We start from the raw sequence: 72089 nt of genomic DNA, 5'->3' as shown, positions 1-72089 counted from the left end.
CTGCACGTATAGAACATGATATATAGACAATGTATGTATAGTGTATATGAGGTCCAAATAGAGTTTTGCAAATTAAACTTATTGTAATACACCATACAATACTTCTTCAGTGAGTCTTTGGTTATGTGCGCTCGCCCTTTCCTTCCCATGTAAATTTCTGTGAAAAGACCCTCTCTACATTGGCACTTGAGACGGGTAACTCCAAAACAGCCAGTACACAATTTGTTAACTCTGGCCACTGACATAGCTTTCCCTGTCAATACTGGTTGCTGGGTCACTGAAGGTGTCACCCAGCCTGCTCTCAAGGAGAGGTTTCACATCTACACCAATTATGCTGAACACTTGGCAGACAAGGCTTTTTTCAAGCTCTAGTTTTTTTATTATGTCCACTACAGAAGTTATGTTTTCCTGTAAAAATCTAATAATTCAGTAGAGTCCACTTTTTTCACATCACTATGTTTATGCGACCAAAGATCCTCACATTTCTTGCCTTTGACACCATCACTCAGCAAACATTCTGTAATTGGTTGCCACATGGATAATTTAGCATGGATGGAGGGCAAGATGGCTGCCGACAGTCCGTAGGGGGTAGCAGCCCTCAAGCCACTCTCCTGTGCTTACTGCTTGTCTAAATTCTAACGTCTAAGGTTCGTTGGTATGGCTCAGAGCTGATCTTCGGTTGTACTTTTCTTACATTGCTACATTGGACGATGAGATGAGATGCTGAAGGGTCTCCATAACCTGGTGATTACCTTTGTTTGGTCGTCTGTGGAGGTGGAGGCATTGGCGCTGCATAGCAGGAAGTTGAGAGACCCGAGAGTGCGGTGCAGCGTCTGGGAGACGGTCCGGTCTAAAGTCAAGAAGAGGTTTACTCTGTGTTTGGAGACCTGGGAGGCTGTCAAGCGTGTCATGGCCCCTAAAGTGCTGAGGACTGTTAAGAGCACTCGGGGGGGAGAAGAAGTGGAGACATCTAGCGAGCCCGACATCCCTGCGGCAAACTTGAGTACCAAGGCACGACAAAGGGCTCAGGCTCGCAAAGAAGCAGCGAAAAAGCGCAAGGAAGAGCGCTTACTGGCAAGCCAGAAGAAGAGAGAAGAGCGTCATAAGAATTCACCTGCACTGGGGGTAGTGGATCTGGCTGCAGAATCTCTGAGAGAGGCGATCCTGCGCCAGCCCCTGATTTTTGAATCCTTCCAGGCACGCGGAGTTTCACCTTCTTCTTCACCGGTGGTGAGAGGCTCAGTGAGAAAGGAGATGGACGCAATCCCGGTGTCTATGGCAACGGAGTGTATCGAGTCGGGATCCGAGACAGGCTTGCCGCGGAAGGCCTTGGGGAGTGTATCTGCTGCAGTGGACGGCGCTAGCTCAAGGTTGCAGACGGAGTTGCCGAGGGAAACCAGAATTGCAGTGATGGCGCCAGAGGCATTTGAGGTTGCAGAGCGCTCGGCGGTGGTGGAGTCCGCAGGAGTCGGAGGCACTGAGGCATGTGATGAACCTGGGGCGGCGGGAGCTGTGGCGGGAGTGGCGTTGGCACAGCATTCACCTTCTCCTGTAGCCGAAGTTACAGAATGCATGACTCAAGGCTCTTTAGTAGGCTGGGGACGTAATGGGGGCAGAGCCAAGGACACGGAGGAGGAGGAGAATCGTCATGGAGATGGAGGAGGAGCTGGACTCTTGAAAAATGCTGGAGGAGAGGAGGAATACAATACTTGTGCCGGGCTGGATGCAGAAACGCACAATGTGGAAACTAGCGCATTGGATAACAGAAGCAACGGGGATAACGGAGGCTCACAAGAAGCAATAGGTATGAATAAAAACATACACGAGATAGCTATATTGCCTCAGTTAGTGGATGTGGATGTGGACGTGGGTCTAGCCAAGCAGCAGGGTGCTCTGCAAGGGGAAAGGCAAGCTACAACTACAGGTTATGTTGAACATTGGAACACGCAACAAGAATTCACAGAGGAGGGGGAAACACCCTTTGTGCAAACAGTAGTACTAGCAGACGGTTCATATAAAAGCGCAAAGGAACTTGTAAATGAGCCTGGAGATGCGAAAAACGGCCATAAACGTGCACCCGTTGAGACTATCACGAGTACAGAAAAAGCACTGAATATTAGGAGCACAGAAAAAGTGCTAACTACAATACCAATATCTGCAGCAACTGGAGTAAAAAAAGTAGCAGAGTCAAACAAGGGAGCAATTCCTAAGGAAAGGGGTAAGGGCGAAATTAAAACTCTTAAACCGACTAGCTCTGTCATAGTACCAGATTCTTGTAGGACAAAACAGGAAAAAAAAGCAAATATGCTAAATAGGCCAAGACGATCTTCTCCTAAAAAATCTTCTCCTAAAAGGCCACTTAGCAGCGATGGCAGTGATGATAATGAGTTGGAGGATGAGGAGGGGGAGTAAGAGGAGTATGATGAGACGGGATCATCGATTACTTCTTCTGTAGAATCAGAGAATTTGTCACTGAGCGAATCCCAAGAATCTGAGACTTGCTCCCCGCGGCTAGAGAAGGGGCAGATTAGCCCTGTGAAAGAAAGAAATCCGAAATTCAGAATTAAAACCAAAACTCATAAGACATGGGGAAGGTCCCGCGTAAGAAATAGCAAGGTAGGAACTTTGTCACAAAAGGGAATATCTAAAATGCCGGATTGGGATAAGTCGCACCAAGAGGAGCAGATTAAGGATCAATATCAAAAGCGTCAAGAGCCGCACAAGGATAAATTTGATCTTTTACTCTCCACAATGCAACAGATACAAGGGGAAGCACGGCTGGAGAGCCAAAGAGCCAAGCGGGCTAACAAGAAAATACAGAGATCTCTCCACAAAGTACAGGAAATGTGTGCTGAAGCTACAGGCAGATTGACGGAGGTTGAACAGAGGACCGGTAAAATGGAAGATGAGATGGTAAAGCTGCAAGAATTTAGACAGATGCAGGAGAAAACAGAGTCTGACATACTCTGGAAACTGGAAGACTTCGAAAATCGGCAGAGGAGAAATAACATAAGACTGCTTGGAGTGGAGGAAGGCAAGGAAGGAGGAGATATAAGAGCCTTTGTTGTAGATTTGCTGAAAGGCGCCTTCCCAGAGATGGACACATGGGACTGGGATAAGGAGGTGCAACGTGCGCACCGATTTCCTCTCATACAGAAAAAAAGGAAGTGCGGGCCCAAGAGCAAGGGCAATCCTTGTGTATGTGGGAAACTATCTATTAAGAGAGGAAGTAATTATGAAGGCTAAACCCATGAAGAAACGAACTTATAAGGACATAACTTTTTTTGCCCGCCCAGACTTTTGCCACACAACAGTGGAAAGAAGATGGCGTATGCGGCAACTTATAGTACCATTTCAGAATATAGGCTGTGAAGTCTATTTGCTGTTCCCTTCTCGCCTCAAAGTAGGCTTTAATGGTCAGTTCAGAGTCTTCTTCTCTGAAATTGTTGCGCAAGAGTATTTGACTTTTCTTCGAGAAGAGAGAACACATAGAGAACGGAATATACAAAACAATCGCATAGAAAGCTTAAAACAAGTAGCTTCTATAACAAAGAAATAACTGAGCCTTTTTTCGAACAACATGAATAAATCTTTTAAAATGATGTACCAAGGGGGAGTGGCTGGGGGAAACTCCCCTGGGGGGTTGCGGCTGTCACACATAGGTCAGGATTGACCTATTTGCCAGTAAGGGAAGGGGGGGAGGGAGAAGGGGGAGCGGGGTGGGACTCAGGGGGGGAACAGGGCACAGCAGGATACACAACAGTGGGGTGGCGAAAATTTAAAGGAGGCAATATAAGAAAAAACGTCAATGGAGTATTGATAATATGTTGGATAATTAAATGGCTAGAGTACAGAAGAGATTGTAGACGGGAAAAGATATGTGATAATGTGTACCATGGGTGTTAGGTTTGCAACATGGAATGTATGCGGTCTAAATGATCCCCAAAAAAGAGCAAAAATTGCGGTAGCCTTGAAACAAATGAATGTGGATTTTGTATTTATACAAGAAACACATATTATGATAACACAAGCACACTTCCTTAGTCATTTAGGATTTCATCTATTAGTACACTCAAACCAAGGGGTCAAAAAAAGAGGGGTAGCTATCTTAGCTAGAAATAATAATATTTTGACCAGGAAGAAAGCACAGGATAAATGGGGAAGATGGGCCATGGTTGAGTGTTTTATAGATGGAGAGTGGATAACGTTTGTAACCGTTTATGGTTCAACAGAGGATGACCCCGAGATTTTTCAATTCTTAGATGTCGAGCTAGCAACTTGGGCACCAAAAATTATACTGGGAGGTGACCTTAATATAAATGGAGCAGATGGATTAGGACTGGGTTCCTTTGGGAAATATAAAGGCCGGAAAAAGAAAGTCAACCAGGCACTACATAGCTTAGTCTTAAACAATGCTCTTTCAGATGTATGGGGAAAAGAAAAAGAGATTGGACAACAAAAGGCTTTACATTTTACTCTGCTCCGCACCGAACATGCGCAAGATTAGATTATTTTTTCGTTTCAAGTACCACTATTTCGAATTCAAAGATTGAAAGGCTGCCACGGATCTTTAGTGATCATAACCCCCTAGTGCTTACAATGGCAACAAAAATAAACACTAGACAATATACAAACTGGACCTTCGAAAGAGAGCTGTTAAAAGATGATAAATATATAGAACACATGACAACACCCTGACCAGCGCCGAACACCTGCATTTCCAGATCCACACCAACCCGAACACCACCCTCAGAGGCACCCTGATCTACCGACCTCCGGAACCACGCACACAATTCAGCGAGGACATCGCCGACTTCGTCAGCCCGCACGCCCTCCCCTCCGCTGACTACATCCTCCTGGGGGACCTCAACTTCCATCTGGAGAACAACAACGACCGCAACACCAGCACCCTGCTCGACAACCTCGCCAATCTTGGACTCAAGCAACTGGTGTCCACCCCCACCCACCTCGCCGGACACACACTCGACGCAGTCTTCTCTTCCAGCACAGACATCGTCTTCAGCCACGCCACAGAGCTTCAATGGACGGACCACAGCTGCGTCCACTTCACCTTCAAGAGAACGACGACCCACCACCACCAGCAACAGGCCGCCCGCAGAAGCTGGAACAAGATCACAGCAGACCAGCTCGCCACCTCCCTGAGCCAGCACCCTCCTGCCAGCTCAGCGAACCCCAGCCAGGCCGCCGACAACCTCACGAAGTGGATCAGCATCTGCGCGGACGAGCTCGCCCCGCTGAGGACCCCGCCCAGCAGACCCGGCAGCAAGAAAGCCCCGTGGTTCACCGACGAACTCAAGAGCTCCAAGAAGAACTGCCGAGCCCTCGAGAAAGTCTGGAGAAGGGAACCTACACCGGACAACAGGACCTCCTTCAAGCTGGCCACCCGGAAGCACCACCAGTTGATCCGCGCCGCCAAGAAAACAGCATTCAAGGACAAGTTGGACAACAACGCACACAACTGCAAGGAACTCTTCAACATCGTGAAAGAGCTTTCCAACCCCAGCGCAGGAAACAACGACATCACCCCATCGCAAGACCTCTGCAACTCCCTTGCTTCATACTTCCACAACAAGATCGCGGACATACACAACAGCTTCAACAACCAACCAACGCACACCATGACCGAACAACCACCCCCCACCACCACCCTCCACGCCTGGACCCCGATCAGCACCGAAGACACCATCCGCACGATGAACTCCATCCACTCCGGATCACCGACCGACCCCTGCCCTCACCACGTCTTCAACAAGGCCGACGCTGTCATCGCACCCCACCTGCGAGACATCATCAACACATCCTTCGACACCGCCACCTTCCCTGAGAGCTGGAAGCACGCCGAACTCAGCGCTCTACTCAAGAAACCAACAGCGGACCCCACCGAACTCAAGAACTACCGCCCCATCTCGCTCCTCCCGTTTCCAGCCAAAGTCATCGAGAAGACTGTCAACAAGCAGATGGCCGCCTTCCTCGAGACGAATGGATCCCTCGACCCCTCACAGTCCGGCTTCCGAGCCAATCACAGCACCGAGACCGCCCCCATCGCCGCCACCGATGACATCCGAGCCCTGATGGACAATGGAGAAACAGCGGCCCTCATCCTCCTAGACCTCTCCGCGGCATTCGACACTGTCTGCCACCGCACCCTAGTACAGCGCCTCAGCAACATCGGAATCCAGGACAAGGCGCTGGAATGGATCATCTCCTTCCTCGACGGAAGAACACAGAGAGTCCGCCTACCACCGTACAAGTCAGAGGCCTCCGAAGTCATCTGCGGCGTCCCTCAAGGATCATCTCTGAGCCCCACCCTCTTCAACGTCTACATGAGCCCCCTCGCGGCCATCGCACGCAAACACAACCTCAGCATCATCTCCTACGCCGACGACACCCAGCTGATCCTCTCCCTGACCAACGACCCCGCCTCCGCCAGAGCCAACCTGCACGAAGGGATAAAAGAGGTAGCCGAGTGGATGACGACCAGCCGCCTGAAACTGAACTCTGACAAGACGGAGGTCCTCATCCTCGGCTCTTCACCCTCCGCCTGGGACGACTCCTGGTGGCCTCCCGCCCTGGGCACCGCACCCAAACCGACAGACCATGCACGCAACCTGGGCTTCATCCTGGACCCCTCCCTCTCCATGACCAGGCAAGTCAACAACGTCTCCTCGGCGTGCTTCAACATCCTACGCATGCTACGGAAGATCTTCTGGTGGATCCCCACCGAGACCAGGAAGACCGTCACCCAAGCCCTTGTCACCAGCCGACTGGACTACGGCAACGCCCTCTACGCCGGTACCACCGCCAAGCTCCAGAAGAGACTCCAGCGGATCCAGAACGCCTCAGGCAGACTCATCCTCGACATCCCACGAACCAGCCACATCTCCGGACATCTGAGAGACCTTCACTGGCTCCCCGTCAACAAAAGAATCACCTTCCGCCTCCTCACCCACGCACACAAAGCCCTACACGACCAAGGCCCGAGCTACCTCAACAGCCGGATCAACTTCTACGCTCCCAAACGCCACCTCCGATCAGCCAACCACGCCCTCGCCGCCGTCCCCCGCATCCGAAGAGCGACTAAGGGAGGAAGGTCCTTCTCCTACCTGGCCGCCAAGACCTGGAACTCCCTCCCGAACGACCTGCGCCTGACCCGAGACCACCTCTCCTTCAGGAAGAAGCTGAAGACCTGGCTGTTCGAGCAGTAGCGGCACCCCCGACCCCCCCCCCCCCCAGCGCCTTGAGACCCTACGGGTATGTAGCGCGCTCTATAAGTGTCATTGATTGATTGATTGAATAAATGGATTTTTGATTTTTTTAATTTCAATAGGGACACAGCAGAAATGGGAGTGGTTTGGGATACTTTTAAAGCTGGAGCACGGGGGGAAACAAAGAGCTAGAACTCTTATAAAAGGAAACAAATACAGCTGAGGAATTTAGAGCTAGCCGAGAAGGTTCTTAAGGCTGAGGAGAACTTAGAAAACTGTGTTTTGACGGGGGGGATTTGGATAAGGCTTTGACAGAACTAGTGAAAGTAAAAGGCGAGGCAGAGGGCGAAATCGCTAGTAAAGCAGCGAAAATTTACAATACTAAAAGAGAGAAGTGTTCTGAATTGAGTGAGTCAGTAGGCAGAATCTTGGCTACTCGGACAAGGCAACAAGAAGCTGTGGGTATAGTTAGAGAAATTAGGGATACATCGGGCACGGTTCATTCAGAGTCAAATGAAATAAGGGAAGTATTTAGGACATTTTACGAGAAATTGTACGACGATGAATTAGAGGGCCGAGACTCTCAAAGAGATAATGAGGAAATGAAGGAGTATCTCCAAGAGATTCCTATAGATACAATCGATGAGGATGAAGCAGATGGATTAGAGGGAGTCTTGCAGACAGAAGAAATCAAGGAGGCAATACGGAATCTGCCCTCTGGTAAAGCAGCGGGTCCTGATCAAATTCCTATAGAGTTTTACAAGGTATTTTGGGACCCCCTGGCGGAAGAGATAATGAAGGTTATGCAACTGGTACAGCTGGGCAAATCAGCACCTAAGTCATGGGGGAGTGCTGAGGTGGTAGTAATATTAAAAAAAGGGAAAAACCCGGAAGATCCAGGATCTTATAGACCCATTACTTTACTCAATTCGGACCTAAAAGTCTTCTCCAAGGCATTGGCATCAAGGCTTGCAAGAGTTATCGATAAAATAGTCAGTAGCTGCCAACACGGTTTTATACCAGGGAGAGGAACTACCCACCATATACGAAAAGTAATAACTCTATTCGATGTTACTTCAGTCACAGGAGACCCGATGGCAGTAATGTTACTTGATGCAGAAAAAGCATTTGATCGGGTCTCCTGGGGCTATCTTTGGTATGCCCTGGAAAGAACAGGCATTAAACAAGGTTTTATTAAAGCCTTACAGACTCTTTATTTAAAACCGGTAGCAACTCTACGGGTGAATGGTGGAAATATGGGTCAATTCCAAATAAAAAGAGGTACTAGACAGGGGTGCCCTTGCTCACCGCTATTGTTTGCTATATACATGGATCCATTAATACGTAGAATAGAGACATCTGAGCTGATTGTACCCCTAACAACATTCATCGGGCAATGTAAAATTTTAGCTTATGCAGATGACATTGCTGTAATCTCTCCAAATCCCTCTGAATCTATAGAACATCTGGAATTCGAGGCGAAGAAATTTGGAAAGATATCGGGGTATAAATTAAATTCATCTAAAACGCAGATAATAAAAAATTTGTTTACTCCATGTATAGACAATCGAGTGACGCAGGAAGGCATGTATTTAGGGGTTATCATCTTGGCAGAGCTGGATGTGTTAGTAGAAAAGAATATAATTCCGTTGATTAAGAAAGTAGAGAAAGACCTGGATAGGTGGGACAACTTGCATATGTCAATAGATGGGCGGACAAATATAATAAAAATGCTGATACTCCCAAAATTTTTATATTTATTCAGAGCAATACCTTTACTATTTGATGTTAAAATATTTAAAAAACTAGAGTGTATAATAAATAGATTTATTTGGGCAAAGGGGAAAACGAGAAGAGCTCTTAGATTCATGACACTTCCGAGAGAAAGGGGAGGCTGGGGAGTTCCAGACTTAAAATCTTATTATTGGGCGGCAGCTCTACAAAATATGATTGGTATACTGGGAGGGGAAGAATCAGAAGAGTGGAGCAAATTTGGAACACTAGCAATTTATGGACTAACCTTGGGAATGGAAGTGAAGGATGTTTTGTTGAAATTTACAGAGGCTAGCTATTACAAGAGGACAAAGTTTAAGACGCTCATAGCAGCATATGAAATTTGGAAAAGTTTCTCTAAAAGAATAGGTTTGGGGAAATACAATGTGTACACCAGACTCTCACATAACCCAAATCTTCCACAAGATATTTTTTCGGGGCTTATATTTGCTGAGTGGGAAAACAGGGGAATTAGAACTATAGGCGATGTAAAGGGGGACCAGGGGATTCTTCAATTCTCAGATTTACAAGCTAGATTTAACTTAGAAACTAGGCAATTCTTTAAATACTTACAAGTCAGGAGTTTTCTCTTGAACAAAAAAAGGAGGTGCTCTGGGATTCAGGCGCAATCCAATTATGGAAGTAATTCAAAGAGGGGAAGATTGCACAATTAAAAGGCTTTATGCTGAACTGATAAAATCAAAACAGGATGACCATCAAAAATGGAGAGAAAAATGGAAGGATAATCTTAATATTAGCTGTGACAGTTTTGGTATCTCTCTAGAAAAGGGATATTCTTTGTTATGTTCAGCACCATTGCAGGCGCAACATTATAAAACGATATATCATTTATATTATACACCCGCTAAAATAGCACAATGGGGAGGCACAGTGGGTATTAATTGCTATAGGTGTGGAAGCTTCGATGCCGATTTACAACATGTATTCGCAACATGCCCTCATTTAGATTTACTAAAAAAAGATATTGAACGTTTCATAAACAATATTTTAGGAACGGAAATTGAGCTAACCCCCGGAACTATATTACTAGGAGTTAATCTGGAGGACGTACGACCATTTAGTGGGAGGGAATTTTTATTTGTTGCAATATCTGTTATGAGATTATGCATAGCCTCGGCATGGACTGACCCTATACCTCCTACCTTCCACAAATGGCTGGCTAAGTTATTAACAACATACAATGTGGAGAAAGAGATCTATGCAAGGAAGGGAAAAAGGGGAAGGAAGCTGAGCAAGACAATATGGGACCCTATTACGCGGTGGAAAGATGATCTAATAGTTTAAAATTGAGTTTTGCCTGAAATTCGGTTAAAGGAGGATCACATATGAGATATAAACTGGTATGTTGGTAATAATGTGAGAGATTTATTTGATCCTATGGAAACATTAGAGAAGGGTAACCTTGTTTGATTAGCCTTAGGTTATATCATTTGGAATAATACTTTGGATCAAATTATTGTACTCCTTTGCCCTAACGGGATGTCGCTTCCTTTATTATGCCTGTCGTTGCTTTATTTGTTGTTTTTTTCTAATATTGCCGTGCCCTGTACATAATTGTAAAACACTTCAATACAAATATTAAAAAAAAAAAAAGGATAATATAGCATTCATAGCCCCTTTGGGTGAGAACCATCAGCTATGGGACACAGTTGAGATGTCTCTTTCTTTGATGCCACACAAAGCACAAAATTATAAATATTTGCGTTTTAGTTCCTGTGCATAAGGAAACAGTGCACCAGAATGGACTAAATAGTCAATAGCATCGCTCATTGACTCTGAAGATTGCAAAGATGCTTTCAGCATACCATCTAACAAGTGGCAAGGATCTCCTACAAGGAATCACTTCAGCTCAGGTATCACTTTTGACAGGTCATCACACAACTTTTTCATATATGTAGCTGAATCACTGCAAATACAAACAACATCACTAAAATCTTTGTTGAACTTGGAAGGAACATTTTTTGCAGACCATTCCAAGTGAAACTGCGTTCCATGTTCTCCAAAAGTCTGTTGTCACGTTTTCATCAATATACTTGATGCTTGGTGATTGCACTCTTTATACATATACTTGTCACTATACCTTGCATCAAGTGTTTAAATCCTGAGGTGTTGGCAATTCACCTACTGTCAATACTGACCCACTAGAAACTGTGGGCTGATGTATTAAGGGTTTTCACCCATTCTCGTGGGTAAATGTGATTACACATATCAGGAAAGCTTCTTATGAAACAAGCCATTTTACCTAACAGTGAAAGAATCAAATGCAGCCAAAATATCAAATATGATTTTGATATTTCCTGATTCTCTACAGTTTATAAAATAATTAAACAAGACCTAAAACATGCTTCTAAACCCTGCATCTTTCGACCAAAGACCACAAATCTGAAAAAAAGCCAAAGGAAGAAGAAACAACAAAACTCAAGCAAAATAATGTTAGCCCAGGCTTTGTTACTGCTAGCTTGTATAACAACGTTACATTATATTGGCCCAGTCAGGAAGTAAATAAATGACTCTTTCACTCTCTTTGTCCTTTCTTTGAATGGCATTTAGTTTGTGGTTGTGCAGGTGTTTTTTCAGTGTTTATATATTTTCACTGGTGAGGGCTATTTCTCTTTCCGTGGGGTTTTATCAGTTATTATAGGTTTAAACCAAAAAACCCCACAGCCTAAACATATCTCAACAGGAGCTAGCTGATCTGTGGGACAACATATCCTGCAGGGGTGTAAAGAATCCTTCTGGCACCATCCAAAAGTTTATGCCATCCACAAATGTACAGTTCCTACTGATTAGTGGAAACTACACGACAGTGTAGTATCTATGCATCAAATAACATGAGGAAAATTGGCAGTCCTATAAAATTCTATTTTGATGGTGTGCAACGTCTATACATTTGTGGGGAACTATATACATATAGGTCAGAATGTGTATTATGCAGAGGGTCAATGACATACTTCATACAAGAGTACTGTACTGTCTTTGAATACTTTTGAATCTTGACTGGAACGGTAAATGTGGGATATTTAAGCGCTGATTATAGGAATGTTGCGTAGAGTAGCATGTTGCTCAATGGTCACCAGTTACCAGGCGGAATAACATGAATTTCTTAATGTGATATGGTATTTGGAAGATTCCAAAATGGCGCAGGACATCCACTCCATGAAACACAAGTGAGGAGAACTCCCCTGCGCTGCGGATACTTAAGTGAGTGATGTTGCAGGCACGATTTCTTGCTGCGTTGTTACTGGTTGCTGGACTCTTTATATGCCTTATTGGCATATTTATTATCTGACTTTTCGATCACTATGTAAGGAGCCGAGACTGCCTCTCAAGCTACTATGCCTAATCCATTTTTCTTTGTACCATTGTAGCAAAACTTTCTGTTGCAATCTGGCAAAAACTAGTACCCTGCATAGTGCGTATGCTAGTAATGTTTTACATTTTGTGACGTGCATGATTTAGTGCGCATTGACACAAGTGAAAGGGTTGAGTGTCAAAAACGTGTCTTACACAGAGGTGCTGCACTGCTGCATTCTTTGTTTAGTGGTTACAGGGCATAGTGCTCTTTTGTATATGATATTTTGTAATGTGTGATACGCAAGATTAGAGCATTCTTTGACATACGCGATACTAGTGGGTGTCAATAGCATGTTTTTATATGGAAGCGCTGTGCCGCTGCTTAAAGGGCTTAATAGACTTATTTAATGGTGCGTAAACCCTTAGAAAAGAGTGGGATATTGATATATAATGTATGTATAGTGCGCACTATCGGTACTATAAGCGCTGAGTAACTAACTTGGAATTACATGAAATGCTTATGGCACTAACAATAGGGGAATTACTGTTCATTGATGTGATAATTCTTAGTTATGGATGTACACTATTTATTTGTCTCCATTATATCCCCCATTTTTAACTCTTTGAACAGTATATTCTTATACAGCGATGTATGCCTTTCAGTTTTGGGCTAAATCTCTTACCGTGCTCCGAGGTGATGGAGACAATAACGAGATCAGACATCAACCAGGATACAACCGCAGGATACAACCGCTGTTTCCAGGGGTACCAAACAGCAGGGAGGTCTTCGAACAGCAGCAGCAAGATGGAGGACAAACAACAAACAAGAGAGAAAAAGCATATGGCAAACAGACAGAATCTGACTCAGAACGGGAGAAAACAAGAAGAGTGATGGGATGCAAGGCCACGTGGATAAACTAAGCGGGCCTGGAAATTCAATACAACTTTCAGAAGTTGCAAGGCATAGAGCCATGATTACAGTGCGATTAAATATGATCTGCCTATGTTGACCCGGAAGTGAAATCCCACATTTGAAATTCCTACCCCCATGGGGCTTAATGGTTGGCATCTCAGATGCCACTGTTTCATCTTCCACTACTTTCACTGCTTTTTATTCTCTGATTCCTGTGGAGACTGATAGTACCATGGCAGATTTTAGGAAATCTCCCTTTAAGTAAGAATCTCTGCAACACCTTCCCCCATTTGCTTTGTGCTGAAATATTGGCAGTATCCCCACCTTCAAGAACACCCCGGAAGAACTTGCAGGGCTGTTTGCTTTCTCAGGGAACTGTCTATGAAACTACTGTACCAGCTGGGGGCCTGCACCAATGAGTCTGGTTTCCATGATCTTTCAAGGATATCATATACCTTCCAAACCAACAAGTTGCAATTGTCCATGAGATGTCCTCAAATCTACATTAGCTGCTACAACATACTCAGAGTGTTCCATCAATAAGAGTAGTAGATAGAGGAACCCCTGTTCCAGATGTAACAAGTTTGACCCCAAATATATTTACAATAGTATATATTCGCAATTTAGTTGGTACTGCAACCTGACCTCTTTCTTCCCTACTATCCCTAAGCTTCTGAGCTTCTGAGGTGGCCTACCTTTGAATTTTGGATGGGACTCTGGAATACTGTAGTTCTGTGGTTCGTGAGTGAGGTTCAATTGTTCCAAACCCGTTCAATAAAGGTCTTCGGGAATAGACGATTTTGGTATTGGCAGACCGCAAATGACGAGTGTAGTGTGTCTGAGTGTTTTCGCATGAATCGATCAATGGGAACACTCTGTATTCAAGGATTTAGTTCGAACCTTTGGGTTCCATTTTGTGTACGGCAGCCATTTTGTATGGTTGCCCTCACATAGGCCGAAGACTGCGGCCGAACGAGTCCTTGAGACACGTATGCCTTAGCTGACTTTTGAATGACCTTGCCGAACTGACTCCTTGCCCGAGGCCGACCTCGTTGAGCCAGTTCCTTGTTCAGCAGCTGGTCTGATAAAGATCAAAGAGTAGAGCAGGCCCGAGTTTATGGTACACTGCTCCCACCTTTCTATCTTGCTTCCAATCTGTTTCTGTTCCTTCCTTTACGACATAATCACTGATTTGGGTTGAGGGTTTTATGATGGGTTTGTCTGGCCTGATCCGACAAGAATCCTGGAATTTGCTTGGTCATTTCTGGTGGGCTGGACAATGGAAAGTGGGATTGTCTGAGATTGCCGTCATACGCTACTTTCAAAATGTTACACTGTCATTGGTCCATTTGTATGCACCTAATGTTAATTTGGAATGTTGCCTGAGGCTTGATTTTTGGCATAAAAGACCATGCTCCGCTCATTGAATTTGTGCAGTCTCTAGCGAACCACCCGTGTTTGCTTCGTAGATCTCTGTTCCTGGTTGCAGCCATTAAACTTTGGTCTTTGACGTCATCAAGAAGTATCCTGTGTCTCTGTTTGCCAAGACAGGAGAACTCGAAGGCATCGGGCGTTCTCCCTGACGCCGCTGGGTTCTAAAACCTGGTCCTTCAGTTGGCGCCCAACGTGGGGCGACTTCAGCGGTACCGGTCCAAGCCCGAAGATCGTGAGGAGCTTCGTGTGAAAATTCTGGAGGAAGGCCAACCACTTCATTGACCCCTGTATGTCTGCGTGGTCCGAAAGTCTTTGCTGCGAGGTTCCCCGCCTTCCGACGGCTACGAAGGACTGATGCCCTGACTGTCGCCCTGTTTTGGAGCCTTAGACGTTTGTAGAGCGAGACGATTGACGGGTCTTCTGGTGACGCCATCAACATTTCAGTTAAGTATGAGTGGAGCGTCCCCTAGTCCTTAGTTTGTTTTGGAATCCTTTAGTGGATCGCTTTGATTTGGTACCTGCAGGCCCCAAAGCCAAGGGACTCGTGTATTCGCAAGATTATCGTTTTGAGATTTCCCTTGTAGTTTGAAGCTAGACTAGTGTGCAAGATGCCTGGTCTTAGCAGACTTGGAAAATTGTTTGGTTGTGGTTGTTCTAAGGATTCCCGGTTAGAGGATTCGTGTCCGGTTCCTCCAATTGGAACTCCTACATATGAATTATATGTGAAACATGGTGTGGAGAAGTGTGGCTCACTGGTTAGAGCAGGCAGACCCTGAAGCAGAGGTCAGACCCAGGATCAGGGTTCAATTCCCGACGCGGCAGGGTCTTGAGCTCAAATGTCCATGGACTCGATAATTCTCGCTTCGGTGCCTGACCTAATCATGGGTTCACACTCTGCAACTCTGGGCATTAAGCTTGCTTAATCTCCACAACGGCCCCCCCGTGGCGAGATGCCTGGCTTTCACCTTGGGGATGCCCTGTAGGGGCTATCTCACAGGGAAAAGCCAGGACGGGTTCCCAAGGCAAGCACGGAGATAACCCTTCGGGGGTCGATTCAGGCGCTATATAAGAAACATAATAATAATAATAATAATAGGTCCTATTAGCTACAATGAGATTTGGGTAAAGTATACAAGGAAAGACGGTGTCCTACAGTGGCCCCGTTATGGTAGCTGCTATTGTGTTTAGGGATAATGAGGAAGAGCAAGAGAGCGAACAGATGCTTAGAGCGAAGAAGTTAGCGATAGATAGATGCTACCCCGTTTTGCCGCCTAAAGAGCAGGAAGACAAGAAAGATCTTGTGAAAGATCCTTTGATGTCACATCTATTGAGTTTGCCACCACCTTATGCACAGAGTGCTACGGCACCACCACCGCCAGTTGCGGTTGTGCAACATCCAGTTCTTGTGCCACCTGCGATTCCTCCACAGCCAGCTCCTCTTTTGTTGGCTACTGTTCCTTTGGCGCAGCCTCCTCAGGGGCCGCCAACTTTGCCTTCTCCTTTGCCTGCTACTCCTACGCCTGTCCTCAGTGCTTCTTCTGTTCCGACTTTGGATTCTTCCCTTAGTCTTCCGTCTTCTCCTTCTACTAGACAGCAAATGACTGCTGCTTGTTCTGGCTTCTTGACTCCTTTGTTGGGACGATTGGGTATGTTTCCTGTGAGTGAGAGTAGACAATCACGTAGTCAATTGCCTGATACAGATGAGCGTGTAGTTTTGGATCATATGGCACGTAGATGGGTTACGTATACCTCCCAGTATGATCTTGAGGGTATTATGGATGTTTTCAGGCAATGGAAAGCACCAAAGCAACGGTACGTTTTTGAAATGATGTGTGTGTTCCTCCATGAACAATGGATTGACAAAGTGGGTAAAGCTCCTGAAGAATTGTATCGAGTGCGTGCCGAGTTTGCGAAAGGGACGATTGTGAGTCTCCTTGACATTGAGAGAGCGGTGTCGACGTTGTTGTCGTTTCGTAATAATGCTCCTTCTGAGCGGTTGTTTGAGCCTGATTCGTCAGTTAGGAGAGAAGCGCGTCAGTATCCGATGCGAGAGGTTCCTCCAGTTTGGAGACCTGCTGAAGCAAATGCTCATCCACCTGTTGTTGCGCACTTTCAGCGAGTATGGGTACATGTTCCTTGGAAATGTGCTGAAGTCTTAGCGCTTAAGCAGTTTTTACCTGATCCGCGCAAAAATCCGACGGGATATTATAAAGAGCTCCCTCAAACTGTGGGTTCGTGCATTATGAATTTAGCAGACATAGACATGTTGTTTGGCAACATTGTTCCACAGCCTATCTGGAATGTGATTCGACATACGGATCATGATAATGAATTAGATGATACATGGGTTAATATTGTTGCTGCAAACGACAGACAAGTTGGAGGTGCTAAGCCTGAAGATGTTGTTGCTGAACTTCCTGGTAGAATAATTACTTTCATGAAGACTTTGATGCCCGAAGTGCGTGTTAATTGGGACAAGTTGTCTGCATGTAAGCAGAAGAAAGACGAGACGGTGTCTGATTTCTTTACGCGGTTTGAAGAGACTTTTGTGGATCATAGTGGTCAGGATATGGCTACCGAGGGTGGCCAGAGATTGTTCGTTGACAAGTTTGTACATAATTTGCTTCCAGAGTTGTTTACTAAGTTGAAGGATTCCGAGAGTGCTTGGCCAGTCTCTACGTCAGCGCAGATTTTAGCTACAGCTCAGTACTATGAAAATAGGCGCAAAGATGAGTTAGAGAAAGCGGATAAGAAGACTAAGGAATTGAAGACTAAAGTTCTTCTACAACAAGCTTATCCACCCCGTACTAATAATCAGCGCGATTATCAGCAAGCTCAGCAATATCCGAGAAACTCGCAAAGGAACGAGTCTTCTCAACAGCGTTTCCCGTATGGGTTTAATCAGTGTGCATATTGTAAAGTAGAGGGCCATTACAAGAATAGTTGTCCGGTCTTGTTGCAGCGTACGAATGGTGCTTCTGGAGTTCGAGGTAGAGGTGCTCAACAAGTGCCTAGAGGTAGAGGTCGCGGACAGAACGTACGTCCTTTGCCTCCACAGAATTCGATGAATAGTTTTGACCAACAGCAAAGTTCGTCTGGTAGGACAGCATAGTACTATGTAGATGATTACTATGTTGAAGGTGATGAAGTGAATGGTAATGACTGTTAGGACAGCCATGGACAAAGAAAGGGAGTTGTTTCAGTTCCAGTAGATCAGAGTGGACCCTATTTTGAAGTGATTGCATCAGGTGTGTCAGAACCTTTTCTGCTAGATACTGGTGCTACAAAGAGTTCTATTATGCATTCTAAACTCCCTGGCGCACCTTTGTCTGGCTTTGATAATAATTCTGTAGGTTTTTCTGGCGCCCCCGTTACAAATTCGATTTCTGCTCAGTTGTCTCTTTCTGTTGGTCCTCGTAAGTTTGAAGCACCCCTTCTTTTGACTACAGGTTGTAATGAGAATTTGTTGGGATTGGACTTGTTGAAGAGATTGTATGCGACACTGTATTGTTCTCCGTCAGGAGTACATCTTACCTTAGGTGAGAGAGTGATCTCTCCGATGTACTTGTCAAAAGATAGTCTTCCATCTGAGTGGTCTTCTTTACCGGATTCGTTGTGGGCTACTGGTCCGAATGATGTCGGCCTATTGGAGATTCCCCCATATGTTGTGACGCTGAAGGCGAATGCTAAGTTACCGCGCATTCCACAGTACCGTATCTCGAGTGATGGTGAGAGAGCACTCTTAGCGATTATTTATGATCTGATCGAAAAGGGCGTGATTGAGGAAACAAGAGGTAATGTGTGCAATAGTCCGGTTTTGCCTGTTTTGAAGAGCACTGATTCTTCACAGCCTCCTGTATATAGGTTTGTCATCGATCTTCGCAAAGTGAACAAGATTGTCGTTCCACAGTTTCCCGTTGTGCCTGATATCACTGCCTTGTTGACTCTGATTCCGGCTACAGCCACAAGGTTTTCGGTGATCGACTTGAAGAATGCTTTCTTCACTATCCCGATTGCCGTGGAAAGTAGGGACATCTTTGGATTCTCTTTAGGAGGACGAAATTTCCGCTTTAAGCGCGCTCCTCAAGGCTATTGTGAGAGTCCATCGATCTATAGTCAAGCTTTAAAGACACAACTTGATCTGTTGGTTTTACCTGATGGTGGTGCAGCCCTTATTCAATATGTTGATGATTTGCTAGTTGCTGCTGATACAGAGGAGATTTGTAGGGAAGCCACTTTGTCGTTGTTACGCCACTTGTCTGATTTTCATCACAAAGTTTCTCTCTCCAAGTTGCAATATTGCCGACAAGAAGTAACCTACTTAGGTCACCTCTTATCGAAGGAGGGAAGGAAACTGACCCCCAGAAAGAATTCAAGCTATTGCAAAAATGAGTGTGCCTACGACACAGAGAGAAGTACGTGCGTTTTGGGGTATTATGTCGTACTGTAGACAGTGGATTCCTAATTTTTCTTTGTTAGCGAAGCCTTTGATAGCTCTTACTGTTAAGGATACTCCAAATCCTATTCCTTGGACTGACGAATGTCAGAAGAGCTTTTCCGAATTACGCAACGCGTTGTGTTCGGCTCCTGTTTTGGGTACTCCCGACTACAGTAAGCCTTTCACATTGTATGTTCACGAGAGAGAGGGATGTGCATTGTCAGTGTTGACTCAGCAGTTTGGCGATAAGCAACATCCGTGTGCTTACTTTTCATCGACTTTAGATCCTGTAGCTAGAGCGTTGCCGAGTTGCTTGAGAGCTACGGCGGCAGCGGCTGTTTCGATTCGACAATCTGCTGGTTTGGTTGTGGACAACACGTTAGTGGTAATGGTTCCACATGCAGTGGATACCTTGTTGAACCGTACGAAGACACAGCATTTAACTAGTGCTCGGTTGTCGGGTTACGAGTTGACGTTGTTAGCGAGTCATGTGCACATTAAACGATGCAACACGTTGAATCCAGCCACGTTGTTGCCAATTGTAGTTGAGACAGATAGCGAAGAACAGCATGACTGTTTTCTGAGAACTGAAGAAGAGACGAAAGGGAGAGTAGACCTTAGGGACACTCCTCTTCCTGAGTGTGATGGTACTTTGTGAGTTGATGGTTCGTGTTTTAAGTTGCCGAATGGTGATACGACTGCGGCATATGCTGCTACGACTTTGCATACGATTGTTGAAACAGCACCTATTCCACATAATTCAGCACAAGCAGCGGAATTGATTGCATTAACGAGAGCATGTGTTTTGGCGAAAGGAAAACGAGTGAATGTGTATACTGACAGCCAATACGCATTTGGTGTGGCTCATAGCTTTGGACATTTGTGCCGTGAACGTGGGTTCCTGACTTCGCATGGGACAAAGATCCAGCATGGACAGTTGGTGAATGAACTTCTTGAATCTCTTACTTTGCCATTGCAAGTAGCGATTGTGAAATGCAGTGCCCATAAGAAAGTTATGGATGATGTTGGTCGCGGAAATGCGTTTGCAGATGAAGTTGCGAAAGAAACTGCGAGAAATGTGATGAGTCGAATGTATGTTGCGGGTCCGGCGAGATGGGTTCCAGAGAAGATTATGTGTGAAGACACGATTGAGAGCTTGAAATCCATTCAAGCTGAAGCTACTGAGAAAGAGTTGAATGAATGGAGAGAAAGTAGAGGTAGATTGGATTTGAATGGTTGTTGGATTGATTTGTCTGAACATCAAAGATGGTTGTTGCCTGACGCGTATGTGCTTCCAGTTGTTACAATGGCTCATGGCATGGCACATATCAGTGTGAAAGGGATTTGCAAGTTGTTGGCTCCGGTTTGGCAGAATGCGGGAATTCCAAAATGTGCAGAGAATTTGGTCAAGAATTGTATGGTGTGTTTGATGTACAATCCTGGAAAGGGAATTCCAACACCAGCTGGTCATTTTGCTCCTCCTACGTATCCGTTCGAGGCTTTGCAGCTAGATTTTATCCACATGGAGAGATGCAACAACTTGAAATATGTTTTAGTGGTTGTTTTCTTCTTTTCTAGATGGGTAGAAGCTTATCTCCTTAAGGACAATACTGCCTTGTCCACAGCGAACGTTTTGATAAAAGAGTTTTTCCCTAGATTTGGAATGCCAAGAATTATCTGGAGTGACAATGGGAGTGAATTTGTGGGTCAAGTCATGAAGAGAGTGTGTGAGGGTCTAGGAATAAGGCAGAAATTTCATGCTGCAAATCACCCCCAATCAGCTGGTTTAGTTGAGTGCTATAATGGCACTTTGAAGCTAAAATTAGCCAAAATCCAAGCGAGCACTGGTCTACAGTGACCAGATGCTTTACCTTTAGCACTTTTGTCCACAAGAATGACTGTGCATTCAAGAATGGGTTTGAGTCCGTATGAGGTGGTCTTTGGTCGCCCAGCGAATATTTGGAGTGTGCCAAGACCAACTAGATTCAGTGAGATCGACCATCCTGTGTTGCTTGACTACTTGCACGAACTGACGACTAAATTGCGTGTTTTACACCAACAGGTTTATGATAGCCTTCCACAAGCTTCTGTGGATCCAGGCCACGCTATTGAACCTGGTTCCTGGGTCTTCGTCCGAAACTTTCAGCGGAGCAAGAACGAGCAGCCCCGCTGGATGGGACCCTTCCAAGTCCTCTTGTCTACACGATCTGCGGTGCGGGTGCAAGGCAAACAAAACTGGATCCACGGAGTACACTGTAAGCGTGCACCTTTGCCCTTACCGTACGATAAGTGGGTCCAGGAGGGACTTCCAGACTCTGAAACGGACACTGTTCCACGATTTTTGCCATTCAGCGATGCTTGTTTGATTGGTACGAACTCTGACAGAGAAAGTGATGACATTTTGCAAGAAGCTGTGCCTCCTTCGAATCGATTTAACACTATTGAGCCTGATCTCTTATTCAAAGATCAAGAATTGCCTGGAAGAAGCCGCTATAATTTGTGACCGAGAGTCATGGACAAATAAATAAAGACAAATAAAGTTTTTTATGGTTTTTCTGTTTGCAGGTTAACTCTCCACCAAGGATCTACTCATTTTTGTTTTTCGAACTGCCATCCGGGTTCAGCTGTAGGGTCGCGGTTGCCGAAAGTCTTTGGAGTGCAAGCCTGAGACACTAGGTCGAGGGTTCTGGTTGGCCTAAGGGAGTTGCCCTGGGCTGACAGAGGCATTCCTTAGCAGAATCAACCTACCATCGCGAGCAGCATATTTAGTTTAGGATGGATTTCTTTGAGTTGGAGAGACCTGCAAGAACAATGACTTTTAGAAAGAAGATATGTAAACTCATATCGAAGAAATGTTTTCTGATACCGTGTGTATTTTTACTATTGGGTCTGATGACATTCATAATTGGTTATGTGACATTCTCTTTTAAAGTGACGTTTAATCCCACTGTGCAACCTACACATCCACCTACTATTTCTTCTCATTCTTTTCATCCTTTTCCTGAACATGAGGTAGTTAGACGACTGGAATTTGCCAATAAATCCTTTATCCAACTTTTGCATCAACACCAGCTAGTGATGAACACGACAAACTGTTGGATTTGTGGTCTAATGCCCCATACAACTGATAAGGGTATTCCATACTTAGTTTTGCCCTTTAGTTTAAATGGTTCAATTTGGGCTTACAGAACGATGTTTATTTATGCCCATAGTGTTTATCCTCAACGTTCACCGAAAGACAACCCAAAGAATAGTGCAGTTGCTAGAGGTATAGTCGACATGGTTAAAGGGACTAATGCCGTTGAAACTACTCCGATAGATGAGAAGCAACCCTATAGTGGATGGGATATTACTGGATATGGAGTTAGTCTGAGTGTCAACCAGCGAGCGAAAAGTTCTCCACCGATTTGGATAGTGCCCCATCAGGGTAGCTATTGTCTGCAGGGTAATGGCAAGAATCCGAGAGCTCAGTTAGGGAAGAGCGTTTATACTGACACCTATGTATTTACGTCCCAGTCTTCCCCAGCGTTTTTAGCTGCTAAGGGTACCTACTTTGTTTGCTATGACAAAGAATATACATGGTTGCCCCCAGATTTTTCGGGCACATGTTTTGTTTCTTTCCTGTTGCCTCCCACTTTTACAGCTGCGGCAGATTACCATAAGACGAGAGTTGCTAGAGGTGTCTTTAGTCAAGAAGACACTGCAGGGCAAGAGTTGGGAGATTTCTTTAAGGGTTTTCTGCCGTTCTGGGGACCGATGGCTAACAGCAGGAATATTCGCCAGTTGACGAGAGTGGTTGAGTCCACCATTGTCGAAACTGCCGGTTCCCTTAGTAACTTGACTGCTGAGCTCCAGTCGGATAGACTTATGACACTTCAGAATAGAGTTGCCTTTGACGTTATATTAGCAGATCGAGGTGGAGTTTGTAAACTGATTCAGTCGAGCTGCTGCGTATTCAAGCAAGCCGGGCCGACGACGGCTGAAATGCCAGAAAACGGTCCCCGGAAGCTAGTTTCCTTCCCAGTATAAGAATTGGCTTGGTAGTTTGGTTTGCCCTTTTCCCATCATGCACTGGGACAGGTACAGACTAATTTGCATGTAGCCAGCTTCTGAGCTGGGATGGTGCAGTGAGCTAAAAAACGGTGATGGATCAAGCCCTGATCTTTGGACTGGGTAAGAGGGGTCTGCTTAATTCAGACACTCTGTTCATCACCACCCCCTTTTCTGAATCGTTTTCATTCCAGACAACGCTCCGTCAGTTTTCCAGGCCATTTCCAAGCTACATAAGATCTCCGATTCTGTCCATTTGGACAAAGGAGATTGGTCGTTGATGGGATGGTTATGGGGATTGATATCCACGTGGGGTTGGAAGATTTTGATGGTCATTGGGATGGTCTTAGCTATCCCTTTCCTGTTCTGTCTCTGTGTACAGTGTGCTCCTGCTGTGTGCGGCCTCTGTGCTACTTCATGTACAAGGAGACCTGTCCAGAGAGAGGTACTAAGTACGAGGATGATGCTACAGCAACATATCGATGATCTGATGAATATAGATCCGGATTCAGATTGACATGGGTTTGGGTCTGTTGCCTATGTAAGGGCAAAAGGAGGGGCTGTAGTTCTGTGGTTCGTGAGTGAGGTTCGATTGTTCCGAACCCGTTCAATAAAGGTCGTCGTAAATAGACGATTTTGGTATTGGCAGACCGCAAATGACGAGTGTAGTGTGTCTGAGTGTTTTCGCATGAATCGATCAATGGGAACAGTCTGTATTCAAGGATTTAGTTCGAACCTTTGGGTTCCATTTTGTGTACGACAGCCATTTTGTATGGTTGCCCTCACATAGGCCGAAGACTGCGGCCGAACGAGTCCTTGATACACGTATGCCTTAGCTGACTTTTGAATGACCTGGCCGAACTGACTCCTTGCCCGAGGCCGACCTCGTTGAGCCAGTTCCTTGTTCAGCAGCTGGTCTGATAAAGATCAAAGAGTAGAGCAGGCCCGAGTTTATGGTACACTGCTCCCACCTTTCTATCTTGCTTCCAATCTTTTTCTGTTCCTTCCTTTACGACATAATCACTGATTTGGGTTGAGGGTTTTATGATGGGTTTGTCCGGCCTGATCCGACAAGAATCCTGGAATTTGCTTGGTCATTTCTGGTGGGCTGGACAACGGAAAGTGGGATTGTCTGAGATTGTCGTCATACGCTACTTTCAAAATGTTACACTGTCATTGGTCCGTTTGTATGCACCTAATGTTAATTTGGAATGTTGCCTGAGGCTTGATTTTTGGCATAAAAGACCATGCTCCGCTCATTGAATTTGTGCAGTCTCTAGCGAACCACCCGTGTGTGCTTCGTAGATCTCTGTTCCTGGTTGCAGCCATTAAACTTTGGTCTTTGACGTCATCAAGAAGTATCCCGTGTCTCTGTTTGCCAAGACAGGGGAACTCGAAGGCATCGGGCGTTCTCCCTGACGCCGCTGGGTTCTAAAACCTGGTCCTTCAATACAAATTTAGTTTTGAGCTATGCCTGGTACAGTAGGAAGAGGAAGCCTTAAGGTGTAGGTCATCCTGATGATTGCGTTTACTAAATGCTGTTGCACTGTTTTGGGGATATTTTTAAGTGATCTAATAAGTGTGAGACCAATGGTAAAGTAGAGGCTAAGGCTGTTGAGAGTAACCTATGAAAATTGATTCTATACATGCAGTACAAGGAGGGTGTCACTAATGAACACTATAAGGAGTAGTTAGAAACACATTCTGCAAGGGATATCCACCTTATTCAGTCAGACTGGTGATTCTTCAGGAAATGCCATTGGTATTGTTCCATACACTGATTCACTTTTTTGGTCAGTCTATCAGTCTCAGAGTGGTAACTGGTGGATTTGAAATGTGCTGAACCCATATTATTCACGAGCTCAGACCAAACGTGTGTGCAGTAAAGTGAGAGCCCTTATCTGTCACAATGATATCCTCAAATCAACAGATGTAATTGAAGATTCGGGATGATTCTACTGCTATTGGTTAATGTTAATGTTATTGACATTTATAGAGCGCCTGTTACCCAAGGGTGACCTGGTGCTATGTAAGATGTCCTACTGAAACATGGTCACAGAGGGGTCAAACTTGGGCCTTAGGCATTGAACAACCAAGTTTTCAAAGCCTTCCTGAAGTCCAGTAATTTTATCATGCCTCTGAGAGGCAGGGGAAGTTCATTCCATGCTTTGGCGGCACCAAACAGAAAACTTCTGCCACCCCAGTTACCTTTTTTTGCCAACGGTACACAAACTAGTTTGGCTTCTGAGGAACGCAAAGATCTTCTGGGTACGTACCAACTGAAGCGTTTAATCAAGTTATTCGGTCCAATGCCATGAAGTGACTTATGGACCATACAGAGGGCCTTAAACAGAATGCGCTTCCTGACGGTTAACCAATGTAATTTTTTAATTTCTTCTGAGATAGATTCATATTTTGAGGTACCTGAAAGTAATCTCGCAGCTGCATTCTGTAGGAGTTGGAGTTTTCTTATGAGCCCTTCCTGAATGTTTACATAGAGGCTGTTGCAGTAGTCCAATCTGGACATCGCCAAAGCCGTAATGACTATTTTTTTACTTTCTTTAGGGAGAAAAGGCAGTTTCTTTTTACATGATTTCAGGGTGTATGATGTGGCAGAGATCAGTGAATTCACTTGATCTTTATCGGAAAGTTTATTATCAATTATAAATCCTACATTTTTCACCTTCCTGACAGGTGTTGGGAGGGGCCAAGTGAGTTTGGCCACCATGCCGGGGTACAAAATTGAGGATTATTCCCAAGCAGTACAACCTCTGTTTTATTAGAATTATGTTTCAAGCAGTTTTGGGCCATCCAGCCACCCACAGCTGTCATGCAATCATGAAAGGGGGGTGCTAACTCTTGAGTTATATTTGGAAGAATTGCTACAACAATCTGAGTGTCATCTGCGTAGGAAGTCAAATTGAACCCAAAGGATTCAATAAGAGGAGCCAGTTGCGAGACATTAACATTAAAAAGAGTTGGACTCATGGATGACCCTTGTGGGACTCCACAAGGGAGAGAGAATGATTTGGCAGTAAAGTTTCCAAGTGTAACTGTCTGCACTCTATTGGTCAAAAATGAATTAATCAGTTTCCAGGCCATATCTTTAACACCAATCTCATGCAGCCGGTCCATCAATAAAACATGATGGACCGTATCAAAAGCCGCAGAGAGATCTAGCATAATCAGGGCTGCATTACCTCCCTGATCCAGAATGGTCCTAATTTCTTCAGTGGATTTGGGGAGAGCTGACCCTATGCTATGACTCACCCGAAAGCCATACTGAGTAGGATCCAGCACAAGTCCCTCCTCCAAAAAACGACTGAGTTGGGTATTCATTATTTTTTTGGTAATTTTAGCGGGGAGTTAGAATCCGTCGGATCCAGATTGGGCTTCTTCAGCAAGGGAAGAATCGATGCTGTTTTCCATGCCTTAGGAAAGTAACCTTCGGAGAACATAGTATTGATAATGGCCATCAGAATTGATGAGACTGGTTCGGGTGCAAGATTAAGTATAGAAGGAGGACATGGATCCATTGGTGATCCTGATTTGGCTTTCGCCAGGAGTGGGTGGACTTCAGAGGCTGTAATTGGTGTAAAATTACAGAGCTGAGCCAGTATACCTTCTTCCCTTTTCGAGTTTACCTTATCCATTGTCTTTTTTATAGTTCCTGTAAATGTGGAAAAGGTATCATCAACTTTCTTAAAAAAGAAGTTGGCTATCTTATCGCACAGTTTTTGACTAGCTGTAATGGGGATAGAGGGAGGGTGTGCTAATGTTGTAACTGTTTTAAACAGTTCTTTGGTAGAGTTCTTTGCAGACTGAATTGGTAGTTTCTATAAAGGGATTTAATGTAAAATTTTGGAAAAGTAGTCTTCAACGACTAACAGAGTGATGAATTCTTTAGAATTAGGCAGCTCAACAATGCAGTCAATTGAAGTATTTGACCAGGGCTGTTGTAGTGTGGATAGAGGTTAGAGGAATCCTTCAGTTCTACTATGTAACATTTTAACCTGAACACACCCAGTGTGGCATTGCACATATTTCTTGACTGTTTGATTTAGTCATGACCACCAAAAATGCAGGCTAACAAGATCTTATGATTTTCGTTGCCATGGATTGCCGCCCGTAGGAGAATCATGAAATAAACCAAGCACCTGCTCTTGCAACTCCTGCATGAGAGATGCAAGGTTTCTCTGAATAGCAAATTGCCTTTCTGCTGCCTCAAAGATTGCGGTTGCAACCTATGAGTTGGGTTCATAGATTGATGGGCTCCAATTACTTGCTTTGAAAATCAGTTCCCAGAACCGGGACTCCTGATGTAAAGGCTAGGTTACACTGAGGTTGGCAGACTTCTCTGTTCTTTTGCGAAAGGGAATTCATCTTAGCATGTTGGTGCCCATGATGATATATGACATCATAGTAGAACTAGGAAAAGAAGAGGGACCAGCGTGCATGGCCCACGTTGATGCAAGTTAAAGAATAAAAAAATCTTGTGGTAAGTTCATGCGACGATATTGTAATTGCTCCCTTCCCAACGGTGATGCCAATGGGTGAAGGCGCCCTTGACTGGCAACAATTTTCTGTCATACATAGTATAATTGTGTTCAGTACAGGTTAAGGTACAATAATAGTAAGCCACCAGAAGAACAGCGTCTGTCTGAGCACTCATTGACAACAGTTTGGCCCTAAAGTGAAGGATGAGACATTCATCTCCACAATAAAGGGAAGTTGAGGGTATGGGTGGCAAAGAATGAGAGCTGATAGAAAGGCTTTTTAAGGTGTTAAAAGCTGCTTCCTGTCTTTCACTCCAGTTAAAAACAATCGTTTTCTTTGTGTGGTTAATGATGACCTAAATGATGGTGTTAAAAATCTTGAATAAAATTATGGTAAAAATCGTTAAACTTTCAAACTTTTAAATCTCCTTGAAACTATTAAGATGAGGCAGCTCCAAGAATGCATGTACTTTTGAGTCATTCATGCTGATTCCCTTATCAGATATTTGGAATCCTAAAAAAAGTCATCTCTAGAACTTCAAAGAGACATTTCTCTAATTTGGCAAAGAGAGAATGTATTCAGAGATGGGAGAGCACCCACTTGCATGCTCTCAATGCTGTTGAAAATGTTCAGAATAGATAAAGATATTGTCCAAGTAAACAACCATAAAGGTATTCAAAACATCTCTAAAGAGGTCAGTCAGGAAGTGTTGGAATGCAGGAGAGGCACTGTATAACCCAAGTGGCATGATGAGTCATTCATAATCTCCGTACCATGTATTGATCAATGTCTTACATTTAGCTCCCTCTCCAATCCTCACTAGATTAAAAGCACCTCTCAGTAGAAATTTAGAGAAAAACTTAGCACATTTTATTTGGTCCAGCAAAACCAAAAGGAGAGGGAGAGGGTAGTGAAGCCAGACGGTGATCGAATATAGTTTGTGGTAGTCAATACATGGCTGGTACTCCCCATTGGCATTGGGGATAAAAAAGAAAAAAAAAGATGGGGGTGACTACTTATAATTTTGAATGTCTGATGTAACATTTATCCAAATTCTCTTTTAAATGTGGTTTGACTGCCTCATGTTCTGTCACCATCAGAGGATACATTTGACCTTGGTGAATGGATACTACTGAAACTATTTAATTGCACAATCAAAAGCTTGATGAAGCCCAAGAGTATTCAATCTTTACTTGCTAAAGACGTCAGCAAAAACAGCGTAAGCTCTGGAGAATCTACTCTGTCTAGGATTGTCATCTTCCTAGCCCCTTTAATATGGTATTTTGGAGAGCAAAATAATTTAGTTCCTGGGTTGGAGACTACGCTGGAGTAGGATAACAATTTTGTAAACAATATGGTGTAGACAAAGAAGTGCATGGGGCTTACCAGTTAGTTATGGCACCTCAAAGAAGAGATTCCTAATACTATGGGAAACACAGAGGAGTAGATGAGAACAAACTGAAGAGTTTTATATTTCCGCTCATCAGCAGTGGTATTGTTTCTTCATGTTCTAGCCCTTATGTGAGAGACATCCTTTCAATTGTTTGCCAGAATCCACCAAGACATGGAGTGTAAGCGGACCCCCAGAAGTTGTCAGGGCTATTTGTAAGAAAAAATAAATAGATCTTGGAGAGACAGGCTGGTTGACATAAAAAATGCTTGACCTAGGTCTGTCTTCTAAGAATGAGCAGACTCTTTTACAGATAGATGAGGACATTGGAGCACATAAACATACGTTATTTCTTCTTCTGCGTTCCATTTCATTCGGAGTCATGATTGTTCTAAATGCCCCTACTTGCATTGCTTTTTCACCTTGGTCTCATCTGCTGCTTCTACCAGATTGGGGACCTACCACTGAGTCAACCCTCTATTTTATTTTCATGCACTGCAATGGGCATCATCTGTAATGTCAAATTTATCAGGGTTGGGGTGATAGGGTGGTTCGCCACTAAAGAGAAAGCATCCTTTAATTCATCCTTGAGATAGTCTGCTATGTGGTCTCAGCCATAAGCTACTGAAACTCACTGTTTTGGAGTGGAGTATAGGTTTCTTTGTTTTAACATAAGGAGGTCAGAATGGGCTGATTGCAAGACTTGCTATTTGCCACATATCGCCTTAAATTATATCACAAACCGGTCATAATGTGAAAGCCAGTGACTTAATCACTGGAGTTGCCTGTACCCAGGGCACGAGTCGGGGTACCACGCGGGTGGACGGCATCCCCCCAATTATTTCCGAGGGTTTTTCAGGGTGGACGCCGTCCACCCTGCTAAATCAAAACCGCGTCCACCATTAAAAAACGGGAGCGCCGCACGCACAAAGTAAATAAAGCATTTCCGGGTGGGCGAGTGGCTGGCTGAATCCGGAAGTTACCAAGCACGCCGGTGGTCACCACGCCCCTGCACCTACCATTTGTCTGTAATTTTAACCGGGCACAGCTTGCCCCCACCTCCCTTCTTGACTCTGATGCTGTATGAAAGCTCAGACCCCCAGCAGCACTGTAGAGGCACAGCGGGATGGCAACCCTCACACCTCCAGCCCTTGATGAGCTGTTAAGAGGTGCTTGAAGGTGACAGAGGGAGGGGCTGCAGGTTCAGGAGCAGGGGGCATCCATTCACATGCAAACAGCTCTGAATGCGTCTTGTATCTGCTATTTAAAGGGGGGCTCACACATTTCATTTCTACCCAGGGCCCCAAACATCCTAGACTCGGCCAGATTACACCCCTGATTACACCGAGGCAGCACCTGCTTCTCTTCACCGAACTTAATTACTGTCACTAATTTGTAAGCAAACCTCGGTTCTTCAAACATGCATAATGTAATACAATAAAGAAATGGCACAATCGCACCCACACTGATTAACAAAGTATGGAGGACAATCAGTTCAATCAGTTCTCTTAGAGTATCTCCTGTAAGTACTGTATATCACAGTGGGGGATGGCATTTTGGACAGAGAGCCTGTCTTCTCGTTGTCTTGTGCAGGAGGGGGCGAGAAGCCCAAGATGATACTAGAATACTGCATGCCCACCCCTGTGCCCACCCTGGTGGATCACGTTCCCTCTCCTGTGATGACTCCTGCTCCTGTCCCCCCATGTGGTGGCTCCAGTCCACCCCCGCCTGTGATGGCTCCTGTCCCCCATGTGGTGGCTCCAGTCCACCCCGCCTGTGATGGCTCCTGTCCCCCCATGTTGTGGCTCCAGTCCACCCCGCCTGTGTTGGCTCCTGTCCCCCATGTTGTGGCTCCAGTCCACCCCCACCTGTGATGGCTCCTGTCCCGCATGTTGTGGCTCCAGTCCACCCCCGCCTGTGATGGCTCTTGTCCCCCCCTGTGGTGGATCCTGTCTCCGCCCTGGGTGGCTTCTGTCCCAGTCCTGGAACGGCCCCTGCAGCGAGGGTGAAGTTCTTGATGGGCCTCTTCTCAAAAGGGCTCAGCTCAAAATTAATATGGAAAGGTGGGCGTGTAAGTACGTGAAGGGGTGTGTGAATGGCTGGATGAATTAGTGAAAGGGTGAATGGATGAATGAAAGATTGAATAAATGGATAATGAGAGAGGATAGATGGATTGATGAGTGAGGGGAAGGATGGAGAGAAAATGTAAATAGCTGGATGTATGGGTGGAAGGGTAGCTGGATGATTGATGAGGGGAAAGATGGATGAGGGGAAGGATGAGGGATGGAGGGGGAAGGATGGATGGATGAGGGGAAGGATAAATGGATGAGGGGAAGGATGGAGGGGAAAAATGGATGGATGAAGGGCAGGATAAATGGATGGGATGGATGGATGGGTGAGGGGAAGGATGGATGAAAGGAAGGATGGATGAGGGGAAGGATGAAGGATGGATGGATGAGGGGCAGGATAAATGGATGGGATGGATGGATGGGTGAGGGGAAGGATGATGGATGAGGAGAAGGATGGATGGATGGATGGAGGGGAAGGATGGATGGATGAGGGGCAGGATATATGGATGGGATGGATGGATGGGTAAGGGGAAGGATGGATGGATGAAGGGCAGGATACATGGATGGGATGAATGGATGGGTGAGGGGAAGGATGGATGAAAGGAAGGATGGATGAGGGGAAGGATGGATGGATGACGGGAAAGGATGGATGATGAGGGGAAGGATGGATGGATGGATGGATGATGAGGGGAAGGATGGATGAATGATGAGGGGGTGGGTGAAAGGATGGATGATGAGGGGAAGGGTGGATGGATTGGATGATGAGGGGATAGATGGATGGATGATGAGGGAATGGATGGATGATGAGGGGGTGGGTGAAAGGATGGATGGATGATGAGGGGGTGGGTGAAAGGAAGGATGGATGATGAGGGGAAGGATGGATGGATGATGAGGGGAAGGGTGGATGGATGGATGATGAGGGGAAAGGATGGATGGGTTTTGAGGGAAAATGATGGATGGATGATGAGGGGAAGGATGGATGGATGATGAATGGAAGGATGGATGGATGATGAATGGAAGGATGGATGGATGGATGGATGATGAGGGAAAAGGATGGATGGATGATGAGGGGAAGGATGGATGGATGATGAGGGGAAGGATGGATGGATGGATGATGAGGGGAAGGATGGATGGATGATTAGGGAAAAGGATGGATGGATGATGAGGGAAAGGATGGACGGATGATGAGGGAAAGGATGGATGGATGATGAGGGGATGGATGGATGGATGATGAGGGGAAGGACAGATGGATGAATGGATGGATGATGGGTGGGTGAAAGGATGGATGGATGGAGAGTGGGTGAAGGGATGGATGGATGGATGATGGGTGGGTGAAAGGATGGATGGAGAGGGGGTGAAGGGATGGATGGATGGATAAGTGGGTGGGTGAAAGGATGGATAGGTGGATGATGAGTGGATGGGTGAAAGGATGGATGGATGGATGATGTGTGGGTGGGTGAAAGGATGGATCAGTGGATTGGATGGTGGGTGGGTGAAAGGATGTATGAGTGGGTGGGTGGGTGGATGGTGGGTGGATGATGGGGGGTAGGTGGATGAGTGAAATGATGGATGGATTGATGGATTGATAAGTGCAAGGGTGAATGAATGGGCATATGAGTGAAAGGGTGGGTGTAAGGATGGATGAGTGAGTGAAAGGGAGGGTAGATGGACAAAAGGATGAATAGATGTGTGAAGGAGTGAAATGATAGATGGATGAGTGAAAGGGGCAATGGATGGATTCATGAGTGGATGAGTAGATGGATGGATGGGTGTGTGGATGGATGGATGGAAGGAAGGCTAAGTGAAAGGGTCGATGGAGAGAGAAAGGGAAGATGGATGGATGACTAAAAGAGTGGATGGGTGGAAGGATTAGTAAGTGAAAGGATGGCTGGATTGGTGAAAGGGTAAATGGCTGAATGGATGAGTGAATGGATGGATGGGATGAAGAGGGGATGGATAAGTGTACAGATGGATAGGGTGAAAGGGTGGATGGATGGATGGATGGATCATTGAGGATGAGTGAAAGGATGGATGAGGGGATGGATGAAGGGATGGATGAGTGAAATGATAGATGGAAGGATACATGATGGATAGGTTTGCAAATGGTTGAATATTTTTGGAAATGGCTGGGCTTACTTATATACTATTGCGCGACCTCTGATGTGTCTGTAAAACGTACCTATTGTCCTGAAGTTTTGTCCTGAATTTTGACATCCTGTCCTGAATTTGTGTCCTGAATTTTGACCCTTTGTCCTGAATTTTTACACTCACCGTCCTGAATTTGCACCAATGCCAGTTGGTCACCCTAATTCTTTGTGCGGTAGAACCGAGGCTCTTTAACACAGCAGCATGAGAGTGACGAGAGAGAAACCTGGCAGAGTGCTGCCAAAGAGCTCTCCCACTCAGAATATTTAATTATTCAAGTGATCGTGAACAATTAAGGGTAAACTGAGATGTGAAAAACTAAACACAATGCGATGCGGCTGCACGAGACTTGAGGAGTTAATTAAGTATTAGTACTAGCAAGTGTGCTGTAAGTTAAATTAAAACATTTTACATGCACTGTGCGCCTCGTGTGTGTAGAATCAGAGTCCCACTAGACCCGGCCCTGCCAATTAAGTGCCGGCGCTAAGCACTGGCACAAATTAAGCCCTGCATTGAACAATTGACACCAGGCTACAAAATGTAAGTAGTATGATGGTGTACCCTTGTGTGTTCTTCCGTGTGTCGCTGTTTCCACATGGAATGTTTAATGATGACAGCAACGCCCCCTTCTAGTTTGTGTTGTCGGTCTGAATTGTATAATTTTGTGGAATGGGGAGGTGTAGGATGGCGCTGGATTGTTCATTTAAACATGACTCCATGATGACGTCTGACTTGGCATTACGTATGTCAGTATATTTTTAATTTAGGCTCAATCCTGTCAGTGTTTGGATAATTGCACTACTGGATAGGGGGGCACAAAGTTTTGCAAAGGTTCTGCCCGCTTTCTTCAAGGGGTCCCCACAAAATGACATCATGAGCTAGGCCCACCCCGATTTTATAGTAAGTAGTCTCTGTAAAGGGGGAAACAACCATTACAATGCATGAGTCATAATCGGCCCTTTTTTTAGGAACTATCACAAAAATAAACAGTATTAATAAAAAGTAAAGCAATGTTTATATTTTGTTGCACTGAAGTAAATGAAGGCAAATAAGTCAAACTAAAATATACCAAAACTAAATACATTTCCTAAAATAAATAGAAATAAATAAATCTGCTAAAATAAATACAATGGCCAGTTAATATATCTAAAATGTAGGCATTGACCCAAGTTAATGCCCCGGCAGCTCCATTGTCTTCAGCCAAGATTCCCAATGTTAGACTAATGTTCTGATTTGTTACCTTTGCTGCAAATTGTAAAGCGTTCTGATATCCTTCGGGATCAAGTTCGCGCTATATAAAACTTTATAAATAAAATAAATAAATCTAGCCACAGCTAGAGAGAGGCAGCTGGGACAAAACTATTTAATACAGAGTCGCTAGTTTACAATAGGTGGGGAGATAACATATAACACTCATCAATAGAATAACGTGAATATGGAGCCCTACTGTGTGTAATAGTCATTGTCGAGTGTGGGAAGCAGCCTCTCTGGGAACATGTAATGTATACAAAATCTTGCAGTCAAACTTTCCTGTGGCGTTTTGAAAATGTGTTCGATACACATATGACATTGAGAGCCCATGGTTTGAAGGTGAGGAGAAACTGCAAAACCTGTGCAGGAGATTCTGTCTAAATTACAAAGGCGTATCTGAAGACTTCAGAGACTATATTGATAATGGTGGTAATGACATTCCAGAGCAACTGCAACCTGTTTTGAGGGCGATAAACACACTTCCTGTGAGTTCAAGTGACTGCGAAAGGGGTTTCAACACAATTAACTTGGTAATGTCACCCATACGAAACTGCCTTGGTATCGGACGCCTTTCATCATTAATGTTCATAAACCTCATGGGTCCTCCTCTTCCTCTTTGGAATCCAGTGCCATATGTGAACAGGTGGTTGATTGCTCATCGTCATGCAGATGATAATCAATCTAGAAAGGTCGATCCTACAGCCAAGCACAATAAAAGATATGCAGACGCATGGTCGTTTTTTCATTGATAGCTTACAATGATATAAGCTGTCTCACATTTTCCATGGCCATACATCCTGTGGCAATATAACATCTCCCATAAAGTCTGAAATAACAGATGTACAGTGTATCAGGCTTTAACTGTAAGTGTGCACCTTGCATTTTTTTCTCTCATGGTCACAGTGTATTATACTTGTTAATGAATGTAAATGTCGTGTTCTAGGTAGCGTAATACATTTTATAGTTTTGATAATCACTATTGTAGTTTCTAGTATGTGCTTTTCTTCGGCTTTTTTCAACACACTAATTCTACTTTTGTTCATGGTCCCATGTTTTAGTATGCCTAACTTACAGCACTTAATGGCTTGACTAATGTAGTTGTACGCCAAACTTCATCCACATTTGGGCTGCTAATTCCTCCATACAGGGACCTTAAGTCACAGGCTTAAGTACCAAGCAGCTTCAATTGTTAAATCTTGCAATATACGCAAATTATAGATCTGCCTTACATGCTATGTCACTTCCTGTCGGGATGTCACTTCCTGTCGGGATGTCACTTCCTGTCGGGATGTCACTTCCTGTCGGGATGTCACTTCCTGTCGGGATGTCACTTCCTGTGACCACGCCTACCTTGGAGAGTGCCCCCACTTCTTTTTTTAGGACTTGTGCCCTGCCCGTACCATAGCTTTTTATGCGAGGTAAAATGAAATAAAGTGGACCCTGTCTGTGTTGTTAGAAAAATACAAAGGTGTTGGTAAAAAAAAATGTAAGTGACACAGGAGTAGAATTTACAGAAATTGCGAAGGTTTCCAGAGTATTTTTCTGGAGTGCCAGAAAGGTTAAGGGAGACCCACCGCACTCCCAAGCCCTCTGGAAACTTAAAGAATCACTGTTGTAGGAAGCTGGCTCTCCATATAGCACACCAAAACAAGGTACACTGTGCAGAAAGTTCGGGTAACCCTTATTGGTTTACAAAGACAAAAGTAATCATCTGAACTGCTCTCTTTTGGGGACGGGTGAGCAAGCAGTTTTAGGCTTAACAGAGGGTAGTGCTAAACAACTCACAGAGGCAATAAATGAGACACACACTCAAGAAAAAATCAGAGACCAATTTAGGAAAATAACAGGTCATTTTAAATAATTTTCAACACCTAGAGCTTCGTGATCAAGTAAATACTTTTTGAGTTGTTGATTTTTACAGGTAATTAAAATGTTCACTTAAATGCCTCTTTACACAGCAATGCTTTCTTATGGGAAAAACTGGATATATTGTATACAGTTACTTGCAATAGGTTTCTGGGTGTCTCCTTCAGGACATAAGGTTGTAGGGGGCCAAGCTCCAAAGAACTACCAACAGTTAAGTCTTTACCTGTCCTGGAGCGCTCAGGTGCAGAGGGACTGGTTGGGTTGGTAGCTTTGCGTGCTACACCAAGGGAGAGAGGGGACCACCTTGAAACAGGCTGCAGTGAGGCTCCCAATAGGGGACACAGTTTGTGAGCGCCCCACGAGCAAGGAAGCCCAGTTGGTTCTCGTAAACCCTGGCTGGGGTGATCAGGTAACGAGTAGTTAGGTCGACTGAGCTTGAGTGTAACATGCACTCACAATTGTAGGTCTCACCAGTTGAGGGTACAAAAACAGCTGGGCCACTATCGAAGTGGGTCTCAACAGTGCGGATGTCCCTTGATGGCTGCTCGGCCTTGGAGTCTGGTTTGGACTCAAACAGGCTTTGGTTGATGCAAGGGGTCCTGTACCCAGGGTATTGGTGCTGTGAGGCTCCAGTTGGTCTTGTCGTCTTCTGACTTTTTTGAGGAGACTAATCTGACCTTCTAGAGCACGGAGACCTCCAGCTGCTGCGTCAGTGGAACTGGGGGCTGGCAGATCGGTAAACAGGACTTTGAAGTTTGGTGGCTAAAGGGGAGTAGCTCCTCTATTCCCAGGGAGTTTGCGGGCAATTTGCAAAGTGTGGATAGCCCACCGGAGTTCTTAGCAGATGCACAGCGGCAGGACAAGTTGGTTTGTCACGATTGTCAGGACAGGTGCATGTAGGCAATGTTTGGCTCCAAAAAGTTCACAGCTGGTCCTCAGTTCTTGCTTCTTTGCTCTTCTTTGTCCTCTTCTTCTTGTGTCTGTCAAATCTGAGTTTTTGGTATCAGGGGTACCACCTAAATACTCAATTTAGAGGTGTTCAGGCTAGTGGAAGGTAGTACCCAGTGGACTACTTACCTTTGTAGTGTCTACACTCCCTATATGACCACTTCCTGTGAAGAGTAGGCATACTCCTAACTCAGTGTATCTAACTTCACCAAAAACCAAGATGGTGGAATTCTACTTTTTGTCTTCACTTCAGGTAGCCCACTGTTGTATCCCTTTAACTTTCTCTGCTTCTGCAGTTCTTTGTTATATATTCTATCTCCTTGGTGCCGCTGCTGTCCGGTCCATTCTGACTTGGAGATCGGTCCGGACAACAGTTTCTCAGGAGTTCTTGCCGCATTTTGTGGGTTATTTTCCTTGGAGTTAATTTATTAATAAACTCCCACATTGAACTCAACTTCATAATGTTGTGAGTCAATATAACATTAATTTGGCAACGATTGGTTTTGGGTACTGAATTACACCTAAAAGAAAAACCCACCGGCGACATTATTTATTCAAAAAGAAAATCTACTATTGAAAGCGAATATACATCAAACGAACAAAATCTTCAACGGTCGAGAAACATTTGGTAAGATTACTTTACCTTCTTTAATGTTTGTGAAGACCGTTTGTTGAGACGTTTGATTGCTGCATCATTTAAATCGCTGCTTTGATTCTGATACACTGCGCGTGAATGATGAGCTTCACCTGTACTGCGCTCGTTGAGAAGGAATTGTCAGATGCAGTCTCGGGACACTCAAGGCACATCATCACGCTGGGTCACGCAATGTAACCTTACGTGGCAGCCGTTTTCTTTTATTATTTTGGCTAGCAACTCAATAAAAAAGCCTTCTATGCACGTTTTGCATAGCAACTCCATAGCAACTTCATGCATTAATCCTCGTATGCCCGAAATTCATGAAATAGCTTCTTTTACAAGCAATTTTTGGAACGTTTACAATTTAAGTTATAATATTTTCTTCCGAATTTTCAATTATTTAAGAGCTCATCATTCTTAGTGGACTACTCTTCAAGAAGAGCATCTACAGACAATAAAGGTCAGAATTTCTGATTATTTAATTATTTCTATTATTTTATTTCTTTTACTGCTCACTGGTTTTAAAGTTACAATGGCTTAAAAGAATCAGCCATATCAAATTAATCCTTTTCTACAAAATCCAGGAAAACTACAAGTTAAATGGCAACAATGGTTTAAATCATTTGAAAGTTACTTCATTGCCTTAGATGGAAAATCCTATTCTAATGAAAGATAAAAAGCAGTTCTTTATGGTTTATTAGGAGATTTTTGATAATATTCCAGAAAGTGAACCTCCTCCAGGACAATTTATACCCTGGGATGTTTTTACAGAAGCAAAAAAGAGGTTGGAAAAAAGATTTATCGAACAACCAAATATTATAGTTGAACGATATAGCTTTAACAAAAGAATACAATAAGCTGATGAGAGTATAGGAGACAATGGGCCAGATGTAGGAGCCCTAATACCGGTCGAAAACGGCCGATTTCGGCCGTTTCCGACCGGTATTAGGGTTTTCAGATGTAGGGGGCTGAAAATTACAGAATCGGTATATTTACCGATTCAGTAAAATTACCGATTCGGTAAATTACTGAATCGGTAAATATACCGATTCTGTAATTACAAATGTAGGTGGCACAGTTTACAGTGCCACAGGCCTTTAAGAGTCGGTATTTTACCACACAATCCTATTGTGTGGTGAAATGCCGAATTCAGTTGTGCATGCACATCTGTGCATGCACACCTGTGCAATGTGACAGACGGACATGCCCTTAGGGCATGTATGTGTGCCACATTGCACACAAGCCTGTATTTGGGATGCAAGAGGGTGTCAAAGTGACACCCTCTGCACCCTTGCTGGAATCGGTATTTACCGAATCGGTAAATACCGATTCGGTAATGCCCATTGATTCCTATGGGCTTCAATGCCCATAGGAATCAATGGGCATTACCGAATCGGTATTTACAGAATCGGAAAATACCGAATCTTAACGATTCGGTATTTACCGATTCTGAAATACCTACATCCCCCCCCCCCTCCATTTTACCACTTCTTAAATACCGAACCGGTAAAATGAAATTACCTACTTCTAGGCCTATATTTCTAAATTACGTATCTTAGCATCTAAATGCGAGTTTGGAGAAATGTTGGATATTTATCTACGTGATCAGCTTGTTTTCCAATGCTTCTCAAAAAAAAGTGCAAGAACGTCTTTTAGCTTGCAGGAATCCTACATTAACTGAAGTCATAGATGTTGCTATAAGCATTGAACGATCATCAGTTTCTACTAAAGTCATCACAGGTTCAGACAGCAATTCTGATTCCATTTGTACTGTTTCAAACAAGACAAACGTTTTAGAAAATACAAAACCTAAACCTAATATCATTGTGAAAAAGAATTTGATATGTTATCGTTGTGGTTCAAAGACACATATAGAAAACAATCCAAATTGTCTGATTCTTGGAAAAAGATGTTCAAGATGTAATGAAATAAAGCTATATCTTTCAACCATAATATTTGGTTGTTCGATAAATTTTTTCAAGAGCTCTTGCAGGACCAATTTCAAAAACAAAAATACTTCTCAAACGACTGTAAATGCTGTAGAATTACTAGAAAATTACATGATTAATAATCTTATTGTAAATGGTAATGTAATTGATTCTGTTGTGTCTTTTAAAGCACGTTTGGGTCAAGCCAACATTGGAAATGTAAATCTAGAGGTTATGGCCAATTCAGGATCACCAATAACTATACTATCTGATGTTACTTCAAATTTCAAATTTACTTTATTCGGCATTTTACAAGGACACCATAAAAGTACAATTTTAAAATTTCAGTAAAACACATTTTTAAAAAAGAGAACAAAAACGTTTCCAGTTACAATTCATTAAGGCCCTGTCTAGCCCCCACATATTACACATAATTTAGAGGGGGCTTCCTTCAACAGGTCCCTCTTGTCTCTCTCAATTTAACTGCTAATCTTAAAAAATTAGTTATACAAAGCAGAGTCACGGGGTCTTGGTCCATTTGCAGAAATATAAAAGCGCCACCTTGGCGTGCTTAAATTTAATTTTTTTCAGCAGGCTAACTAAAAAACGGCGCCTGGGCAGTGAATAAAAAGGGCATAATAATACAAAATGAAGGGTATCCTGCGGAGATCGTTGATCGCAGCCGCAGGGATCCTTAAGCTCAACTGAACTAGTAAAACCTGCCGGATCAGCCAGTAGATGGTGTAAAAGGTTGAGCCTAAACGTGTAATTAAAAATCTGTCCTGGGTGTGGTGTATAAGAGCAAGATAAGGTTCCATTCCTTCACAGGTCCTCGCTAAGCCGTAAGCTTTGACTGATTGTTTACCCCATTCCCTCTCTTCTCTACATGAAGTTTTATAGTTAAGAAACATCTTCTTCACTCTGTCCTGGTCCCAACCTATAATTCCAGTCGGCTTTAGGAAGAGATCCTTACAGCCAATGCTTTCAAAAACAACCTTTATATGCTTCAACCATGGAATATTCATTCCCCTGTCCCTACCCAGGCAGTTCATGATTATATGCCTAGACGGAATGGTTTCAGGATTGACCCAGATCTTTAGCCAAGCAAGCAAGGGCCTAACCTGGACCTTGTCCCCTATAAATGCTCCACCCAGTTATTCATGAGCGATGTAAGAGGGAACGCACTGTGGGACTTTAAGCAGCCTTCTCAAATATTTATTCTCCTCAACCTGCAGTTTGTCCGAATCGACGAACCCCCAAAGTGCCGCACCATATACAACTTTGGAGCAGAGGATTGAGTTGTACAAATTCATCATTTGGTCAGGGGACCAGCGTCCTAGTCTGCGAGCAAAGTTCATAATTGCCCCTGTGCTGGACACTAACTTATTACAACGCTTCTCAATTAATGCTTTAAAATTTAGACGCCCATCAAATAAAATGCCCAGGTACGAGAAGGACTGCACCTTTTCTAGACTGTGTTCGCCTATTCTATAGTTAAAGTTTTTCTGTGATCTAGCCCCTGCCTTCATAACGTACGATTTAGTCAAGTTGGCAGACAAATCTAAATTATACATAAAATCCACAAAACCATTTATCAGTCCCTGTAGTCCCAGTGGAGTGCATGCCAACAAGACCGCGTCGTCTGCATAAAGCAGGACAGGAATTGCTCTTCTGCCTACTCTGGGTGAATCCACATTTAAACTTCTTAGGGCTTTATCTAGGCCGTTTATATACAGGGAAAACAAAAACGGAGCCAAAATACACCCCTGTCGCAACCGCTAGTACAAGGGAAAGGCTCAGTGGTTCCAATCAATCAACCAATCATAACACTTGTATAGCGCGCTACTCACCCGGAAGGGTCTCAAGGCGCTTGGGGGAAGAGGTCCGCTACTGCTCGAACAGCCAGGTCCTGAGTTGTCTCCTGAAGGCGAGGTGGTCCTGGGTCAGCCGAAGGTGGATGGGGAGGGAGTTCCATGTCTTGGCCGCCAGGTAGGAGAAGGATCTGCCTCCGGCGGTGGCTCTTCGGATGCGAGGTACGGTGGCGAGGGCGCGGCTGGTAGACCGTAGCTGGCGGGTGGGCGTGTAGAAGGTCAGGCGGTCTTTTAGGTACTTGGGGCCCAGGTTGTGGAGAGACTTGTGTGCGTGGGTGAGGAGCCTGAACGTGATCCTCTTGTTGACGGGGAGCCGGTGCAGGTCCCTCAGATAGCCGGAGATGTGGCTGCGTCAGGGGATGTCCAGGATGAGTCGGGCAGAGGCGTTCTGAATGCGTTGGAGTCTTTTCTGTAGCTTGGCTGTGGTTCCGGCGTAGAGGGTGTTTCCGTAGTCCAGTCGGCTGGTGACGAGGGCCTGGGTGACCATCTTCCTGGTTTCGGTCGGGATCCATCGGAAGATCTTGTGAAGAATGCGAAGGGTGTGAAAGCATGATGAGGAGACGGCGTTGACTTGTCTGGTCATCGAGAGGGAGGAGTCCAGGATGAAGCCCAGGTTGCATGCGTGGTCTGTTGGCTTGAGGTCGGTGCCCAGGGCTGGGGGCCACCAGGAGTCGTCCCAGGCGGAGGGTGATGGTCCACCCTCTAAATTATACCTAACTTTGGCCGAGGTGTTCCAATGTAGGGCTCTCAGAATCTTAATAAGGTCCTGATCTGCCCCTAAGTTACTCATTAGAACCCACAACTTATCCCTATTGACACAGTTAAATGCTGCAGTAGGGTCCATAAAGGGTAAATAAACCGCTTCATTATTGGCAATGGTGTATTTAGCCACCAGTAAGTATAACTTTAAGCATTGATCTGTTGCTGATCTTCTAGCCCTGAATCCGTACTGGACGTCAGTAATTATGTGTTGTTCCTCAGCCCAGTTCATCAGGCAAGTTAAAACTACACGGCCCAGCACTTTGTTAGTTACATCTATCAGGGAGATGGGGCGATAGCACTGAGGACTAAATCTATTACCCTTTTTAAAAATGGGGACTATTATGGCGGATGACCACGAGCGGGCGAGCCCCGTAGCTACCGCAGCATTTATTACTCTTGTTAAAATTTGTGCCCATAGATCCACCTTATTTAGAAAGAGGTCTGAGAGGATCCAATCCTATCCCAGTGCCTTATTTCTGGTGAGACCCAGGATACCAATAGTAATCTCGTCCAGGGTGAATTCTAGTGTGACATTCCACCTCCCCTTCTGCTCCTCATTTACCTGTACCTCACTATTCCCCCGATTGTAATGTTCTCTAAAGTGCTTCATCCACTGGTCGGGTAGAACGTTGGATCCAATCTGCGGGCTATTTACATCTTGAAAACAGGGGTTATTTACTATCTTCCAAAAGGTGGTCATATCTTTCCTTTCAGCAGTTACTCTCAGGTCCTCCCAGGTTTGTGTTTGGAGTGCACTCTTCCTACACTATACTGCCTGCTTATAAATTATTCTACATTGCATAACCCTATTTTTATCCCTTGGGTTAGTTCCTAGGGCAGCTCTTAAATTCTTCTGTGCAAGGGAGCACCCTCTATCAAACCATCTAGGACCATTATTGGGCTTACCCTGCCCTGTCGTCTGTAAAAGACCATCTTTCAAGTGGCCTATTTCCTCAAATGCCTCCACTAAAGATGGTTCTACCACTAATAAATCTAAACATTCCTCTAAAAACTGTTTCCCTTCTTTTACAAAAGACCTATAAAAACTTTCTCCATTAATCCTTGACCATTTCAAACTCCTGCCCTGATCCGTAACCGTCTCTAAATTTGTCCCATCCCCCCTCTTTGTGACCATACTTGTGTTTCTCTCTGCTACCATCAATATTAGGGGGTTGCGGTCACTAAAACCACTCAGCTCTATTGAGAATCCTAGTAACCACTTCTTAAGCAACTGGGACACTAATATGAAATCAATAAAGGAACTACAATCCCTTCCTTTAAAGGTGGGCTTAACCGGTTTATTAGGCTCCAAGGCCATTAAATCCATTGTATGTTCGAACGTGTGATTTTTCATCATCTTAGTCAATTCCCTGCCCTACAAAGTGTGCTTGAAGTGTGGGCCCTCCTCCGAACTGCAAGAGGTCCAGTCCTCTCTGATGGGTAACACATTTGGGCATAAATGACAATTAAAGTCCCCCGCTATTAGAAGCATGGGTACCATTGTACCCTGCTTCTGCTCCATTAGCAAACTTAATCTTTCATTTAGCTCTCTCCTTCTGGAGCCTCCTGCATTATAGAAATTAACCAGAATTATATTAAAGCCCCTATATTTAAACCGGAGGCCTATCATGTATTCTGAATTCCATTTTAGATTAGCCCAAACCCCTTCCAAACACAAGTCTACAAATATGAGAAGACCTCCCCTCACTCTGCAAGCCATAGACTTACTTGCCGGGACCCCAAACGATTTATACCCAGCTAGGTGGAAATTGGCGCAATCCACCTCCCAGGTTTCCTGTACACAGATTATTTTAAATTTACTAATACAATTCAACCATTCCTGATTTTGGAATTTAGCTGACAGACCTACTATATTCAAGGAGACTAATTCGAGAGAGCTCCCTAGGTGATTTAGAGAGGGGCAAATGCCTGTAATAGTCCTATCACTACTTTGAAAAACCTCTGTCCTAGGTAGCCTTGTTTTACAGGAGGCGAGCTGGATCACATTTGGGGTAACGCATCTCGAATGTTCCTCCACCTGTGGTGTTCGGTGTGAGGAAACCACATTTGACACGTTTTCTTGGCCTAATTCCTCTCCCTGTAGTCAGTCCACTTCGCTAAGATTTCTTCCTAAGTAAAGTGGGGCATATTTGTTGAATAGTGGGAGTGCTAGCCCACCTCCCTCCCTCGGGGGGGCTACCTGGTGGCTTTGTAAATATCCTCCCCCTGGACCGTTAGGTCCCTGCCTATAAAAGAAACCCAGAGGTAGCAGGCCAATACTTGAGCAGTCCCCCGCCCACGGTCAACTTCTAAAGAGGTGAAGTGCCTCCTGTACAAGCCAGGGGAGTCTAAAGTTCACAACTATACAGCCCCCCTCAAATGTCTTGCTTGTCTTGCCTATCCAGGCTACTCTTCTGGCCATGAGGATCCGACTGTGGTTTGCCATGGTAAAGCCTGCATATCTAGATAGCCAATGGGCTACCTTATTAATCAACATTCTTGTAGATTCAACAGTATTCCCCTTCAGGGTGGGCACACCAACCAGAACTAACGTATATGGCCCAGAGGCGCGTGGGAGATCTAAACTCAATAACCCTTCAGTTCCTTCTGTCCCACCCACGTATTTGCTTGCCTCTAAATTGCTCAAAAAAGCCCTCCTCTCATCCCCATTAGTTGTTTTAGGATCGAGCCTTGCCCCCCTCCCCTCAAGTACTTCTACATTTCCACCCCTCTGTTCCCTACTCCTGCATCTTCCTCCCTCCTGCGTTTCGCACTGTTTTCCCAACCGACCGGCTCCCGCGCGAATTCTAACATTCTTCTGTAAATCTCCCCGACCCTCCCCTGCCCCCAGTGACTCTTCAGTGCCAGGGCGAAGTGTCCCAACAACATCAAAATGATGACCTTCAACCTCAGAGGGACTGTTTCCTCCGCCATTTACAGTGCCCCTTTTCTCAGGCAGCATCCCCAGTTCATTAAGTTTATCAATAGTCTCTAATTTCTCCAGTAAGGGTTTGAGGGCCCTGTCTATTAACCTCTGGAGTTTGGCCAGGATGTCACAGTCAGTGCCAGTTTCTTTTATATCCGCCTCACTGCTGGACTTCCCAGGTTGGAACAAATCGGCACTGCTCTTATTGTTGGGCTCAGGCCTCGATGATGTAAACTTAACGGGGGGCAAAATATTCTTTGGTTTACATTTGGGTTTAGTTCCAGTGAACCCCCCACCCCTTGCACATTTCATAGCGGGCCTGGCCTTCACTATGTTCCTTTCGCTGTTTCCCAGAATGCCTTCTTTTTGGATGAATTAGTCACAGTCCCCTCATTTTGGCCAGTATTTGACTACGGTATGTCCACGGGCGATATGGGATAACTTCAGAATCCGGGGTTAGAGCTTCACCTGAACTTCTCGAGCCCGGGCCCGACCTGTTTCCCTCATATCTGTGGCTAAGTCTTCCTTATAGGGCACAATCGGTGCCTTTTCTACCTGCACATCCTCCCTTGAATCGGCGATCGCAGGGCCCTGCGTATAATCGTCATTATTATACTCTTCTGGATCTGCAAATGTGCCCTGCACCAGGGGCCTCGAAAGCGGGGATGGGGCCAAGTGAGGAACGTCTTGACAGCGGAATTGTATCCATAGACAATCGTTTTTCTGTTAATTGGATTTGGTGCGCTAAAAGATTCAGCTCTCAAAATAAATGCGTCCAGGGTGCCTGTTACGCTGCCTCCTATGCTATGGCCCACGGACTTGCGCTTGCTTATTGTGACACTTCCTTCAATGGTGGGGGCCTGCAATCAGCGTCCGTCCCTTCTGGTGCTATTGACAGTTCTCTTCAGTCTGAATTAGGCCCAGTGTTGAGAGGGGTGGCCCTGCCCTGCCTCGTCCTGACACGGACGGGCACAGACGGCCCGCCCTTGGCCCGGGCTTCGCCCGGAGTGTCCAGCGTCCGTCCCGCAGTGCGGCGGGCATGGCGGCGCGTTATAGCGCGATGTTGAAGCCTCCGCCCTCTGCAGCTGCGGCTGGTTTGGGGCTGGTAATGGTGCAGTGTTGCGCTCTGGGACTCCGAGTCCCACCAGAGTGTGGTGCCCACAAGCAAGAGGCTATGGAGGTCCGTTGGAGATAATGGCAGCACTTGAAAGGGGACAGGGTGCCTCCAGTCCCTTCCGGTACACAAAGCAACAGCAGGACCGACGTGGAATAAATGGAGAAAAGACCCCCGCACTGCGAGGCCTGAGGCGGCGCTTTATAGCGCGATGTTGACGCCGCCGCCCTCTGCAGCTGCGGCTGGTTTGCGGCTGGTAATGGTGCGGTGTTGCACTCTGGGACTCCGAGTCCCACCAGAGTGTGGTGCCCACAAGCAAGAGGTTACGGAGGTCCGTTGGAGATAATGGCAGCACTCTAAAGGGGACAGGGTGCCTCCAGTCCCTTACGGTACACAAACCAACAGCAGGACCGACGTGGAATAAATGGAAAAAAAGACCCATGCACTGCGAGGCGCGCAGCGGCGCTTTATAGGGCGATGTTGACGCCTCCGCCCTCTGCAGCGGCGACTGGTTTGGGGCTGGTAATGGTGCGGTGTTGCACTCTGGGACTCCGAGTCCCACCAGAGTGTGGTGCCCACAAGCAAGAGGTTACGGAGGTCCGTTGGAGATAATGGCAGCACTCTAAAGGGGACAGGGTGCCTCCAGTCCCTTCCGGTACACAAAGCAACAGCAGGACCGACGTGGAATAAATGGAGAAAAGACCCCCGCACTGCGAGGCCTGAGGCGGCGCTTTATAGCGCGATGTTGACGCCGCCGCCCTCTGCAGCTGCGGCTGGTTTGGGGCTGGTAATGGTGCGGTGTTGCACTCTGGGACTCCGAGTCCCACCAGAGTGTGGTGCCCACAAGCAAGAGGCTACGGAGGTTCGTTGGAAATAATGGCAGCACTTTAAAGGGGACAGGGTGCCTCCAGTCCCTTCCAGTACACAAAGCAACAGCAGGACCGACGTGGAATAAATGGAGAAAAGACCCCCGCACTGCGAGGCCTGAGGCGGCGCTTTATAGCGCGATGTTGACGCCTCCGCCCTCTGCAGCTGTGGCTGGTTTGGGGTGGTAATGGTGCGGTGTTGCGCTCTGGGACTCCGAGTCCCACCAGAGTGTGGTGCCCACAAGCAAGAGGCTACGGAGGTCCGTTGGAGATAATGGCAGCACTCTAAAGGGGACAGGGTGCCTCCAGTCCCTTCGGGTACACAAAGCAACAGCAGGACCGACGTGGAATAAATGGAGAAAAGACCCCCGCACTGCGAGGCGGCGCTTTATAGCGCAATGTTGACGCCTCCGCCCTCTGCAGCTGCGGCTGGTTTGGGGCTGGTAATGGTGCGGTGTTGCACTCTGGGACTCCGAGTCCCACCAGAGTGTGGTGCCCACAAGCAAGAGGTTACGGAGGTCCGTTGGAGATAATGCAGCACTCTAAAGGGGACAGGGTGCCTCCAGTCCCTTACGGTACACAAACCAACAGCAGGACCAACGTGGAATAAATGGAAAAAAGACCCACCACTGCGAGGCACGAGGCGGCGCTTTATAGCGCAATGTTGACGCCTCCGCCCTCTGCAGCGGCGGCTGGTTTGGGGCTGGTAATGGTGCGGTGTTGCACTCTGGGACTCCGAGTCCCACCAGAGTGTGGTGCCCACAAGCAAGAGGCTACGGAGGTTCGTTGGAAATAATGGCAGCACTTTAAAGGGGACAGGGTGCCTCCAGTCCCTTCCGGTACACAAACCAACAGCAGGACCGATGTGGAATAAATGGAGAAAATACCCCCCTGTTACTTATTATAAGAATTCTTTTCCTAATGAACATTTTATTACAGATGTCAATCCTAAAGCATTTGGCGGACAGGACATAGATATGGTAGGTTATTTTAATGAAACAGTGAATCTATTAGGAAGATCCATTACTACTAAAGTATATGTAGCAAAGAAAGGGCGTGATATCATTGGATGGCGTGATTTAGGTAAGATGGGAATATTTGCTTAAACCTGGAAGTGATTCTCCAATAATTCTTGGGGATATGTAAATTTCAACAGTTGATGTGTGTACCAATAACATTAATTCATTTCAATTGGACGAAATTATCAATAAGTACAAAGATGTTTTTGACGACAAAATAGGCTGTGTAAAAGGAGTTGTACATGACATTAAATTAAAAAAGTGGCACTACCTGTTAAACATGAAGTAAGAAGTGTTCCACTCAGTGTTAGAAAGGAACTAAAGGAACTTTTGGACAGTCTCTGTAGAGACAAAATCATCAAGCCTACTGACTCTTCGGAGTGGGTTTCGGCCGTTGTTTTGGCTAAAAAAAATTTAAATTTGCGTTTGTGTGCTGATTTACACTCCTTGAATAAGAATATTTTGGTTGATTGCCACCCTTTACCCCTTATTCAGGAAATGTTAATGGCAATTGGACAAGCTACTCATTTTTCACTTATTGATTTAAAATCAGCTTACCATCAGGTCTCTCTATCTGAAAAGTCTCAAGATTTGACTACATTTGTTACTCCTTTTTGTGCCTTCAAATATATGAGGCTTCCATTCGGATTAGCTTCCGCAGCTAGTGCTTTTTAAGAAGCTAATGGACTCATTGTTTGGAGACATCAAAGGAGTACAATCATTCCAAGATGACATACTTATTTTTGGTAAAGGTATTTACGAACATAATAATGTTCTAGGAAAAGTTCTTGAAATTTTGCATGACAAAGGGATGACAGTCTCAAAAGATAAATGTTGCTTTCTCGTATATGAATTAGAATATTTAGGACACTCTATCACTAAAGATGGTATTAAGCCAAAGAAAAATCTTATCGACTCTATTACTAATGCTCCAGCACCTGTGGATAAAGATTCCCTTAAGTCTTTTTTAGGACTTACTGGCAGATGCATCAACGTAGCCTTTTGCTATTCCTAAATAGCGATTTTTAAGGAATCGCTATTTAGGAATAGCAAAAGCCTATGCATGTAGGAATCGCTATTAAAATAGCGATTCCTAAACATTCCTTAATTGCTGCTCGCAAATTGCTAGTCGTATTTAAGAAATGCTGTCCCATTCATTCCTATGGGCCTACAGGCCCATAGGAATGATTTGGAGATTGCATGAGCAATTTGCGAGTACCAGTAGGTTCTCGCAAACTGCTCATGCAATTTCAAGTGTGCTAGGGTGTCAAAATGACACCCTGTTGCACCCCTGAAATTGATCTCTGCACATATGTTGCACACACACATGCCCTAAGGGCATGTGTGTGCGCAACATGAAACTTTGAAAAATGCACAAAAGTGCTTTTTTCAAAGTTTTAGCAAATTACCATGAAGTTCAACTTCATGGAAATTTGCTAATCCTATTACCAAATTCACTATTGTTTTTATTTTCATGCATTGCATTTAAGGAATCTCAATTTGGGATTCCTTAAATGCAATCGCAATTTAGGGAATCTCAATTTAGAGATTCCTTAAATTGCGATTTTTGCATTTGGGATGATGCATCCCAAATGCAAAAATACCGGGAGCAAAGGGGCAGATTCTGAGAATCTGCCCCTTTGCTCCCGGTATTTACTTTGATGCATATGCCTGTGTGTGTGTACTATGCACGTTTTGTGCATGGATATTCATTTTGTGCTGAGCCTCTTAGATGTTTCACTCGCAAGAATGAAAAGTTTGATTGGAGAGCGGAACATGAAGATTCTTTTGATAACATCAAGGAAATGATAAAAAATGCACCTGCCTTACAATCATTTACATGTGGTTTAAAATGTACAGTTACTGTGGATGCAAGTTCGGTAGGCCTGGGAGGTGTACTCACTCAAACTCATAAAGTAAAAGAAAATACCATTACATTAATTTCACAAACTTTAAGTAAGGCTGAGTCTAATTACAGCACTATCGAGAGAGAAGCATTGGCTTGCACAGGGGGTGCTGAAAAATTCAAAAGCTATTTGTGGGGTAATTACTTTGATTTACTAACTGACCACAGACCTCTGATATATTTAATGAGTGGAAACAGTACTGGTATAGCATCATCTAAATTAGTAAGGCCCATATCAAGGTTGCAGGAATACAACTTTGATATCAAGCACATATCTGGTGGAGCTAATTTTAGAGCAGATTGCTTATCTCGCTTACCTGTAAAAAACATTTCAGATGCATTAGAATATGATGATGATGAATGTGAAGTTGTTGCCATTGATGCTTCTGAATACTCTATGGGAGTCATTTCTGAAGAAGATTGGATTGAAGGATATAAAACTGATGTTGTACTTAAAAAAGTCATCAAATATGTCACCAATGGTTGGACACCATTAAGAAATTTAGAAAAGTGTTTAGTTCCTTTTCAACAAGTCTCTTCTGAATTGAGTGTGGAAAACAATATAATCACTAGAAATTGTCTTTTTGTTCCATCTTTGAAGCTTATTGATTCCTTAGTTAAAAAGGCCTATATTGGTCATCCTGGTATGTCAGGAACTAAAAAGTTACTTCGAAAATGTTATGGGTGGCCAAGTATGGATTCTTATGTACAGCAATTCATTAATAAGTGTCCTGAATGCTTATTATCGGATAAACATTGGAAAAACAGTAAAACTGCTACTTCTACTAATAACTTACCAGATCAACCTTGGGAAAAATTAGCAATAGATTTTTCAGGACTGTATAATATTTTGAGTACTGACATGAAATATCTTATTGTGCTAACAGGTTATTATTCCAAATGGATTGTTTATGAATTTGTTTCTTTTCCCACTACAGATGTGGTCATTAATTTTTGGTAATTTATTTTTTGTACTGAAGGATTTCCCCAAAAATTAGTCTCTGATAATGGTACACATTTTACTTCAAATAAAATGGTGGATTTTCTTTAAATAAAACGGTATTAAGCATGAGAAAACACCTTTATATTTTCCAGCTGCTAATGGGTTAGTTGAGAGATCAAACGCATTTTTTAAAGAAGGAATTCAGACAGCTTTGTCTTCCGATTTAGATGTGCGAAAACATATAAAAGAGAAAGTTTGGAGGAGGAGCCAAGATGGCGACCGGAGCAGACGTGTAGGCTCTCGGCTCCGCCGGCCCTTGAGTCCCGCACCGGAATCCTGCTAAATATCCTGATGTGATCTAGCGGCGGAATGTGCGGGAAGTTGTGCTGACTTCGACAGCGTCCCTCCGAATTCTCCACCTGCCCGGTGACCGAAGATATCTGGGAACTGCCTCGCAGCCCTTGGCCCCTGCTCACATCGCTGAGCGCCGCCGGACCTCGCGGGCTCTGTGGCGGCCGGGCTGCTCCCGTGGGGCCGGAGTTTGGAAAGCGCTGCCTCCTGCCCGGGACATATAACGACCTGCACAGTTTGCCATGGTTTTATCGCGCATTTGAAATTATAGCGCGGTGTGCGAGGCGGAGACGTGTTGTGCGCGAGGCTCCTTTGTTTTTCGCTGACGGAGTGTTGCTTGGACATCATCGCTGCTCTTGCCTGGCATCGGCGAGCCGCCCCTCCGCCCTGGCTATTCAACTGCGTCGAGGCGGCTCCCTGCAAGGACCGATAGCCGGTAGTTGACCCTGGAGGCATCGGGGGATTGGACTGCAACTCCGTCGTGCCACGCACCCCCCCCCCCCCAGCCCTCACACTGGATCATCGGCATGATGGCTATGCCTGATTACTCGCAGCGTGGGGAGGATTGTCCACCCTCGCCTTGGAAGTGCGATCCCACGTCCGAGCTGGGGGCCGGATCATATACATCCTCCTGTGATCTGGAGACAAAGAAATCGCAGCCTGCGCTGTCTTATGGGGATGTTTTGGCTGCCCTTGGTGAACTACGTTCAGCGCTGGAAAATGGCTCCCGCACACTGGGTGAGAAGCTTGATGGAACTGCGTTCGATCTGGGGCGGGAGCGGAGGGTCTGTTCCCGACAACGTTTGGATTTGCCCTTGCCGATGGCTGATTGGGATACAATGTCTCCGAGTGCTCACAGCGAGGTTGATACTGTTATTGCCAGTATTTGTAGCAACGGACGGCCGTCCGTCAGTCCTATTAGTGCTACTTTGTTTCCCTCTCGTTCCGGGACTGAGTCTCTGTCTCATTTAACATCGCCACCGTCTTGGGCACTGGATACAGGGTCTCTCGCCCCCTCGTTTGCTCTGTCTTTGTGGATTTCACTCTTCCCGTTATGGAACTTTTGCCATCTGGATGTGTTGGAGGGACTTTTAATTGAGGACAACGAACTTCTTGGAGGTTGGCGAAGTCCATTTTGTGTTCATGAACCTCCCCCTCTCTCACTGCGGCCATTTTGTTTCTTTGTCTCAGAGGGTACTGGCTTTCCACGGAGGGTGGGTATGGGGGGACATCCAAGATCGGGCCAGGGCTAGGCGGTTTCTTTCGTGGAATTGACTCACCGGCTGGCGGGGACTAGGTTGGGACTGTTTTATGTATGATTTGTCTGCACATTAAGTGATGACTCTCCCCATTTGTAATAATGTTTGCTATTTACTATCGTGTCGATGATACTTGGGGTGGAGGATGTTTATGGGGCCGGGGTGACCGGGAGTATATGGAACTGGCCCTCCTCTCGGTTCATTCGTGACTTCTTTTTCCTTTCTTCCTTTCTCTCTAGCTGTATTTCGGGTACTCTTTATTGGGCGACAGGCACACTGCAAGGGGGGGGGTAGGCCGTAGCCTCTGCATGCGTGTAGGGTGGGGGGTTGGGGGGTGGGTTTTTGTTTGTCTTAGTTCTATGGGCCTTGGTTTTCTCTCTATTGGTCTTACTGTCCTTTCCCTTTTTCCTTGGATCGGTGGGGTGGTTGGGTGGAGGGGGGGTGACGATCGGCACGTGCTATGGAAAGTGTTTTTGTCCTCATGTAATGACTAGTGCCGCTACTTCGCCTATGTTTCTGCCTGATTATTAATTGCTGATGGCGTTGCCCGCTCCCGTTCCTGGGTGGTTGTTTGGTCCCTGATCCTACCTAGTTTCTATTCTTTAGACTATGTTATTAAATTACTTAAAATTAACCTTCATACCTCCTGATTCCCGGCACTTCTCATACGGTCAGTATACATTGGACTGTTTGCTGACTAGGATTGTAATGCTGCTGGGATCCGTATATTTGTGACTGTGCTCATGATGTTTTTCGAGGCCCGCCGAATGGTTGTAGGCCCGTATTTGTTTGCTTTTTCGGAACAATAAAGGTTTTCCAAAAAAAAAAAAAAAAAAAAAGAGAAAGTTTGGAGTTTTCTCAGCATTCCATCCTTTTTTCTTATTGAACGGTAGAGATGCAAAAACTGTTTTAAATCCAATTTGTGAAAACAAATTGGACTCATTGTCCAGGGTGGTTGAAATGAAATCTCATAGTTCAGTCGATGATTGTGTAAGAAACATTTTTGAGAAAAGATACAAACCTACACTAAAATGCCTATTAAGGAATAGAAAGAATTTTTTACTGGAGATTGGTCATTGTTAAAAAACCTATAAAAAAACGGGAAGGGAGAATCGAAGTATTCTGCACCTCAGCAAATTGTAAGAGTCACACGTTCTTCAGTCATGTTAGAAAATCGCGGATAGTGGAACAAGAGTGCTGGTGTAAAAATTTAACCCTTTCAGAAAGACATTATTGTTAAAAAAATGCGTGACGAATCTTTGGATTGTTCATTCTGGGATTTTGATAAATCTGTATCTGATCAATTTCAAAATAATCCAAATGCTTCTTGTTCATTGCAACCAAACATTTCTAATTGTAGTCAGCAAGATGTTTCTGGGAATTTCACAAATGATTGTACTAATGTTCATAATGATAAGTCTTTAATTTCAGATTCATCTTCAGTTAGTGGAAGGAGAAATGTTGTTATTTCTGCCAGATTTAATGATTATATTTGTATTGATGTTATTGTTTTTTTCTTCTGTTTTATTGATTATTATTTGTATGATTATTGTTTGTATTTATTTTGTGTTTTCTTTTAGCAAAGGGAGATGTTGTGTCCCTTTAACTTTTTTTGCTTCTGCAGTTCTGTGTTCTATATTCTATCTCCTTGGTGCCGCAAGCTATTCGGTCCATTCTGACTAGGAGATCGGACCGGACAACAGTTTCTCAGGAGTTCTTGCCGCATTTTGTGGGTTATTTTCCTTGTAGTTAATTTATTAATAAACTCCCATATTGAACTCAACTTGTTTCCTTTATAATGTTGTGAGTCAATACAACACCCACCTTAGGGATTTAACTAGCCTGATAGTGAACACGCCTCCTGACTAGCTAATTTTCCCGGTGCCAAATGGGCCTGGGCATGAACTGGCATTTTCCCTGCTGGGAGAAGTCGGCCCGCAAATATCAAGAGTGGCAGAGGCCTTTGAAGCCTCCTGCCTTGATATGCGGATTGCTAACCATCCAGCTTGGAGGAGGTGAGAGCCAGAGCAAGCATTGTTTCTGACCTCAGAGAAGGCAAGCTCTAACCTCCAGAGGGTCAGAAATGTGCCTTTGGTGGCAGGCAGGCCAACATCAGTCAGCCAGCACACTAGAGGTTGGTAGGTTTTCAGTAGGCACTTCTATGGTCTTAATGAATTAACTACTGGCATCAGTATGTATTTATTAAGACAAGGTGTTTGATACCATACACTATAGGTTTCAGGGAAGTCATCATGTAGCTGGGGAACCTGTAATGACCAGTGCCCAGTATATATGCTGTTAAGATGGATTCCCTGTTCTCTTCTACTGTCCAGTGATTGAACTAGGCAGCATGGGGACATATCTGCTCATTGAGATATGACCACACATGTAATATAATGTACCCTGCCTTAGGGCTATATGGCCTGCTGTAGGGCTGTCTTACATATATTTCATGCAATGTCCGGAGACACTGTACACAGGGTGAGTGCCTGTCACGTATTCACTTTTGTTTGTACCATTTCATGCAGTTTGCAATGGTAGTCTGCATGTGTTGGATGGTAAGTCCCTTAGGGTGGCACAATACATGCTCTTTAGTATCCATGCTGTAGGTTCTAGGGATACCATTTACTAGGGACTTACAGGGGCGCTTGCCAGTTGTGGAATAATTGCACAAAAACGTTGTTTTTAGGTTTCAGATCTCTTTTATTATTAAGCCAACAGGGTACAACAATCAGCCCACCTCCACCCATTGGCCAGTGGGAAAGCATCAATGAAGTTTATAATATGAGAGGGTATGGTACACAAAAACAGAGGGGAGAACAGTTAGGTTATGGTAGGATGGGATGGGAGAAAGTGAAGGTGTGTTAGCCGACAACCTGGGGGGGGGGGGGGGATGAGACACCAGTCGTATGACAGGAATGGCGGGGGGATATGAAAAGCTGGGATCGACTACCATCTGCCAGTATTAGGTGAGCTGACAGTCAGGATGGGTCAGGCGGAGAACTCTTAGAATATCAGGCAGGCCAGCTCTGTAAATTCATTTGACAGGTACAAGATGCATGGCCCCCATGTCTTATCAAGCAGGGCAACACACAGGGCAACTCCAACGTCAAATTCTCCTGTCCCATCAATTCCTGTAGTTTGTACAGCCAGTCTAATTGTGTTGGGATCACTTTGGATTCCCATTGGGGAGAGTATGATCTGTTTGGCAGCTCCCAATGCTAATGTAATGGCACAGCCATTTGTCGACTTGCAGGGGTACGTCAAGAGGTTCAGGACTCTCAGCAAAATGTAGTTGGGAAACCTAGGTAAGTCTGTATCAAACATGTCATCCACTGCAGCCAGTACCTCACTCCAAAAGGAGCTTATTTTGGGGCAATATCAAATAATATGAGTGAGGGTGCCTGTCTATCCGCAGCATCGCCAGCATCTGCATGACGTATACGATTTTTGGTAAAAGTGTCATCTTGACAGCTGCCAAGCGTCCCAGCCAGCAGAGACCGTAACCCCACCACTTGGATAAATCTGCTTGAATGGTCATCAGGAGCTTGGTATAGTTATTCTCCATGGTGCGGCCGGGTGTAGGGTGCATCTGCAGACCTAAGTACACTATCCCCTGGGAGACCCAAGTGACCCAAGCGACTGCCTGCGTACACCGGCCTACGCCTTTTGCCCACTGACTCATCTTTTGGGCTGTAGGAGAGGAGGTCAGGGAGAAGTTCACTCTGTGTTTCCTGACATTAATCAGTGACCATCAGTATGGTCACATCAGCCCTGTCATGTGAGCGCTCCTGCAAGTGCCTAGGTCAGCCAGGTAGGCAACCTTACCTTTCCTTTCAGGGATAGGGTAGGGACTACACTGCGTGTCCTAGAGGGTCCTAGGTGCCACAGGTTCCAACACCCATATCTTCTGCCCTGAGTGGAACTCCACCAGTGCCGCCTTTTGGTCATACCAGAGCTTCTGGATCTCTTGGCTGACCTCAAGGTGTTTGGTTGCTTTACCCATGTATTCAGCCATTCTTGAACGTGGGCCAAGCACAAGACCACAATGTCTTGCTTAGGCTTTTTGAGAGGTCTCTCTCAGCCTTCCTTCACTATACATAGTTGTCCGCTCACCAGATGACCAAATAGAATTTCAAAGGGACTAAAATCTTCTCCCATCTGTAACACCTCTCTGTATGCGAAAAGCAGGCATGACAAAAGGACATCTCATCTCCTTCTGAATTTTTCAGTGAGTCCCATGAATATACCTTTCATGGTCTTGTTGAATCTCTCAACTAGACCATTGGTTTGTGGGTGATATGGGGTAATAAACGTGTATGTGATGTGACTCCCCACTCAGCCAGCATGGCTTTTAGGTAGCCAGGCATTTTGTTTGTACCTCTGTCTGGCACCACCTCCTTAGGAAGGCCCACTCTAGTAAAGATACTGATGAGGGCCTTGGCAACTGCAGGAGCAGTGATAGTTCTTTGGGGAATTGCCTCGGGACACCAGGTCGCAAGATCCACTACTTTCCTGTAGGTCTTATAAACCTATATAGGATCTACGCATTTAGACAACATTGACTGTGGGATTGGTATCCAGACTGATTATAGACACCCCCACTGGGTATGTTCGCCTGTATACCTAGCTAGCTCACAGTGCCACTGTGAACTCCTCTTACCAAGGAGAGGACAGTTCTTGACAACTATCGAACATGACAACCCTGCTCCATCAGGGATTATGGAAACAGTTCAGTACTTTTCGCTCAGTCACTCATGCTCGATCTGTCTCAGAGAGATGCATAGAATAAACGGTGGGGACATTTTCAAATAGCATTTATTGAACCAGCGTCATTCTAGTGTAAAATAGGTGTGCTGAAACAACCATAACACAGAAACAGATATAAATGATTATAAGCACCAACAGAGTAAAAGGATGTTAGATTTCCTCCCATAGTGCTAAAATAATTAATACAGGTAGGTATATAAATACATGACAGTAATAATACGTATTCCTACGATGCAACCCTAACAAGATGTACCTGTGTACTAAGCATGTATGTAGGTGTAGAGCAAAGAATCCCCCTAGGCCGAAGCCAACCCCATTACCTGAAGTGAGAGACTGTGGGACCCCGTCTTGCTCTCGAGATGGACATTCCGCAAGGGATGTCAGACCACTGGGAGCTGGAGTCTCTGCGTGAAGGAACCTCAGCGTCTCACTTCAGTGTGTCAGCGTGGAAGTCCTTTTTTCTCCTCTCTTGCCTCAGCAAAGATATGGTGTTTCTATACCCTAAATGGTACCCTCAGGGAATCTACCTTGCTGTGTCATGTCGGATTAGGGTGATGGAAGGAATGACCCTTATACATACTTATTATGCAGGAGACGGTAGCCCTGCTGAGATTCCAAGAATCCTCATGCATAATGAATGAGGCTAGTTTTCTGAGAAAACCTCATATCATTTAAGCAGGACCGTAACTACGTAAAAGGTCAGTACCAAGAACCGTTTTATAATGTAATGGCAGGGGAAATATAGATGAAAGGTTTAGTGACTACCTGAGCCTATATCGGGGTACCTGTATGAAACATAACACCCACTCCTCTTCCGACTGGACTACATACTAAAAAGACAAAATGTACTTCTTAAAATTAGCAAACAACTAATAAGTCTATAAAAATGCATTAAAAATGCTAAAAGTCTAGCATAAGCTGTAGCAGTCCATAAAAATATGTTTGTATGTATAGTCCTAGCAGCTAAGAGTGTCTGAAAGCCATACTGATCAGCAAGAGAGGCATAAAAAAGTATTTTTGTTTTAAAATTCCAAGTTTGGTTGTTTTTGAAAAAGGCCACATTTTTCCCAGCACACAATGAGCCGAATGTGCATGTGTTACAACATCACTGCTGCGTGCCATCGCAGACGACGGTCCCTGCAACACCTCACAGATCAGGTCAATCTAGCACAGATGATCTTCTTCAGCGGATGCTGGGGAAGCCTGTACGATATCTAAGGCCTGTACGCCTGTAGAGGAGCCAGTCTACGTTCCAACAGGAGCTGAAGCATCCCGTGGAGGCTCTAAGAATGCAGACATCAACATGGGAATACGCTGAAGACACAGTAATTATTATAAGAATTTTCGAGAGGGCAAGAAACACTTCATTCCCTCTATAATTGAAGGAGCTAGAAATAAGAGTAAGGAAATATTTAAGATTTTTAAAGAATTTTCCTCTCCGAGTGCGGTGAGTACGCTGCTTACCCCCTCATCTATCTGGGCCAATAACATTGCTAACCATTTTTATAATAAAATCTGTATCATTCAACAGTCTTTTGCCACCCTCTCGTCTGGTATGTAAGATGGGGCAAGTCTGGTGGGCTCGGCCAGCCGTAGCATCAGTTACTCTTTTACTGAGTTCTTGCCTATTTCCCTTGAAAAATTCCTGAAGATCATGCACTCTTTGAAGTCCGGATCTCCTTCAGATCTGTGCCCTGCAAAAACGTTCTTGGACATTGCAGAGATCCTAAATCCTGTGATCAATTTGGTTCTGAACTCCTCATTGCAACAGGGGTTGGTTCCTGGCCGCTGGAAAAGGGCCAAAATCATCCCCTTGCTGAAGACGCCTTCTGCAGACCCCAAAGTGGCTGCAAATTAGAGGCCCATCTTACTTCTGCCATTTCTCTCCACAACCTTGGAGAACTTTCAGGAGACAGTTAAAAACTTGGCTTTTCCGGACATAACGCCCATGTCTTCTGTAGTGCGATTGGTGTCTTTAATTGGTCCTTCAGTGCCGGGACACTCTATTGGAGTAGCCGAGCACTTTATAAATACTACTTTTCATTTAATTTCATTTCATAATACCCGAACTACTGCCAGACACCCGGGGCAGTCACTAGGCGAGGCCGGGGAAGCGGGGAAGCGACCTGCATAACAGGAGGTGAGCCGCGTGGTCATGGCCCAGTGGTGGCACCTGAGGACTTAGTGGAAGCAGAAGTGGTTCCCGCTACTGAATCCTCCTTTGCCCCGAGGGTCCAAGGACTGTGGTATGAGCCCGGGGACACGGTGAAGGCGTGCCTGAGAATTGGGATTGGAGATACTAGTCGGGGAGACAGTGGCCTGCGGCGGAGGCCCTGCAGAAACTGTGTTCTCCCTTATTCTATGCTCCCCGTGACAAAGAGGAGTGAGTGTAGCAAACCATGCTCAGCCCCGGCTCTTCTCCCTGGGGTTCTCTTGCCGTGCCTCCTCTGACTTGCCGGTGGGGCAGGTACTTGTAACGAGAGGACCTGAGACGCTGATCCTTGCAGACCCCATAGTGACCCCCGCAAGCTAACACAATGGGTAAGGACAGGCTGCCCCACTCCTCTCAACCCAATACCATAACACAATATACCACCCAACGCCTCCCCTCGCAGCGGATTACGCGTCATACGGGGCTGGATGGGGAGGGTGATGCGGCCGACGAACCCCCTCAGGCAGAGCTCCTGCAGGCGATACAGAGATCCTGCACTGCCCTGGAGAAGCAGATAGAGACAGTCTCCATTTATGTAAACCTGCTGCGGGCGGACCTGAGGAAAGTAGCAGATAAAGTTTCCACTGCGGAGGGGGATATCGTCCAGCTGCAGGGAGAGGTCACCTCCCTGAAGAAAACTGTCTTGCAGCTCACCTACGCAACAGGGGTACTGGAGCGCAGAGCAGAGGAGGTGGAGGGGAGAGCACGCCGCAGTAACATTAGGGTCCTGGGTGTTCCAGAACATTCGGGAGGAAGCAATGCGGAATGATTCTTGGATACGCACGAAACTCTGCCCCACAGGGCTGTCGGAGGTCTTTGTGGTAGAGCGAGCCCATAGGGTGCTGTTCCCGCCGCCGCGACCGGGCCCTCCCCCCGAGAGCCCTAATTGCTAAAATCCTGAACTATCGAGATCGAGACTGTATCCTGAAAGCGGCCAGAGAAACGGCAAATCTCACCTTTGACAACGCTAAGATCTCTATCTACCCGGACTACATCCGCCAGGTGCAGGAGCAGAGGAAATCCTTCCTCACTGTTAAGCAGAAACTCCGAGACCTCCACATGCAGTACATGTTACTCTACCCTGCCAAGCTCAAGGTCATATTCCAGGAAAAGGCACACTTCTTTGATACCCCGGAGGAGGTATGGGAATGGCTTGAGATCTGGGGTGATGCCCTCCCGCCTGGTGCACGTGGGGAGCCCGGAGTGCTTGGGGCTCCAGACCGCCGAGAAGGAGAGGCAACAGACCCAGGAACCGATCGGTGGATGCAACCCAGGGAGAGAGACAGCGAATCACGGTGGGAGATGATGGCGCCCTCCGCATCAAGTCTTCGGAGACAGATGAACCCCCCGTGCTTTCGGTAGAGGCGCACCAGGACGGGGACTTGGTGCCGGAGACCCTGCAACCAACTACGGACACTGTTCCTGAGACTGAGCATTGAGGATGGTATCCTTTCATTGTTTCTCTGCTCAACTGTTATGGTGGGGGAGGCTTACCATTTAAGGGCTGGGATTGCCTCCTTGCGGGGGTTCCGGCTAGTTAAATCTTCGCACATAGATAGCGGGGGAGTTAACGAATGGGGAGCTGGGATGCTGGGGTTGGTTGATCACTACTGTACTTCTCTAGGGGATTGGGGCGCATACCCCTGGGCTGTTCAAGACAGCGAGATACGCACTGAGGAGATGGAATTGAGTTGAGTGCTAGGTCTGGAGGGGTGGAGACTTAGTGGCGCCCCGGACGCTTACTCTGTTGGCCCGAGACTCTGCATAATGACTGGGGACGGCTGGCATGTGTCGGGCACTGGACTTGGGGGAAGGTGGTTCTTTTCTCCACTTGTTGGGTAGTTTGGCATGGTTGGGCCTATGGGCTGGCTGTGCATGTCCTGGCACCAGCATGGGAAGGGCATTTCTGCATGTTTTGTTGTCGTCAGTATATTGCTTGTGGGAGGGGGGAGGATGTTCGTGGGAGGGATTGTGTGTTTAATTCAGGCATCGTGTGTACTGCATTTCGGGCATGGGACTGGGGTGGCCACATGGGAAGTGGACTAGGTATGATTGGTTACTTCACCTTACAGGGGTCATAAATTCTGAGTTGGAACGTGAGAGGGATGGGTACGTGCACCAAGAGATATAGGATCCTGTCCTTCCTTCGCAGGCACAAGGTCTCAATAGCGTGCCTCCAGGAAACTCACCTCACGGACGACGGGGCTCAGAAATTAGGGAAACAGTGGCGGGGTCAGGTTTTCCACTCTTCATTTTCCACATATGCCAGGGGAGTTTTAGTCTTGGTGGGCCCCCCGGAGTCCTGTTTGCTGTCCAATATGTGGAGGCTGACATCCATGGGAGGTTCCTGCTCCTTAGAGCTAAACTAGATGGCAGGGATATCGCCATACTGAACACCAATGCCCCGAATACTGATGACCCAGACTTTTTTCAGACCATGCAGGAGGTGCTGGCCCATCCCCCTGGCACCCGAGGCAGGATCATGTATCGCATAGCTCTCCGTGATTTACCCTGAGCCCATAAAAATCTAGCACAAATAGATCATAATGATGCAAGATTAACACGAGAGATCTCCAATGGCACAGATCTAAAAAAATATAGAATTTTAGGTAGGATCAACATTTTAAGAACATTGCATCTTCCAACCATGGACAGATGCAAACATTCACATTGGTCCAATTGTTTACGAACTTCGTTCAGCAGATGCGTCCAGTTAACCGCGACCAATGCCCTTAAACACACCCGAATCATAATTCCCAGATACACTACCTCATTCACAACCCTTTGGTCATGAAATGCCTTTATATTAGCACACAAGATTCGTGTCTTAAGAGCATTCAGTTTGTAGCCTGCCACAGCCCCAAATTGTGCTGCAAGTAGCTCTATTTCTGGCATCGCTGTTGATGGGTTTGTTGTTACCACTGCGACGTCATCTGCATATGCAAAGATGTGGTTTTGTTCTTGCCTCCATATTACCGATTCAATCCTAGAGCTATGTTCTAACATTTTTAGAAACGGGTCTATATATAGAGAGAACAGTAAGGGGGAACAGGGGCATCCCTGCCTTGTCCCCCGTACAGGAGTGGCTACTAAATTCATTATACAGATTCTAGCAACAGGTTGACGATATAGCATTTTCAAGGCAGTGACAAACTTTTGCTTAAACCCCCGATGACGTAACGCCGCCCATAAAAATCCCCATGTGACTCGGTCGAAAGCCTTTTCGGCATCTTATAATATGAGACTAAACCCATCCCCCTAGGAGTTTGCAATATCCAACAAAGTTATCACTCTATTAACATGATTCGTCGTCCCCCTCTTGGGGATAAAACCATGTTGTTGGATTGAAACCAAAGGTGTTATTACTCCTGCTAACCGGGTTGCAAGAATTTTAGAATAGATCTTTCCTTCAGCGTTTAAAGAAGGGAAGTTGGACGGTATGAAGCCGGTTGTTCAGCAGGCTTATCTTTTTTTTTAAATACTACAATACTAGCCTTATCCCAAGTTGAGGAGGGCACAACTGCCTGGGCTAGTCTAAACGTAGCCAACATATCGTCCTTCAAGACTCCAAAAAAGGTTTTGTAAATCTCAAGTAAGTTTATCTTGCCCGGCAGCCTTTCCTGATACTAAGTCATTTATGGCTCTTTCCAACTCTTCCATGGATATAGGGGCCTCCAGTAACTCTGCATCCTGCCTAACCAAGTTATTATCACAGAACCGCTGTATCAGAGACTCCCCCATTTGCGGATCATAGTGTTCCCCAGTATACAATGTTTCATAGAAGTCATGGAACACCTCGAGGATTCCAGCCTCAGTTTCTACTAGATGGCCCCTGGAGTCAACAATTGCCCTAAACCTCTGGGCAGCCTCTTTAGATCTGAGCTTCTGTGCAAGACAACGTCCGCTCGCCTCCCCATATTCGTAGTTCAACTATTTCTTAATCACATATTTCTTAGCTGTCTCTTTACTCCAGTGGAGATTTATTTAAGCCTTGCACCTAGCCACTTCAGTTAGAAGATCAGCAATATTGAGGCCACCTATCAAGAGGTAGAAGGCGTTATAAAAAATTTAAAAAGAGGTAAGGCAGCAGGTCCAGACGCCCTCCCAAACGAGTTTTATATAAAACTAAAAGACATATTGGTCTCCCCTTTAACGGTCCTTTTTAATAAAATCTTTTTGGGAAACGGTAAACTCCCAGAGTCTTGGAATGATGCAACGATCTCCATTCTTTTAAAACCAGGTAAAAACCCTAAAAAGTGGGAGTCTTACTGCCCAATATCCATCCTAAACTGTGATTACAAGATCTTCACACAAATCATGGCAAAAAGACTAGGGAGAATTGCAGGGTCTTTGATAAACACCAATCAAAAGGGCTTCATGGCAGGAAGACACCTACAAGAGCTGACACATGAATTGATTGGAGCAATTGACATTGCCATTAGTGAGAGTTTACCCCTATCAATAATTACGATTGACGCGGCTAAAGCGTTCGATAGAGTGAACTGGACCTACCTAAGTTAGGTATTAAAGAAATTTGATCTAGGGGTAAACATATTGAACATGGTGGAAAATATTTATAACTCTCCTAAGGCAAAAATATTAATTAATGGTAACCTAACTGAAAATATCCAGATAAAGAGAGGAACATGACATGGGTGTCCTCTCTCTTACTTTTTAATTTTTATATTGAGCCTGTGGCAGAGAGTCTTAAGCATCAACCGTTAATTTCTCCCTTCCGTTATCAAGGTTGGCATAAAAAAGTAGCCATTTACGCTGATGACCTTATGATCTTCACCAGCGATTTGAAAGATGCCCTAAATATAATAGAAGAGACTCTATTTAATTTCGGGAAAATTTCCGGCTATCAAATAAATCAGGCTAAAACTGAAATCATGACCTGGATCGAAGAATTTACGAGCCCTTATAGCAAGGACAAAATCAGATACTTAGGTATAGACCTCGTTAAGGACCTGGATAAGGTAGCCCACATTAATATTCATAGAATAGAGGTTGAGGTGAAAAAGTTGTTGAAAGTATGGGGTGGTTTACCATTAACGATGTTGGGTAAATCAAACATAGTTAAAATGTCAATCCTGCCTAAATTTACTTTTGTTTTTGGTGCTATCCCGCTGGACTTTAAAAGGGAAACCATAAAGAAAATCCAGGGAGAAATCTTGAGTTTTATTTGGTCTTCAAAAAGACCAAGAATTGCTTGGAGCACAATAAGGAGAAGGAAAGAACAGGTGGGGCTTGCTAGCCCTGACCTCCTGGAATATTGTAGAGCTTTTCAATTTAAATCCTTCAGGACGTTGTTAGGCTCATATGATGATTACCCAATGTATTTACAGATAATGACAAACAAAACTAGTCATTTTTTATTCAAATTCGGCCACCCGAAATACTTCAAAAAAGTTAAACTGAAGATTTTGAATTCAGCCTCCAAGTTGTGGTACTGTATAAGATCCACCTTGGATATCCCTTTTTTTAGTGACATGGCCCCGATATGGGATACGCCGGGTACCCCGGAGTGCCTCAAAGATAGACTTGCGCTACCCTTAAAAACAGCAGGAATAACAGAGTGGGGGCAACTTTTGTCTCAGAACAAAATACTGGACTGGGAGATCTTATCTGAAAACACGAATACTCTACTATCAAAATTTAAATATTATCAACTTTAAAGCTGGGCAAAGACACTAAAAGAAGCCAGAAAAGTAAACCAGTCTTTAGAACTAAAGATGCTGGAAAAAGAACCATTCAAGAAAGAAATCTCCTACTGGTATTGGGCTTTAATCTTTAATCTCAGCAGGGGAGGATTCCTGAGAGAATATAGGGGAATGATCTGCCGACGTTGGATACAAACAACCTATGGCAAGTATCAATGAGCTCAATTGTAACATCTGCTGCCCTAAAAAGAATTCACTTATTTACCACTCATAGAGCGTATTGGACACCGAAAAGTAATCCAAATTTAACGGGTCCACAGTGAAGAGCTGCCCGAAATACGGACTACAGAAGGCCGATGACGTGCATATGTTCCGGCAGGATGTGGGTAAGACTCTAGAAGAGGTAGTGGGAAGACATCTAACTGTAAGTACCGATTTAGTTATCTTTGGGGCGACAGGTTCAAATGTGTCAGAAAAATTAACAAAAGCTCAGGAAAATGTGGTTTTCTTACTGATACTATTGGCAAGGAGAGAGGTGTGTGTGAAATGGATAAGTCCGACCCCTCCACTCCACAGGGAATGGCTATCTTCGGTTCTAAAAGTTTATAATTTGGATAAAAAAAAGAAACCATTTTCTAAAACGTATAAAGTCTGGGAGATATGGGAAAACTATCATATGGGTTAACTTCAGGGAAGTTTGAGGTTTTAACAGTATGTACTGGTCCTTTCCCTTTTATTAAGTCCAATGATTATGTGTGAGCAACGCAAAATCAGATGAAGGCCTAAAAAAGTAGCCAGAATAGCTAGCTCACCCCCCTCGGGAAAAAAAAACTTTCTCTCAAAGTAAATGGAAGTAAGGGGCTCCTTTTTTTCGAAAATCCTAAGGGATACTGCCTAGACCCACAATCATGGCAGTGAAGGTTTAAATCCTTCAGGACGTTGTTAGGCTCATATGATGATTACCCAATGTATTTACAGATAATGACAAACAAAACTAGTCATTTTTTATTCAAATTCGGCCACCCGAAATACTTCAAAAAAGTTAAACTGAAGATTTTGAATTCAGCCTCCAAGTTGTGGTACTGTTTAAGATCCACCTTGGATATCCCTTTTTTTAGTGACATGGCCCCGATATGGGATTCGCCGGGTACCCCGGACTGCCTCAAAGATAGACTTGCGCTACCCTTAAAAACAGCAGGAATAACAGAGTGGGGGCAACTTTTGTCTCAGAACAAAATACTGGACTGGGAGATCTTATCTGAAAACACGAATACTCTACTATCAAAATTTAAATATTATCAACTTTAAAGTTGGGCAAAGACACTAAAAGAAGCCAGAAAAGGAAACCAGTCTTTAGAACTAAAGATGCTGGAAAAAGAACCATTCAAGAAAGAAATCTCCTACTGGTATTGGGCTTTAATCTTTAATCTCAGCAGGGGAGGATTCCTGAGAGAATATAGGGGAATGATCTGCCGACGTTGGATACAAACAACCTATGGCAAGTATCAATGAGCTCAATTGTAACATCTGCTGCCCTAAAAAGAATTCACTTATTTACCACTCATAGAGCGTATTGGACACCGGAAAAATAATCCAAATTTAACGGGTCCACAGTGAAGAGCTGCCCGAAATACGGACTACAGAAGGCCGATAACGTGCATATGTTCCGGCAGGATGTGGGTAAGACTCTAGAAGAGGTAGTGGGAAGACATCTAACTGTAAGTACCGATTTAGTTATCTTTGGGGCGACAGGTTCAAATGTGTCAGAAAAATTAACAAAAGCTCAGGAAAATGTGGTTTTCTTACTGATACTATTGGCAAGGAGAGAGGTGTGTGTGAAATGGATAAGTCCGACCCCTCCACTCCACAGGGAATGGCTATCTTCGGTTCTAAAAGTTTATAATTTGGATAAAAAAAGAAACCATTTTCTAAAACGTATAAAGTCTGGGAGATATGGGAAAACTATCATATGGGTTAACTTCAGGGAAGTTTGAGGTTTTAACAGTATGTACTGGTCCTTTCCCTTTTATTAAGTCCAATGATTATGTGTGAGCAACGCAAAATCAGACGAAGGCCTAAAAAAGTAGCCAGAATAGCTAGCTCACCCCCCTCGGGAAAAAAAAACTTTCTCTCAAAGTAAATGGAAGTAAGGGGCTCCTTTTTTTCGAAAATCCTAAGGGATACTGCCTAGACCCACAATCATGGCAGTGAAGGTTTAAATCCTTCAGGACGTTGTTAGGCTCATATGATGATTACCCAATGTATTTACAGATAATGACAAACAAAACTAGTCATTTTTTTATTCAAATTCGGCCACCCGAAATACTTCAAAAAAGTTAAACTGAAGATTTTGAATTCAGCCTCCAAGTTGTGGTACTGTTTAAGATCCACCTTGGATATCCCTTTTTTTAGTGACATGGCCCCGATATGGGATTCGCCGGGTACCCCGGAGTGCCTAAAAGATAGACTTGCGCTACCCTTAAAAACAGCAGGAATAACAGAGTGGGGGCAACTTTTGTCTCAGAACAAAATACTGGACTGGGAGATCTTATCTGAAAACACGAATACTCTACTATCAAAATTTAAATATTATCAACTTTAAAGTTGGGCAAAGACACTAAAAGAAGCCAGAAAAGGAAACCAGTCTTTAGAACTAAAGATGCTGGAAAAAGAACCATTCAAGAAAGAAATCTCCTACTGGTATTGGGCTTTAATCTTTAATCTCAGCAGGGGAGGATTCCTGAGAGAATATAGGGGAATGATCTGCCGACGTTGGATACAAACAACCTATGGCAAGTATCAATGAGCTCAATTGTAACATCTGCTGCCCTAAAAAGAATTCACTTATTTACCACTCATAGAGCGTATTGGACACCGGAAAAGTAATCCAAATTTAACGGGTCCACAGTGAAGAGCTGCCCGAAATACGGACTACAGAAGGCCGATAACGTGCATATGTTCCAGCAGGATGTGGGTAAGACTCTAGAAGAGGTAGTGGGAAGACATCTAACTGTAAGTACCGATTTAGTTATCTTTGGGGCGACAGGTTCAAATGTGTCAGAAAAATTAACAAAAGCTCAGGAAAATGTGGTTTTCTTACTGATACTATTGGCAAGGAGAGAGGTGTGTGTAAAATGGATAAGTCCGACCCCTCCACTCCACAGGGAATGGCTATCTTCGGTTCTAAAAGTTTATAATTTGGATAAAAAAAGAAACCATTTTCTAAAACGTATAAAGTCTGGGAGATATGGGAAAACTATCATATGGGTTAACTTCAGGGAAGTTTGAGGTTTTAACAGTATGTACTGGTCCTTTCCCTTTTATTAAGTCCAATGATTATGTGTGAGCAACGCAAAATCAGATGAAGGCCTACAAAAGTAGCCAGAATAGCTAGCTCACCCCCCTCAGGAAAAAAAAACTTTCTCTCAAAGTAAATGGAAGTAAGGCGCTCCTTTTTTTCGAAAATCCTAAGGGATACTGCCTAGACCCACAATCATGGCAGTGAAGGTAAAGGTTGGGATAAGAAAAAGGACCCCGAGAACTCCTTACTATAAATATTGCAGAATGAGGACAAAAAATAAATAAATATCGAGGCCACCTTGTATACCCAACATAAGCTTTTCTTCTGCTGCCGTCAGAGCTGAATATAATTCCTGCAGTATGATCCGCATTTGTTTTTGCTTGTACAAACCAAAACTTAGAGCTTCCCCACTAAATACAGCTTTAAAAGTATCCCAAACACACCGGTCTTGGCACTACCCCGATTAATCAAAAAGAAACACTCAATCCACTCTTTCATATGAGCTACAAACTTCACATCTAACAATAATTTCCTATTGAAAGAAAAGACTCGTGGTATAGATCAAGTCCTGGAGAGCACTAAAGTTAGCACCAGAGGGCAGTGATCTAAAGAAACCCGTGGGTACACCTGTATTCTGGCACCCACCAATAAATGACTTGGAGCTAAAAAATAATCCAACCTTACAAGTTTCTGATGGGGGCAGGAATAGAAGGTGTACCCAGGCTCCTCCCCTCTCAGAGTGGCCCACACATCAACCAGCCCATGAGCACCCAGAAGAGATTGAAGTGCTTTAAATACCCCTGGCTTCCGCCCAGTGTACCTATAACTAATATCCTGTAAGGATTTAGGGCCAAGATGTATATTTAAGTCACCACAAATAATTAGTGGAGTGGACCATAAGGCCAGTTCTACATTAAGCCACTCTAAAATCAGAGCCTCATCAAAATTTGACCCATATATGGAGCATACCGTGTGTTTCTGATTCCCAATAATACATTCAACTATAGCCCACCTCCCTTGTTTATCCGCCAATATCCTACCTGTACTTTGAATATGTTTTTTAGCTAAAATTGAAACTCCCCGCAAGGTAAAAGATTGCTCAGTGCTAACCAATACAGTATAACCCAAGTCCACCAATATTTTTCTTTTGTCCCAAGCTATATGGGTTTCCTGGAGGCATATCAGGTCACACTGCAGCATCTGCAGCTCACTCGCAACCCGCTGCCTTTTATTAAAATGGTTCAGGCCCCTAACATTCAAAGAGCAGAACCGGATGCCTCCGCAGTTACCACTATCCCCCATCAGTTTTCCCTGTGCTGTTTTTAACATTATGACATGTGTGTCTAGAACCACCAATTTTCACACTCCTCACAGTAGTACACTCATGGATTCTTTTTTTTCGCCCTATCCATTGACAACCCCCACCCACAAGCTACCCCCCAACCCCCTTCCCCCTCCACCCTAATAGAGGAGTAAGGACCATGTCCTCAGTGATGGGGAGTGATTGTGGGCCGCCACCCCCCCAAAGTCCACCTGTGATCCACCACAACCGTCAGAGATCCTTTCGCACCCATCCATAGCACACCTTGCAAGCATATGCTAGATTATAAATCAAAAAATAAACATTTTACAGCAGTTTGCATCCTTTTACCCTTTTATGATATACACCAATTGACAGCGCACAAGAAAAACCCAAAAAAGAAAGAAAAAAAACCTACGAGAGAAAAAAAAACATGATTATATATGTACATATTGACTTCACAATGTCTTCAAGAATTCTTGTGCAGCGATTTCTGACACAAAGTACTGTTTTTTTTCTTTATAAATCACTTTTAACTTGGCAGGGTTTAAGAGGAACGCCTGACCCCCTTTAGCCTGGAATGCTGAAATCAGCTGACGCAATCGCCATCTTTGTTGCACTGTAGCCTGGCAAAAATCTGGGTGTACAAAGAAATCGCACCCCTTACCAGACCGGCGCCTATCTGGCCTAGCCAAATCGTATAGTGATTCACGTAGCAGATAATTATTCAGGCAAATTAAAATTGCCCTAGGCCTTTCCCCCGGCTTTTTCCCAGACCCCCCTGTTCTCCTTCGCTTCACAAATGGAAATCTATGGGCCCTGATAATCTCAGTCTCCCAGTTCCAGCCCTTCAGTTCAGGGAAGGCTTCCTTAAACATTTTGATGATAAATTGTCTCACATCCTTCCCCTCCCTGTTTTCGGGAACACCCAATACACGGAGATTGTTGCGTCTCGATCAATTTTCGAGATCTGTTAGTTTTCAATCAGTATCCTCTTTTGTTTTTAGTAGAGCTACGATCGTCGTCTGCTGCTGAGCCAACAGATCTTCCACCTCAGAAATCCGCTCTTCTGCCTCCACAATCCGTGTTGCTATTTCTGCACATGATTTGGCTATGCAGCGTTCAGTGTTTTGCAGTTTGCGGACCGCACCCTGAGTTCGCAGCCCTCCAGCCTTTGTTTCTTCCCTATAGGCCATAATTACCTTATATATTGTATTCAACGTGATATCCCCATCCGGCTCTAAGTGAAAAATGAAATTAGTTTTTAAGTGATCAAGCTGAGAAGAGGGTGAACAGTCCCATATGAGCTGACCTGCAGGAGTCAACATCTCTTGAGAAAGAGGATTACCAGAATCTTGTACTTTTCTAACAGTTTCTTGATTCATCAAGTGCTCCGAACTAGGATCGTCCTCCTCTGGGTGCGACTCAATTTCGTCCCCCCAGTCACCAACCGCATTCACATTTTCATTCTCTGAGAAATTTGAAATGTCAGACATAGAATAGAATTTCCCACCAGAGCCAGCAGATTCAGCATCATTCACACTGTCAGCTACTGGATTCCCATTATTCTGTGTGTTCAGTAAACTCAGTGAAGCCTCCCTTGTGTTTAATGAGCCTTCCACGGTCATCAAATTTAAGCTCCTGCATGAGCCAGATTCCAAAACATTGTCCCCCAACCTCTCTTGATCAGTCATGGAGTTACTATTGGTGTTAGGGGTTTGAGGATAGCAACGAGGGTTCGACATTGACATGTGGTTAGAAGCAAACCCCATGTCTCTTTTACCACATTCCCCCATAGAGTACACAGAGTATGCTCTTTAGAGACGGTCCCTGAATCACGTAAAGGGACGCTCTACCTGTAAGCCGACGCTTGGCTTACTGCCGTGACCACGCCCCCTTTCCTGTTCCTGCTTGTTGCGAACGCCATTACCCCTAGCGTGTCGCTC

The sequence above is a fragment of the Lissotriton vulgaris genome, chromosome 7, assembly GCF_964263255.1.
Source record: "Lissotriton vulgaris chromosome 7, aLisVul1.2, whole genome shotgun sequence".
In the NCBI taxonomy this organism is placed as follows: domain Eukaryota; kingdom Metazoa; phylum Chordata; class Amphibia; order Caudata; family Salamandridae; genus Lissotriton; species Lissotriton vulgaris.
Note: the sequence above shows the minus strand (reverse complement) of the source record.